Source organism: Azolla caroliniana, unplaced genomic scaffold (assembly GCF_043228905.1).
Source record: "Azolla caroliniana isolate FFs.n. ecotype wild unplaced genomic scaffold, voAzoCaro1.0.p SCAF_10, whole genome shotgun sequence".
NCBI lineage: Eukaryota > Viridiplantae > Streptophyta > Polypodiopsida > Salviniales > Salviniaceae > Azolla > Azolla caroliniana.
Window position 1 is genome coordinate 1,680,292 of NW_028230445.1, and position 71,259 is coordinate 1,751,550.

Consider the following 71,259-nt stretch of genomic DNA (forward strand, 5'->3'; position numbering starts at 1 on the left):
CTTGATCATTTATATAATGCCATTGTGCTCGTTCTTTTAGCATTTCTATCATAAACCACACACACTTATAATGAGTTAATTCTGAGCTTTAATGGCGGTTATATTTAAACAGATTGTGAAGCTCAAACCTGAAAGCCTTTCAAGCCACGAAGCTCAAAAACAGTGAGTCACTCATGACTTAGTAATCTGGGAGAGCACAAAACCCTAAACTTTAAGTCATGAATGAGTCCCTTCATCATAAGTAATGGGTTCTCGATTCAGAATCAATAAGTATGTGTTGTAATGCTATTCTTTAATCAGTAGTTCCTAATGTTATGGGTCCATTTAATGTTCCTCAGGTTTCTTCGATACTTTGCCTTCACCATGGAGGTGGCCATGTCCTGCTCCACAACACAACCTGAGTGTATACTCATTCTTGATGCATGTAAGCACTTACTGCATAGACAAAATAATGGTGTGAATTATATATAGCTCATGACCTAAAACATTTCCTTACTCTTGCATCTCTTTTCCTACTGACCATTCCTTTCTTTCTTAATTAATGAACAATCTTATGCTGATTTGTACATTAATGAATCCTGTGATCTTGTTCTAATGTTTTTGCTTTTGTTGTTTGTAAAAAAAGCTTATCTGAAGAGAGGTTCTTCTCCATCCCTATCAGCTGTGGCCCAGCTCTTGAAAGTGATTGGTGAGCATTACCCTGAGAGGTTAGCAAGGGCCTTCATTGTGGATGCCCCATCAATGTTCCATCTCTTTTGGAAGGTAAAATTCTATCTTTGTCCATGAAAACAGAATGTTAGCAATGCCCTAAACAATAATATCTCATGACTTTTTGCTTCCTATAACACTACCATCACACAATCAGAACCCTTTTTTTGTGTGCTATACACAATGATTCCCATTCTAGAATGACCTAACATTAGAGATGGGATGACCGTGTCTCGACTTATCATGACTTGAGTGATGATCATGTCTTCATGTTATCTTGGGTTGATAGATAGAAGTCTTGGGTCTTCATGTCTTGGGTTGATAGAGAGAAGTCTTGGGTCTTCACGTCTTGGGTTGATAGAGAGAAGTCTTGGGTCTTCATGTCTTGGGTTGATAGATAGAAATCTTGGGCCTTCATGTCTTGGGTTGATAGAGAGAAGTATTGGGTTGATGGATAGAAATCTTGGGCCATCTCTTGTCTTTGAATGAGGCAAAATGTGGGCTCTTCCCCACATGGGCAAACATTGTGCACAAATGAGGGGAAACTAGTGGGCTCCTTCCCCCATGACCAGGCTATGGGAAAATGTCACCACATCACATTGGGAAAATGTTAGTGGGTATGGAAAGTGGGCTCTTTCACAAATGGTGAAATGCCTTGGATATTGAAGGAAAGTGGGCTCTAAATCACCACATCGGGGAACTTGTGTTTATATGAATCGAGGGAAAGTAGGCTAATGTGTTAATGGATATGGAGGGAGAATGAGCTCTTTCCCCCCATGGGGAAGCAACTTGTGATGAAAAAGGGGTCATTTTGCCACTTTGGGAAACATTGGAAAAGTGGTGGAAATAATGTATGTGAATATTGAGGGAACAGAGGAATGTCCATGGAGTTGCCATATTACGAGGAACATAAATTTCCATGGATTTATCTTTGTGTCTCTAACCACATTGACCTTTTTCTTTTGTAGGGAATGGGTAAATTTCTCGATTTGAAGATGCGGGAGAAGTTAAGGTTTGTTTATTCAAGACACTACATCAACACAACATCAACTATTTCTAGTAGTAGTAGTGTGGCCTCAGCAGCCGCAAACCATCTCATGCGAGCAGTGAGGTCCTATTCAAATAGATCATTATGGGCCGAATCACACCACTCATACCCTCACATCGTAAGTGATGAAGAAGATGATGAAGGATCCGAACTCGAAGACGTTATTAATATCATCAAACATAAGGAAAAGCTTGATGCGAAAGCTCGACGACAATCCACACTCTCTACTACAAGTGCCTCTCTTCTTTGTGATAAAGGCCATACAAGGTCCCTCTCATTTGCATCCATGAATGTATTGTCAAGGAAAGGAGCTTTAGAAACTCTAGAGTTCCGGAGCTTTCGAGCCGACACACAACCAAAGCAAAGAGTAATGATCAACGAAGAAGGAAGTAGTAGAAGATGGACAGGAGATCTCATAGATCATTATGATTCTAGTGCTTGTATCCGTAACCAAGATCACCTCAACAATACGAAGAAGAGCCTTGAGCTATTTAGGCCATATTATAATGCCTTCCTACTTCGACCTTATAATGAAGCTTCGTATAGAGCCTATATGAAACCACCCTTAGCTGGACTCATCTCCATCCTCTCTTCTGATCTCAAGGTTAGGCAACCAAGCTTCTCACTATCACACATGAACCCAAGTTGCACCATGGAGGCCATGCTTATGAACCACCTTTGACATTGTTTCCATAAGGTCCATTGATTTTTGGGACTCTTCATATATAGCTCTATAGATAGGTGTATGGAAGGCTATCATCGTGAATCACCTCTAACTTTGGTTGATAGGTATAGTGTAACTAACTACATAGCTAGGTGTAGATGTACACATTGCACACACAGACACACTCACTCACAAACTAACCCACGTTTTTCATCAAAAAATGTGTACACACTATACCTAGCTAACCCATGGTGGTGGTTGGTGTTCATCTTAACGTGTTCCTCTCAAACACAACTCTTATATTATATCATATGATCGCGAGATTCAATGGCCGAGGTGGGACATTTTCAATGTTATAATATGAGTATGGTTATCTACATGAGATCAAATGGTCCCTTCATTCCATAGATTCTCCTTACCACATCTTCAGTTACTCCAAGTTTGTATGTTGGAAAAAAAGATTTATAGGTTATTTTCACTCCACATAGGTATGTACTAACCTTAATAGTGTTGTTATCTCTCTCGGTTATCATACCTCTTACCAGTGATGCTTAATTAACAGTATATCTAGTGTATCCTTGATTGTGTTTTTAATATACCAACCACCAATGCTTACATCAACAATATATTTGAGTGTATCATTGTTTTCATTTTAATCTCAATTATCATACATCAATTCCCAATGCTTACATTAACAATACATATTTCGTATCATTGTTTGCATAGTTAATTGTCTCATATTTCTATGTGATTATATTAAATATATATTTTTTGAGTTTTGGAGTAACATGGACAAGGATTGGTTGAAGGTTTGAAGAGTAAAAAGCTCCTATAAAATTTCCAACCTTACATGTGATTGAATCTCTTGAAGGAAAAAGATTGAAAGGAAACATAATATGGCCACCACATTGTGTTCCAACATCATCTTAAACTACAATTGGGGTGAGTGAGCCAAGGATTCACTTTTCCTTGATGGTTGGTTTCTCTTTCCTTTCTATAGATTGGCAATGCCACAATCATTGGTGTCTTTTGGAACTTTCAAATTGAATTCTCAATATTCTATGATGTTATTCATCACTTGGCCAAAGAGGACTTTTCCATGGCCAACACTTAAGAAAAGAAAATTGAGGATATCCTAAGATTGAAATAGACATCTACGTTCATGAGGGTGAATATACCTACTACCAACATTGATTATAAAAGGCATTCAATAATGAAACTTGCATGAGTTTTCAAGCAAGAAACTTGCAACTGAATTTTATCTAAATCGAACATACTTGTGTAATACTCTCGAAGTGAAAATTGCATGAGTTTGCAAGAGAGAAACTTGTGTCATGAATGTTCATCTAGAGCTAACATGATACCAATTATATTGATAAAAAATAAAGCATTCGTTAAATGTTATTGATCTCTATAAGTGAGAGTTGCGTGATTTCAAGAATGTGCAAGTGGAACCAATGCTGACCGGAAAGCACGAAGAGGCCTCGATTTTAAAAATAAAAATGGGGAACCAAATACGACAAATAAAAATGAGCCTCAGATATGTCTCTAGAAGGATGGCGTTACATGCACCCAACCCAACGTTACATTCGTTGCAATTAATCAAGTTACGTTGCAACAAACACGATGCTTTTTTCCGGTGCACCACATATGCAATCACCACAAGCATGCTTTTTCTAGGTCTAGCACTAGCAAAGTGGGCCACCACAAGGGAGAGTGTGTGTGAGGAAACCGGAGGGCGATATGATTGATTTCTTTTGTCCGTAAAATCAAGCAATATATGTATATTACGATGATGTGTCAGATAAGGTGGACCAATGCCGCACACCTCTGTTACTCTCTTTGGGAGGCATCCGCCCTATATAAATTGTACATACATACATACATATACATTTGTATACATACAAACATACAAACACAATACATATACATTTGCATACATACAAACACAATACATATACATTTGCATACATACAAACATACAAACACAATACATATACATTTGCATAAAATCAAGCAATATATGTATATTACGATGATGTGTCAGATAAGGTGGACCAATGCCGCACACCTCTGTTACTCTCTTTGGGAGGCATCCGCCCTATATAAATTGTACATACATACATACATATACATTTGTATACATACAAACATACAAACACAATACATATACATTTGCATACATACAAACACAATACATATACATTTGCATACATACATACATATAGATTTGCATACATACAAAATACATATTACATACTGATACAAACATACGAACACAATAAATATACATTTGCATACATACATACATACATACATACATACATACATACAAAATCCAAAGGTCTCTCTCTCTCAATTCAAAATTTGCGACGCCTCAGAACTTACAAGAAGGAAAACTCCGACAAAATAATAGTAATAATTATTAATAAACAAAGAAAAACATAAAACTAAATTATATTTTCCATCGCTTGTGCAGAGCTCTCTGCAGCGATGGTGACGGGGCCAGGCCCAGGGCTCTGGCTCTGGCTATGGCTCTCGCTCTTTCTTTCTCTCTTCCTTCTTATCGTCCTTCCCTGTTTAACTAATCCAAGTTTCACCTCTGCTTGCCATCTCTTACAGAGATCGATACACATTCGCACATACATATCATCGACGTCTTCGTTTCTTTTTCTTCATCGTCATCTTCATCTTCATCAACATCTTCTTCTTCTTGTTCATCACCATCGCATGCCATGGTCACTACCTCTGTCTCGCCCTTGGCGAAATACAAGCTCGTGTTTCTTGGTGATCAATCCGTAGGGAAAACCAGCATCATCACCAGGTTCATGTATGACAAATTCGACAATACCTACCAGGTTCATTTTTTCATCAGCATCTGATAATTCTTTTCGATTATTGATTCTCAATCTTATAATATTGATCTAGATCTTAATAAATCATATTGACTGATTAAGGAGCTCACTGTTTCTTCCAGCTGATTGAAGGATCATCAGCTGTGATGATGATTTCATAAATTCATTCAATTTAATTGGAAAGTTTCTTGTTGATTGATCTGGCGAATTCATTTCAGTTCAAATTTCTGTCATTCAGGAATATTCCTGGTTTATCGAAGTGACAAATTCATCTCAGTTCTATTTCTGTCTCTATGGTTCGGTGTTTCTTGTTGATTTAATGAGGGACTGGGGTGAATTCGTTCAGTTCCACTTCAGTGTGCATTGATTCTCTGAGTGTTTTTTGTTTATCAAAGGATCAAACGTGATGCATTCATTCCTTTGTTACTTCCGGGAATATTGATTTCTGTGGATGGAAAGATCAAATGAGATGAATCTTTATCAGTCTTTGTAACTGCTGGGAATATTTAAACTGGTTGATAGAAGCACGGTTAAATATATTGAATTCATTACAGTCTTAGTTACATCATTATCCTATTAAGCATAATTTCAGGTGAAGTGTATTTAACATGACAGTTATCAATTTGGTTTATGGGCAGTTTCATTAGATATATGATTAGGCAATCAATTTAAGGTCTTTAACCTTGAATCACATAATGATCTGTGGATCTAAACTTTGTTTTTTTCTGATAGTAAGACCAACATAATAAGTCATCACTAATGTGCAAGAACCTCAGCAGTCTCTAATGCAACTAATATGAGATTGATCAAAATTCTGTTGGAAAACTTGAAAGAAATCTAAAAATTTATTGTAAATGAACTAGGCTTGCGAGAAATTTTTAATCTATATACTCACATCTCCATATAAAATAAGAATTGGAGACATATCAAACTGTTTTCTGTATGCCAATATCTGTGCCTGATCATCAGAATCTCATATTCAAGGTCTACTTCTTGTAATAAAGTTCTAATAGATGTGAACTCGCAGTTGCATGGCAAAGAATTCATCGTCCTCTTCATATGAGTGGGTCTATGCTTCAACACACCATGATCTTGACTCTACATGGAGACTAGGGTGAGCATATGGTTTACATGCACCCTAGGATCTCTCAATTATTTTTATTTGGCGATGTCCCCTTAGTCACACGGAATGCTAGAGCATAATACTGAACATTGATTTCAAAAGTGAAAAATTTAGATCTGGCTGACAGACCTGATGATGGATGCCTAGTACGCTGAACATACAAGGATGAATGTATGATTGGACGTCTCATCTTTCGGAAAATTGTCGACTTGACTGCTCTAGGCCATTATATACAGCAAATCTAGTTAAAACAACCAACTCGTCTGATTCTCTTAGCATATCAACAGTATTTGATGCTGGTACAGTGCTCAATAAAATGTGATGGTGATGCACCTGATGACTGATTAACCTTAATGTTTGAAATGTACCTGATGTCTGATAATGTTCCTGAGGATAAAACCTCCATTCCCTTAGTGAAGACTACCGGATGTATATAGAGTTGTTGATCTTGATCAGCCTCAATAACAGTTTTGTTGATCTACTAATTGAATTTCAATGGCTATTTCTCTTCTTTTTTTTATTCTCTCAGTAATTATATGGTATTCTTCATTACTTGTTACATATTTTTACTCTGCCATCCATAGATTTATCTATGCTCTGTAATTTTGTGAGCAGGCAACAATTGGTATTGATTTCTTATCAAAAACCATGTATCTAGAAGATCGAACAGTTCGGTTACAGTTATGGTAATTTCATCTGGACTCTTATTTTTGAGAAATATCTTAAAGTGCTACCTTTAAAAGTAGAAATTTGGATTCATCTCCTTCGTGAAGTCTCTCCATTATGAACTTCATGTCGGTAAAGCTTTCTTTAGGTCTATCTGTTATTCAATGATTGTAAAGACTAGAGAGTATAGTTCTGTGGAATGGAATACATTAGGCAAGATATCTATATGTGTGTGTTAGAAAGAGAGAGAATTATACACCAAATACGATAATATTAGCAACATGGAGCAAGATTGCAATAATATTGAATATGCAATAATCAACATTTGATAGAAGAGAGGAGACTCGACTTATTGTGCTTCCTTTTGGTCATTCATAATCATAATTTTCATCCTCATCCAACTATGCATTTTCATTTTTGTCGAAAAGGTCTTTTTCATTCAGTTGAGTTTTAACTTGTGGTGTGACAAATCATTGATTCACCAGGGATACTGCAGGTCAAGAACGATTCCGTAGTTTAATACCAAGTTATATACGGGATTCATCTGTTGCGGTGGTGGTTTATGATGTTGCAAGTAGGTGCCTAAATTTTTTTCTAGAATCTATCTAAATTTTCTGTATGTAGACTTTCAGAGGTGGATATACCAGTCCTAGGTGTTAAATGTTTTGGCAGATAGAGTCTCTTTTCTGAATACTGGCAGATGGATAGAGGAAGTGCGAACGGAAAGAGGTCGTGATGTCATTATTGTTCTGGTTGGAAACAAAACAGATCTGGTTGATAAAAGGTTATACAAATTCTAAAGTATGTTTGATGTTTCAATAATCATAATATCTAATAAGTCCTCAGCATCTGGTGTGTTGATGAACTTATCAGGCAAGTATCTGTAGAAGAAGGGGAGATGAAAGCAAAGGAAATTGGTGTTATGTTTATAGAGACAAGTGCAAAAGCTGGATTTAACATCAAGGTTTCATAGTCTCAATGTTCTCTTATTGGTTTGATTAGAAAATGATACTTGTATACGTAATAGGGTGCTGATCATTGATGGGTTGGTTATTTAGGCATTGTTTCGTAAGATTTCAGCAGCATTACCAGGTATGGAGCTACTATCCTCAGCTAAGCAAGTTGGTTTAGTTGATGTGAAGCTGAACCCTATTGATAATGCAACTTTAGAAGGAGAAAACAAGAAAGCTTCAATTTGTGCATGCTAAATATATGTGAAATTGTATACTGATATAGCCACCACACATGCCCTTATCGAGGCCATTTCAATACATGTCTTTTTGGGGGCTACTTCAACATATAGCGTGGAAACTTCACAAAACAGTTAAATAATATGCATGTGCAAATATTCCAGATTGAGAATTGAGATGATTGTAAATCCAAATTGTGCTCTTATTTATTTTAAGAAATATTTATTCGCATAAATTGTTATATTGTTTATATGTATGTGTTGAGAGGTTTTCTTGTATTCTTAAGCCCAAGGTGTATATACCCATTAGCAAATGATATTAAAATTATATTCTTTGATTTGTAAGGTCAATGAAATTTTCCTTAATCTGAAATTGATTACCAAAGGAGAGTATTACATTTAGCAAGTGGTTTGTGCCATTGTGAATTCCTCACCTCAAACATAACTTTTACAACTTTAAGTACGTAATATATTTCGCTGTGATTTGAAGTTGGAAGTCTTAGTGTTCATCTTGTTATCATAACATGCTTTGATATAGGTCTTTATCGCAATAATGGCAGACAATCGCAAGTGATCATCGTCCAAAATGACATTGAGAATGCTATGATTGTTTATTAGAGTGCTAAGGATGCCACGATATTGTTTTCAATCCCCTCTTATCCAAAATAGATATATAAAACCATATTCTTTGAACAAGTTTATTGATGTTCATGATTTCAAAACGAAAAACAGGATTTCTTTTTTAATAACAAATGATCTCTTGGCAATTTTGAGGCTTGACCTTGCAACTGTAGTTAGTGAACCTCTAATTATGAATTATGTTAGATTGAATTGGTGGGAGAACATATGCAAATGTATCATTGAAACTTGGTAATGTTGTTTTACAATTAACCATATATAAATAAATTAGAATATGCTTGTTGTAGCAAACAACTCCAATTCCAATCTAATATACTTCTTGTAAGATTTTTATCACCATATAAGAGAGTTTCTTATGTTACATGCAAATAAAGGCAATGTTTTTGTGTTGAGAGACAATGTCTTGCTTTTCTATTTATTTATTGATATAGATGTGTTTTGTCCAACATTTTATCTTCCTCATGTCAACACTTTATTTAAGATCCTTGTGAACCTAAGGCCAAGGGGATAGATCAAACATATTTTTTGTGGATAATAAGTAACTTAAGTGACATACAATCATATGTATATTAAGAAAAAAATCTTTACATACAAATGGTTTGGCATAGGCATGGTGCCACAATCCTTTTCGGATACTCTTTGGTCCAAGATTTTGAGCCTTACCTATTGCTTTGTCCTCTTGCAACAAACCATTTAGAGCCACAGTACATTCAAAATACGAAAAACTCCAATTCCACAAAAAACACCTTTCATTTGGAGGCACCTTGCTCTCATAGGAGTTACCTATATTTCGCAACACCTTAAATGATTTAACTTGCCATGAGAACCTCACCATTGTGATTTCATCTCCATTCTTGTGGTAATGTTTGAAAAGCTATGCATTTAGACCTTTTCTCAATCTATTTGCAATAACTATTGCGAAATATATCCAATAGATTCAATGTCTTTCCAATTCTCTAAAAGTAATGAAGATAACCAAATTTTAAAAAATTGAGAATTCAATCAAATTGTGTTAGATTTTCTCATGACAATACTCAAAAATCTAGAAACTAACATTTGCTCTTGAGACCTTCATAGCACTACACGAAACTTTTTTATTTGACCTCATGAACATGGTTGGGTAGTATAAATGAACAAAGGGTGACTTGTCAGCGTAAAACAAACAAAGTCGAGAGGACGGAGTAAACAAGATACATCCTTGCATGCCCAAAATGTTGGGTTATCCAATGACTCCCTTGATGATAATCTGACTTCAAAATCTCAATGCATTAGTTTATAGCTACCAAAGGAGCTCTCTTCCTCCATTATCAGTTGTCAAGAGCTCTCTCATTAAAACAGACAATTCCGTTCGTAGCACGCCTCGTCACTTGACCCTAGAGAACGCTCAACTATAGCAAAATCTGCACCATTTTGTTCATTTTTGTTGTGTACCTCATTCTTGGAACTTTTGTAAGTTGGAGATCACCATCCCCTCATCGAGCCATGTGCCCATTTGCAGTTTGTTTCGAGGTCAAGAGGAAGAGGGGCAGGTTGGAGAGCGGACCACGGAAGAAGCCTGAGCTACTGCTACTTTTGACCACAAACAAGGTACAAGAAAGAAGAAGAGCAGCTACTTTTTGACCCATGGAAATGTGAGCATGGCCTCGGGTTGCCGGAAACAGATTGGTTCCACCCGGGGCATTTCATTTCACGAGAGAGCTCTTCATCTCTAGGGGCAAATAATCTATCTATCTATCTATATTTTGGGGGGGTGAGAAGTAGTATAGTAGTAGTAGTAGTTTGTATCTTCATGAGCTTGTGTACAAGTATGTATGTATGTATGTATGTATGTATGTATGCATGTATGTAGGTATGTATACAGTATAATGAGTGTATTTTGAGCAGTTAGATCTTTAGATCTTAAAGAAGAAAGAAGCAGTAGAACGTGGAGGAGAAGAAGAAGAAGAAGAAGAAGAAGAAGAAGCAGGGCAGGGCAGGAGGAGCAAGAAATCTGAATCTCGATCTCGATGGAGAGCCTCATCGGCCTCGTCAACCGAATACAGAGAGCTTGCACCGCCCTAGGCGACCATGGAGGTGACAATGCCTTGCCTACTCTGTGGGAAGCTCTTCCTTCTGTTGCCGTCGTGGGTGGGCAGGTGGGCACTTCTTCTTCTTGCTCAGGATTTTAATTTAACCCTAAAATTTCCTCATTTTTGTCTGATCCTTTTTAGCGTGATGTAAATACTGTCCGTGCCTTTCTTCGAATGGATCTTGAAATTAATGTTGATTTTTCACAGTTCCCATGTCTTTTTAGCATCTTCTATGCTCCCTAAACCTGCCCTTGAATCAATCTTAAACCTATCATTAGACTGTGCCTTTGAGGAGTTTCTCACTAGACTTAGCATAGTCTATGCTCCTTGGATTTGTTTTCAAATCAATAAAAATTAATCAGAACCTAATTTTGAACTGTTTCTGACTTGGTTTAACATAAAGTGGCTCCTTTATTCCATATCTACAGAGCTCTGGGAAATCTTCAGTTTTGGAGAGCATTGTTGGCAGAGATTTCTTGCCGAGAGGCGCAGGTAGACAGAATTTGCTTGAAATTTTGATCCATCCATAAAGATTTCTTATGGATCCTTCTGTATTTGTAGGTATTGTGACCAGAAGGCCACTAGTTTTACAACTACACAAAGTAGATGATGGACCAGAGTACGCTGAGTTTCTTCATCTGCCAAAACGAAGGATTACTGATTTCGGTAAGTATTTCATGTTAATTTTTCACTAATAACTGCCATCTCAGTAGGTAGTTTTTGTTTTTCCCAGAGCAATCACAGCTACACATAGATGTCAAGGTCTTGAGTTTTTAGATCGGAACTTTATCAAAGTCAGATGTATTGGGCTTGCCTGGTTATATGGGCCGTACTAGTAATTAAAATGGACATGGTGTATAGTTATGATTCTTTTGATCTTTAGGGTCAAGTTGTTATACTTTTTTATTGGCAGTATGTGAGTGGCATAGTTGTTGCTGGACATAAGCAGTGAATGCTGAATATTCAGAACTTTCTTTCTCTAAAATTGGAAAACTGCCTCTTCCATAACATTATTTCATTGATTTTGTTTTCTTGTTTGTAAGTTTCACTCACGTTATGTGTGAAATGGGTTCTTCAGGTGTCAAAATATTTGTCTGACATAAATTACTTGTATTGCGTCATTCTTTGATCTGATTATGGTTCAATGCAAATCTTATCCTAAAATTTACAAAATTTCACCCTTGTGTGGTACCCATATCCTATATTTTTAAAGAATGTTGCATAGTAAAATGTCACTTATAAAGTCAAATGATTCCAAGGAGCTAAGAGAGTGGCTCAATGATTTTATAGGTAAATGTTGTGATGCTTGAACAATAGAAAAGCTGATGGCCGGATGATATAGAAATGCTGAACACCATAATTCAGTTACTTTGGTCTGATGCTTATAGATCTACTTGTAATATCGGTTATATGAGTAGGGATGCAATGTGCCATATATGTGAGTAGGACTTGGTAATTTCCTATGATTAGAATTCTTGTGAATAAGTAACTTTATAAATTTGTTTTTAAACATCTTCACTTTTTCATCTTTTGTTTGATAAACCCATATATGGTTGTTAGTTGCAGAATATGTTCAACTGATTAGTTTTTATTATCCATAAGCTATAAAGCATCCTTATTTTGTTTCCAGCTGCTGTAAGAAAAGAAATACAAGATGAGACCGACAGAGTAACAGGCCGAAGCAAACAGATATCGCCAATCCCGATACATCTGAGCATTTACTCACCACATGGTAAGCATTTTCTAATCAAAGAAAACATTTACTCACCACATGGTAAATTCAGTTATCATACTTTCATTAGTTAATCCAATCCACTATGTTTGCAGTTGTAAACTTAACTCTTATCGACTTGCCGGGTTTAACCAAAGTTGCTGTGGGTAATATTTTGTGCTTAGAAAACAAACCCTTTGTTTGGTTCTAATTTCCATTAGTAAAACATAATGTCCTGATATGAAACGTTTTCAATAGAGGGGCAACCTGAAAGCATTGTAGCGGATATCGAGAACATGGTTCGTTTATACGTCGAAAAGGTATTTGATGCACTTTTAATTGTGTTAAGTCTTGCCAATGTAGATGGGCTTCATTTAAGCATGGATTCTAGTGTCATAATGTGAACTTAATCCTCTTGATGGTAGTAACCATATTATGATGGATTGTATGACGATTGCTAATCAAGTGAATTGTTTTTCTCCTGACAGCCAAACTCAATCATACTTGCCATTTCACCTGCAAATCAAGATATTGCGACTTCTGATGCGATCAAATTGGCTCGAGAAGTAGACCCTTCAGGTATAAGGTTTTGTATCAATCTTTAGAATGACTTCATTTTAGCTGAAATTGAGCAACCCCAAAAGCATAATTGAAACAAGGAAAAAGAAAATATATTGGCAACTTTGGAGAAGCCAAAATAGCCTATTTGGCTCGAACAGAAGAAGCAATGTAATTGCATTTGACATCTCAACCATAAAAAGAGAAATGTTCAAAAGCTGAAATTAGGACTCTTTAAGTAGGATAAGTGCACGAGATAGAAAGAAAGAAAGAATGATATATTAACATCTTCCAGATGCCAAAATGGCCTATGAGACCAAATGAGAACATCTTAAAATGCCGTTTGTGTTTGAGATGACTTTCCAAGGTTACTGGAGAATCTCGTTAGCTAATCCATGAACATTCCCAACTTAGATGCATTGAAACTTCTAATTCAAAATATCTCCAATATGGGCCGGCTCAAGATGGACGGGTCTTCAAAGTAAGGGGAAGCACCTCTAGTGGTGGGTGATGATGGCATATTTCTGTCGATGGCAAGTGTGTTGGGATCATGGTCCAATTGGAGGCCATGGTATCTTCATCTTATTTTGTAAAAAAACAATGCAATCACAAACATGGTGCTCTGCTAATGAAACAATTGGAATACATTTTGCCAGTTTTACCATTTATGTTCATAACTGATGTGAAGAGGTCTTAAGCTGCCCTATCTCACTATAGAGCGCATGTGATAGATGTGTATCTATATAAGAAGGCTGATGATAAATCTACCTTGACAGATGTGTAAAATGAGGGTCTTATAGTGAAAATCAACTTCTTACCAAAAGATGTCGTAGGGTTGATCTATGTCCTTTCGTTCTCCAATTTAATGGTATTAGTTCTTTTGTTAGCCAATTTAGAAAAAGGAGAGGGCAATATAGGAGAGGAGAAAGGGATATATATAAAGAAATGATTATTCAGGTTGAAACTGACTAATGCCACAAATATGAGTGGCTTCTGCTTATCCGGGCTAAAAGTCTGAAAAAAGAAAGGTTTGGGCTTACTAGAGATAAATATTTAAGCTACTAATTTCATCAGAGATGGTTTTACAGTCAATGAGTACACAAATAAGTAACATATGGTGCTTTGGGGACTTGATGTGGTGGAAAGGGGAAACTATAAACTACATTGGCTGCATTTGGGTGTTAATCTGTGGTTTGGACATGGCATGCGATGATGTCCATGATATGCTAGCAGGATTTACCAATGGAACGACGTTTATTTGTGTCAAGTGATTATCTTGCAAGTATCCCCAGAAAAGATGTATGAGAGAGTCGAAAATGCTTTAACAGATGTGAAGACATCTTTGGAGTAAGCAAGGGGTGGACATCGTAAATGTTAATGGCAATGGATAGAGCTTTAGCCTCAGATTGAAGATGCAAGAGGGGAAGTGTATCTATAGTTCACTCTCTAAGCACCCAAGAGGATGCGAAGATGCATGGCATATGTTTTTCTACAAGGCTTCCTCCTTGCCACACGAAGAAAGACTCATTGCATAGTGTTTTAATTACAAAATGTTTTTGCTGTTTCTGAAACTGCTGGCTGCTATGAACATAATCCCATGACAGAACCTTCATTAAGTTGTCAGTGTGGTTTATGCATGAATGACAATATGTTATAAAGTTAAAATGTCTCCTTCAGAAAGTAATATGATATTTTGTTCTTTACTTCTCTGAAACTTCATAGTATCAATCAAAATTAAGCAGCGGTTAATTTCTTTTATAGGAGAGCGCACATGGGGTGTTTTGACAAAGCTTGATCTGATGGATAAGGGTACAAATGCTGTAGATGTAAGCTTCCTGGTTTTGTTTTCCATCATTAACGCCTTATTTTTTATCAATGAAGGTTTGAAGGCAAGCAGTGATTTCAACACATGATAAGTAATTAAGAATTCTTAGATCATTTCAGGTGCTTGAAGGCCGAGCATATCATTTAAAGCATCCATGGATTGGCGTTGTTAATCGTTCTCAGGCAGATATCAACAAGAATGTTGACATGATAGCTGCTAGACGTAGAGAACGTGAATATTTTCAAACTAGCCCTGATTATTCTCATTTAGCAAATCGCATGGGATCTGAGTATCTAGGAAAGATGTTATCTAAGGTGAGTTTTAAAAGATAAATTGAAAATATATATAATTTTCTTTTGTCAATGATTGTTGTTGTGGTGACATTGCATTTTACATGTTTCTCTTCAGTATTTAGAGGCAGTGATTAAGGCAAGGATTCCTAGTATATTGTCCACAGTGAACAAAAGTATCGATGAGCTTGAAAATGAAATGAATCAACTTGGGAGGCCTATTGCAGTTGATGCAGGGGTAAGAATGCCAGTGTAGACTATTATGGTTGGGTTTGTTTAGGTATTTGTGTATCTCAATCACCTTTGTTACCTCCTCTATATTCAGGCACAACTTTACACAATACTAGAGCTTTGCCGGGCTTTTGATCGTGTATTCAAAGAGCATCTTGATGGAGGGTACTGATTTAATCCTTGTCTCAGTTAGTCTGTTTGTGAGGTTAATTGTCTACGGTTAGGAATCTGCTGTCAATTTAGCAAACTTGGCTATTCTTGCTCATCGTTCCATAGTCATTTTGGTGCATTTCTTTTCCATTTTTATAGCAAAATATGCTGACTCATGCAATATTATCGGGTATCAACTTCATTAGCTTGGCTAATCGAAGTCGAAATTCAGAAAATTCCACTGTAGTTAATTGAAGAAAGCAAAATTTCATAGCATCTTATTTAACCATTGCCATTTAACTTTTCAATTTTTTCCAAATATATAGCAAATAAGTGAATATTAGAATGCGAAGCGAACCCTGCCAATATTATTTGCAATGCCAATCCGGAAGAAACTAGCCACACAAATCACTCATTCCTTTTTAATACAGAAATCTGCCAATTCCTTCAAGAAATGATTGAGGAAATGGCTGTTGTGCTTCCCTGTCTGGAAGGAAACAGCTTGAGGGTTAGTATTGTGTGTGAACAATGCCAACCACCCACATGGGCAAACAATTGGAGGAGTACATTCATTATGGCAGGTAGGAAAAGAACCTCATTATAGGGTAGACCATCCCTTGCATCCTCATTATAGGGTTTGTTACAATGAGACATAGCTCTCATTGTAACAAACCCCGTTTGTAACCAGCTAAAGTGCTCCGCATAATATACATGGTTTCTGGTTCTATTCTTTATTCTGCATAATATACAATAGATTGGGCAATAGCAATTTGTCAAGCACGTAGGCCCCGGGCCCACAAACCACCCTTGTTATTGACAGATAAAGGCCATTATCTCCTGCCATCGCAGGCGCTTCCCTCGATTTGGAGACCTCTCCATTCTGGATCGACCTATGCTAGAGATCTTTTTGAAGACAAAAGTTATAATATATCTAACTTGAGAATCTTACACGTGCTGAAAACCAGATTCTTTAGTCTCCATTTATCTTATTTACTTTTATATTTACTTAGAAATATTTATTTTATTTTGATTTGTTGTTCTCAAAGATGAGACAACACTTAAGATGTAATCCCTTGTTTGGTCTTATACACCATTTTGGCCTCTTAAAGGACGTTAATATATCTTTCTTTCTTTCTTTCTTTCTTCTTCAAGCATTTGTCTATGCAGTTCTCACATGTTTGACTGCATTGCAATTTCATTTAGGAATGTTGTATTCTTTTAAACTCTTCTGTATTTTGATTGGCTTCACCCGTAAACCCAGATATGCATGCAAAGAAGTATACTTCCATCACATATTACAACATAGATGTGGATATAGATTTCTTTCACAAAATATGAATTCATCCTGAAGCATAGAGTCTATCTTTTAGCTGTATCCCAGTTCCAGTTCAAATGGTCAGCCAACTTTACAACACCTTCAATCTTGTTTAAAATTCACTAATTTTAAAGATCACATGAAATAAAAAAGATGCATGTTTCATAACAAGTTCAATTAACTGTGCTGTAATTGGAATATATGTTTTTCTTCAATGGTCAGCCAACTATTTGTAAACATTAACTAATTTTATAGATCACATGAAATAAAGATACATGCTCTATAACAAGTTCAATTAACTGTGCTGTAATTGAAATATATGTTTGCTTTATTTATGATGCTTTTATCTCTCTATGCAGACGTCCTGGTGGTGACCGTATTTATGGAGTCTTTGATAATCAATTTCCTGCTGCATTAAAGAAGCTTCCATTTGATAGACATTTGTCATTACAAAATGTTAGAAAGATTGTATCAGAAGCTGATGGATATCAACCACATCTAATTGCTCCTGAACAAGGTTACAGGCGGCTGATAGAAAGTGCTCTCATGTATTTCCGAGGTCCTGCAGAAGCAGTAGTGGATGCAGTATGTTTCTGACTTCATTTATATATAGCCTTGAGAAATTTTCTGTCATTGATTTGTATAGCTTCATGGTTGTAGGTGCATTTTGTATTGCGTGAGCTTGTGCGCAAGTCGATGAATGAAACCCAGGTGTGTAATCTTCATATTATATACAAATTCTTTTTATCATATTATATTGGATGAAATTTCTATGTTCTGTTTCTTGAATAGTGTGTGATATTTTTTGGGTTTTGACAGATGACTCTCTTTCCTCTTTCTGTCTCCTTTTCTCTGTAAATTATAAAATAAATGATGACTTCCAGAAAATCTGTATCAGCATCATTTTGCCTTTCATGTAATGTCACATTTCTTTAAGGATTGTTCATTAATCAGATAGCTGAGCTAGTATCATATTTAAGTTTTCTCTTTACTCTTTCTGTCTCCTTTTCTCTGTAAATTATTAAATAAATGACAACTTCCAGGAAACTTGTATCAGCATCATTTTGCCTTTCATGTAATGTCACATTTCTTTAAGAATTATTCATTAAACAGATAACTGAGCTAGCATCATATTTAAGTTTTGAAATGCTCTTCAGGTTTCTTGCAACGAAGAGATGTTAGTAGATATTCTCAAACTGAGGTTATTATTTTTATCTTCTGTGTTCTGCAGGAAGTAAAGAGGTTTCCCACTCTTCAAGCAGAGATAACAGCTGCTGCCACTGAGGCATTAGAAAAGTTCCGTGATGAAAGTCGAAAAACAGCTTTGAGAATGGTAGAAATGGAATCAAGTTACTTGACTGTAGATTTCTTTAGAAAGCTTCCTCAAGAACTAGATAAAGGTGGGAACCCATCATCTACAGCAAATGACAGATACGCTGAGGGCCACCTGAAAAAAATCGGTAAGGAAAAGTTTCCATAATTAGTGTTTGCTAATATGTATCAAAATTTCATCTTAATGGTAGTTGATTGCTACCGAGGGTAGAGTTAGGAGTTGAAGTCCCAATTTGTGGCTTGCATGACAGGGTTGAACCACTAGGCCAAGCAATGAATTCATTTTAATTATGTTGTTTTTCTTCTTTTAGGTTCCACTGTACAAGCATATATTGGTATGGTAATGGAAACATTAAGGATTTCTATTCCTAAAGCTGTTGTACATTGCCAAGTAAGAGAGGCCAAACGATCTCTGCTAGATCACTTCTATACTCAAGTCGGCAAAAAGGAGGTAAATCGTGCTTTTGAACTATTGTACTGTTATATTTCACAAAGCATTGTAAATGATAAATATGCGTAATCCTTTCATAGGGTCGGCAACTTGCTTTGCTGCTAGATGAAGATCCAGCTTTGATGGAGCGGAGATCCGCATGTGCTAAGAGGTTGGAACTCTACAAGCAAGCCAGAGATGAAATAGATGCTGTTGCTTGGGCAAGATAGGGTGTTGTAACAATGGAGTCCATTTATTCCTCAAATTTGATTTGTGGTTTATATATATATATATATATAGCTCACACAACTCGACATGGATTATTGTGTCTAGATAATGAATATGCTAATACCTTACGTAATAAAAATCATTGATTCTTTTGTAGTATATGACTATCTATGATGGGTTAGTAATACCAGAGATTTGGTCATGAACCTTCTGAGTCTTATGCAAGAATTCCGAATGTTCTAGACATGTGTATCATCAGTAGGCCAGATATAGTGCAACTTTTGAATGCCCAAAACGATTATTCTAGATTACGTGGAATCCTGACCTGATGGAAGAATTGTCGATGACACTAGACCATGTTCCCTACTCATCCATTTGACCACAGAACCAGACTGATGAAAGATCAAAAGACTGAAATTCAACAAGTAATCTAGTTGTCCATTTGAGATCAAAAACTTCGAATAACTCTAAATAACGATTTAAACACCTCCATTTACATGTCTGGTTGAGAGTCTCTCTCTCTCTCTCTCTCTCTCTCTCTATCTTTGAAGCATTAACTTGCAATGATTATTTACACCTGCTCAAAAGTCATGGAGTCATATGTAACGGAAAGCATTACATAAAATCAAACTTATGCTTAATGTGTGCATTCTCCCAAACTGTTCAGGGTTCTTTTCCTTTGCTGAATGCAAGGGAACCATTAAGTGCAGAAGCAAATGCACTTTGTAGATATTTCTCTCATCAAAAACAAATTCTAAGTTTTGTAGGAGATTCTGTTTTCCTTTTAAGAGGGAAATGTGACACTATATTCAAAAGCATTTCTATTATTGGACTTCTGTAAGCATGGCAGCATTGAAGTCATAGAAAGGCAACATTGTTTAATTTTCGAAAGTCATAATTTTAGTTTGATGTGACAAACTCCAAAGGAGCAAGACTTACAAGATTGAAATTAGACATTTCAAGAAATATGAAGCATGAAAAAGATACGCTTACTCCCTACTAAAAGGCAATGTTAAGAAAGTAGAGCTTTTTACAAGAAACGACGGGCTTTAAACCTTTCCATCATACACCATAGTCAATGAGTCAGATGCCTTTCCCAACTATGGGTTTGGTTGTACATAAATTGCATAGTGAAGGGGGGTTAAAGGAACAAGTAACATATTTCTATTCAAGGACTTCATAAGAAAAACCAACAAGATAATTTCCAAAGTGCTAACAAGACAATACCTATTGCATATGCACAAAAGCTGAGGTCCATGAAAATGTATATGTTGGGGGAGATTTGGACCCAACAAGATATTCGCCATAATGCATTACTTGACCGCAAGTGGACCTTGGGAAGGGTGTGCATGAAAGTATTGCTAGAATTCGGCCCAGAAAGCTTTGCCACAAAAGTGGATTATGATTGATGCAGATATCTCCTTTCTAATCCGAGGATGACATGAGGCGTGATTCATGTGAGTATGAATGGGGTGGTCAGGAGGGTGTGTAAACGAAGGAAGCAGTTTTTTTGGACAGACTCAGAGGAAGTGGACATGTCCGCAAGAGTATTGAGCATAATGACAATGAAATTCCTTGCAATCAATCGGTTTAAATGGTTTCGTGGTTCGGTTTAAGTTTCAAAAAAATTTAACGGTTTTGAATTTGACTCTCTCGAACCGAACCGAAACCAAACCGAACCGTTGCCAATTGTTAGTTGTTTCTCACATTATACATACACACACACACACACCCAAATACTTCAAGAAAACTCTTCTCTTCTCATTTCATTTCCTTCTTCTTCTTCTTCTTCTTCTTCTCATTTCATTTTCCTTCTCCTTCCTTCATTCTCTGTTGAAAGTCTCACCAGAAAGACAAAAGCTCTCGGCTATGGCGGAGGAGGACCCCCCCACACACACCAAAACTTCGTTAGAGACCATCGAGAGCCCTGACTCCACAGGGAGCAACTACAAGGTACTACTCTCTTCGTCTTTGTCTTTGTCTTCTTCACCATCTCCATCGCCATCGATAGGTCATTATTATTCCCCACCCACCGCCTACAGACCTCTGAGGGCTCCTGCAGTTCATCCGAGTATGGTTCTTTCTACTCCTCACGCCTCTTTAATGCCTGTTCCTCAACCCCTCCCCGTTCCTCTTTCTCTCCCTCCCTATTCCTTTCAAGTACCTAAGAAATGCATAAACAGCCCCCAAGATATAGAGAAATTCCATTTCTCCGAGGGTGGAAAACACTTCTTAGGCTTCGTAGCTGGGCTGAACCAGTCTATAAAAGGTCACCAGATCTCTGATTATTGCTCAGAATCTTCTGTTATTCGAGGTTTGATTCAGATTCTGGAATATATGAGCGCTTGGGTAGATGAGATTCCTCCTCTTCAGCAACCCGCCAGATATGGAAATATTGCTTTCCGAGATTGGCAAAGAAGATTGCAAGAAGAAGGACCTTCTCTTATGCTAAAACTTCTTCCTAAGGACATTGAATCATCGGTCATTGAAATTTTCCCTTATTTTTCAGATAGCTTTGGTAATGCAACCAGAATAGATTATGGAACTGGCCATGAGACCAATTTCGCTGCTTGGCTGTTTCTATTAGCTAGACTTGGTCTTGTTAAAGAAGATGATTATCACGCGTTAGTTGCTAGAGTGTTTGTTAAGTATCTTGATTTGATGAGAAAGATTCAAACTACTTATTGGCTTGAACCAGCTGGTTCTCATGGTGTTTGGGGATTAGATGATTATCACTTCTTGCCCTTTATCTTTGGTTCAGCCCAGCTTATAGACCATAAGTATATGAAGCCGAAGTCCATTCACAATGAGGATATACTTGAGAATTTTTCCAAGGAATTTTTGTATTTGGGTTGTGTAAGCTTTGTAAAGAAGATGAAGAAAGGACATCTTGCAGAACACTCTCCGATGATTGATGATATCTCAGCTGTGGCTTCATGGAATAAGGTTAACAGTGGTATGTTGAAAATGTATAAAGCTGAAGTGCTTGAGAAGGTTCCCATCATGCAACATTTCCTCTTCGGCTCACTAATCCGCTGGTAAGTTCTCTACAAAAAAAAGACGTTTTTGGTAGCCTTGGATAATTATTTGTTCTATTTCTTATGTTTTTTGATCGTTTCAATGTTTCAAGTTATCTTTAACTCTTTAACTATCAGTTATTACTGGATGGACATCGATCCAGATAACAAAGAAACATGCAGAGAATTGAGAAATAATAGTAGCGTTTGGAATGTGGATGCTTTAATTTTATTGCCTTCAAATGAATTTAAATAGAGCATCCTGTTGTTTCAATCATAAAATAGCAAACCACTCAGTAGGATATCCCTAAATAGTAAAATGGCTTACATGAATAAGACATGTCAGATCTTTGAACATCAGAATGTGTGTATGTTCTCACATTCACCTGAACACTTTCCTATTATTACAATTATTTACAAACGTTTTCTATAAAATCCTGAACAATATATTCACATTGCATAACTATTTAAATGCGTCAAAACCTAAATCATATTTGTAGAAGAAGCTTAGACTAGTATGGCGTATCTCTCTTTAACTTACCAGCGCATATTATTTTATTTCTTCATACCATGCTACATAATATTGCCACTCTTCTGGGCCTCAAAGCTACTGAAGGTACCATCGTTAGGATCATTAGTGTCTCATTACTTGGGGATGAGTATCTTTACGTTGATAGGTCCTTACAGAAGAGTGTTGTTCTGTGAGAGATGTGACGCTGCCCTGACATGGTATCCAATCCTGTGTGTGTACATCATTTTGAAAATACTCAAAGACTGATGTTTCAATGTCCTTGATTGCATATATTTCCCTCACTAGAAACAAGATTGCCCAGTTCCCACGTGGTTAATTATTACGCTTTTATTAGAATTCGTTTGTGGTTAATTATTACCCTTTTATTTATATTGCATGAGATTATTGAATGAGTAGCTAGATGAACACTGATTTAAAGCAAATTGTTCTAAATTGTGCATTAACATCTTTGTCGACTGTATATTGGAGGGAGTCTTGCAAGGTCTTCAGTGTTGACATCTGTTCTTATTTCAATGTTAAAGTGTGTCTGCCTCTTAAGGATGGTAATACAAAATATGGATGTTTCTCTATAGCTGGACATTGTAGCACATTTTCACTAATATGCCATCCCTTACCAATGCTCTAATCATTAGAAATATCGTTGATTGACATGTTATTCATGGAAAAATCCTCCTATACCAGGACCAGAGAAATGGATATGTTCACAATGCTAATGCTTGGAATAACATAGCCATTCCAATTTATTTTATTCCTAGTCTTGTTGGCTTTAGCCACAATACAGCTTGCATTATTCATCCTGAATATGTATGTCAGAAGGTGAGGTTATACAAAATATTGAATAATAAGGGCGTGCATCCCTGATGCTTAATATATTATGGTACATGGTGGAGTATATGACATAACATCAGTCTTTAGATCTGTTTCACACCTGATGGGGCTAATACCTTGAACACTTAAGCGCTATGTGATGCCATAACGTCCTTGATCTACTCATATCTGTCTCTCAGCCCTTCCAGCCCCACGACAGAGGGATCCTCTCGCATTTCTCAGCCGTCGGGGGGCTCATGAAGATGCATATAAATGTTCTTTGGATGACATTTCATACCATAGTTTTTCTATAAGCTCAGGCAAGTAGAAAGACTTACAAGTTTGTATAGTCCCTTGTTACTTGGCAAGAACACAGAGGTCTCTTTCCACCTCTTGGATGACTTCTCTTCTATATCTGTCTTGTTCTGTTATATAGAATGGGGGAGGAATGTGCTCAGTGTTTGCTTCATCTATAATGTTGGCGATCCTTGTCACAAGTTGGAACATTCTGTGAGTGCTTTGGATACCTCCGAATCTGCTGACAGCTTCTTTTTTGCTTCCTTGAGTTCATGGATGACCTCTAGATCTAGCTTCTTTCTGCCAGAGCCCTGTCATATTTTGCTGGCCTTTATTCAACAGCTCCCAAATACAACTTTTGTGCATGGATGCTGTAATAATGTGTGCTCTGTAAATGGAAGCATCATGATATTTAAATTTTCTATGGTGCAAGTAATGTGTAGATAGCTGTTATATCATAAACAATATCTTTTCAGTTGTTGCTGTTGCAATGTTCTACATGTGCCTGTGTTGCTTTGCTTGACTGTGCTTTTGTGTACCATTTTGGGTTCACCTATTCAGTATTTAACGCTTATTTCATAAAATATATACAAAGGTCATCTAAAGGGAAAATGTGTATTTATTATGTATCATATTTTCTGTACACTGTAGGGAGTGATTCGGAGATGTGGACATGGAGACACCAACGCCTATGTGTGCTAGATGATCAAGAGGTAGCATTACTCCAAAGGTTTGACCAAGCATAATCGGCAGACTTGTGACCAAAGGATTCTGCAGAAGTTTTTTTTTCATTCCATACAAATATCTAGCACTTTTTGGATCCAATCACCTTACATTTTGAGCTTAGCTTTTATAAAATTTGATCCAATACTAGTGAAAAAAAACACACTTCATTTGCTAAATGGTTTTGCTTTTATAGTGTAACACACCTCTCCCTAATATTATTGGCAGTATCAAAAGTGTTTTACTTGGATCTTTTCGCATTTTCTCTATTTATTTACCTCGTAAGGATGATAATAAATCTATTATCAATCAAGCTATGTTTCAAGTTGTGATTTTGTTTTATTTGTACTCGGCAATAGGATGTAGGAGCGTTTCGCAATGCAAGAAATTACAGGACACGTGTTTTCCTACACATGTTATCAATGCCTAGAGTGAAATGTTTGACTATACTTTCTCCTGTATTAATATTTGAGTTTGTCTTCTTACTTTGTCTTCTTTCTTTACTCTCATACTATGCTAGTTTCTTCATATAAAAGAGTATCTGATGTATTTGAGGGTTAACCAAGTTATTATACTACTTTTTTGAAATTCCTTAACAATATCTTGTTCTTATCAAAATTTCCCTCCTTGATTCTCTTTTTCAAAATCATAGAGAAAGAAGCAAGTTCCAAAGAGATATCAGAGAACTTGTGAATGATTGTCAAAGTATTTTTCAAATTTTAAAAAATGTCGTATTTTGGGAATTTTGTGAAAATGAGGATGTTTAGGAAAATAAAATTCAAATCATCTTTGGGCATTGTCATGTGAGACAAGTTGTAAACTTATGGAGGGTGATATGGGCGCCACTCACCAATGGCCTATGAGAGAGTTCATTCATACACAACACCTCTCTTTTGATCATTTTATAACTCCACTACAATCTATACTCCACCCTTTTGTCTCTAGATCTAGCATGTGCATTTTTTTCCTTTTTGTAGGGCATTACCTGTTGCCACTACCATAACGAAATATGTGATTTTGGCCTTTCATGTAGATGCTAGGACGTTTCATTTCATTTCTATCCCAAAATATCTACCATATCATACTAACTTTTGTGTAGATGATGCAAGGTATGCATTTTGCATACTTAGGTATGAAAGTAATTGCAAATTATGTGAAGGACAGAGCGAACTCAATATTTATGTTGATGACATAATCTTTTTCTTTGAAACTCATGTGACTCTACACCATCTCAATGTGCTAGATGGTTTTGTCGCTAAAAACAACTTGCAAACCTAGGAAAGAAAAAGGCAAGATCTTCCACCCATCAACACTAACTTCTTAGCAAGTTGAAGCAGTGGATTCCTATGCATATGTAGGAGTCACATTTACAAGCACAAAGGTACGCTTCTCTATAAGCCAAGGTGCCAAAGGTTGACTCGATTGTGAGAATCTTATAGTAAGGTCACTTTGGTGAAAATACACAATGATACTAATTGCATGTGATAAGCACTACAATGGTGTTGCAACTAATTGAATGTTGTTGTCCCATAGGCAAAGCCACCTATTGATTGACTAGATAGCTTTCAGTTGTTGTAATCAACAAAATTGCCAGCACAATACTCCCCTTGAACTTCCATAGGTGTGAATATCCCGTCTATGAAGAAATCCCCATTATCTCAAAAACAAAAAAGGCAAACATTTCTTAGTTCAAGACAAGCTACCTTAACAAATACGCCAAATTTAAGAAATGTAACCCAAATTATGATGAACAACTAGAGATCATGCGAAGTTGTTAGAGCTAGTGCACAATCGATTAAATTCTCAATTTCAACATTTATCAGTAAAAGTCTTGAACACCAAGAGTCACTACTCAACTCCACGTAGGTCATACGCTTTACTCTAGCGACAATAAAAAGAAACCCATCCATCTCTGTACTCCCAAGTAAGATGCTTTCTCCAAAGATAGATACAAAGCCATAGTCGGGAAGACTTGGAGGCTGGAGTCGCTGCGATCGAGGTGGTGCGACTCATCCGAGTCTGGGATGGAGGTGGTGTGGCGTAAACACAACTAGTCGAACTAGCCTTCCACCAGTTTAGTGTTACATACCAAGGGTCAGTCAGCTTCGAATTTCCCGAACAGGAACAAGCAGAGAAAGGAGTGAAATGTGGCCGCCCCGTTCGGTTCTCGCAAGGCATCTATTTGCAAAAGACTCTCTTCTCTTTTCTTCTCTCTTCTTCTTCTCTCTTCTTCTTCTCTTTTTCATCATGTGTGAATGAAGTGTTGAAGTTATTAGTTGACCTTTTGTTGCGTCTTTAGAGTATGGAAGGGACACAAACAAACAAACAGAGACAGAGACAGAAACAGAGTATCATATAAACAAACACATCTGAGACTGAAACTCAGAGAGAAACAGAGCATCATATAAACTACCCATTTGAACTAAAAACAGAGTATCAAAAGCAAATCCTCCCTTGTCTCTCGCATTGAAGAGATCCCTCCGCACAGAGGCAGTGACAGAGGCACAGGCACAGGCACAGGCACAGAGAAGAAGCAGAGAGGGGTGCAGAAGGACAAAGAAAAATACTACATGGCTTGTCGAAGATTAGGCCCCCACCTGTTTAAGACGAATCGTCAAATTCTCTCTGATCAGATCCGAGCCGACCCTGGCTTCCCTCGGAGATCCATCACATACATGCCACGTCCTGGCGACGGATCTCCTCGTGCCGTTACCCTCATCCCCGGAGATGGCATCGGACCTCTTGTCACGGATGCAGTTGTCCAGGTAATGAAAGCTATGCATGCTCCTCTCTATTTCGAAACATACGAGGTGAGTGGGAAGATGAATAGTGTCCCTCAAGAGGTTCTTGACTCTATCAAGAAGAATAAGGTCTGCTTGAAAGGAGGTTTGGCTACCCCTGTTGGTGGTGGTGTGAGCTCCCTGAATGTTCAGATAAGGAAAGAACTCGATCTTTATGCTTCCCTTGTTCATTGCTTCAATCTACCTGGACTCGAAACTCGACATCATGATGTTGATATCGTTGTTATAAGAGAGAATACGGAGGGTGAATACTCTGGACTTGAACATGAAGTCGTATCTGGTGTTGTTGAAAGCCTTAAGGTACACATCTATTACTTTCCGCCGAACTTTATTGACCTGTACAATTTTTGTATGCTCAGACACTTATGCCATCATCTTTTAATGTAGTAGTGCAGAACAAGTACATTCATTTATTTTAATATAGTAGTGAAGAGCAACACTATTGTAATGCCTGTTATTGAAAGAATTAATGTAACTCTGAGTTCTGACATATTTCTTCATACTTTTGATGCTTGTATCTGAGTGTGTTAATAGTTTACCTGTGCATCATCCAAAGAATATCTGCTTCAATTACAATTGTGCAATTGTCAAAATAATATTGTGAGACAATTACAAGATATGCTATTGAAAGCTGAAAGGATATATTCAGTTCCTATATCTGCTACCTACTTTTGATGCATATACATGAGGATCTTCTGTTAGTTCTGCATCATCGATTGGTTTTACTGAATATATTTAATAATAGTGAAATCACAAGAAAAGTTAATGTTGTGAGCAAAATTTAAAGAGGATTTACTTGGATGCTCATACGAACAATGCAAAGAAAGATAAAATTTCCAGAAGGATTTACTGGTGTGAAAGTTTGGGGCCTTGTAGCCCAGCTGCTTTTCAAGATACTAAAAATTTATTTGAAGCTTATTCCTGGTTTAGTGATTAAAAGAAAGAAGTCTCAGGAAAATCTTTCAATGTTGTCTAATAAAAAAACACGATTCAAAAAGCTAGGAATAGTACAATATCTGAGTCATCTAACTAAATATTTAGTTCATTTATCAGATCTGAGTATGGATGAATATCGGAAATTTCAACATTTTGGTTTAAATATTTACAACATTTTGGTTTAACTAACGTATTGTAATAACAAAATTTTCATATCTCTGAATCATATTGGGATTAGAAACTTGCACATATGAAAAAAAAATCGAATTATAAAAGTTAACCTGGTCAAAGTCTGCACAATAGTTAACCTGAGATGAATTCTGGCTCCATGCCAAATGCACATGTTGTAATATCTGATATGCACATCAATGCTGATCCCTGATAATTCATATTTAACTAGATACCTATATCAGCATATTTCCAGCTGTCTTCTTATTGCTTTATCTTGCTAGGTGATCACAAAGTTCTGCTCCGAACGGATTGCCAAGTATGCGTTTGAGTATGCCTATTTAAACAATCGAAAGACAGTTACAGCTGTACACAAGGCCAACATCATGAAGCTAGCTGATGGTCTTTTCTTGGAATCATGTCGGGAAGTGGCGAAGAAGTATCCAGGGATAAAGTACAACGAGATGATTGTGGATAACTGTTCTATGCAGCTTGTATCACGTCCACAGCAGTTTGATGTGATGGTACGTTCCTTGCTGTGCCCTGTATGTGTGTGTATGTATGTATGTATGTATGTATGTGGGGTATGTGTGTGTAGACATCATTTCTTAAATTTAGCTCTCTATAAGGTACCAAAAAATGTAGAATCAGTCATTTAATTGTCAGATTGTGCTTTTGTCAAGTTATTTCCTGCATTGAGAGGAGGGTGGTTAGAGTCAAAAGGATTTATACCATTTATTGATTCTGGGCTGACAAAGGTTATTGCATTCCTGATGGCAAAATTTATTATATTATTCAATCAAAGCTCTCATAAGTCAAATATAAGATATCCACATTCTTGCATATTCCTATCCACATTTCCTTGATTGCATTTTGATAGTCCGTATGGTCTCATGATCCTTATCAATTACATCTCTAACCCTGCAGCATTGTTTCACGTAGAGAGATATGTGCATATCACACACTGCTTATAAATAGTAGACTTATTTATGCATACATGTCGAAAGTGAACTAACATATTGAAATTATACATTTAAATAGTTATTGTTAGTCTCTTTTAAGTGGGTCATTTTTCCTTCGGTTCATGGTAATTGGCTTATTGTGAACTATTACCAGGTTACACCGAACTTGTATGGGAACCTTGTAGCAAACATTGCAGCTGGTATAGCTGGTGGAACTGGGGTAATGCCTGGAGGTAAGTGCTCTAAATCTATGGCTATCATGTGTAATCTGCATTACATATAGCTATGGCTATCATGTGTAATCTGCATTATATATAGCTATGGCATGCACATTTTCTATCGCAGCTTTGTTTACTGATGTTCCTATTTATCCATTGGTTTACCTTTTGAAGGTCTATATATTCTTCAGTTTAGGTTTAATTGCCTCATATTTTTTGAGTTGTGATGTTTTGGTGTTAAATTGCTGGTCTTTTATTTTCCACCTTTATGAATATCTCATCATTATATATGAAAATTGTGTGAATTGGCAGGTAATGTAGGTGCAGAACACGCTGTTTTTGAGCAGGGTGCTTCAGGTGGTAATGTTGGAAATGAGAAGCTGGTTGTACAGAAGCGAGCAAACCCTATAGCATTGCTGCTGTCATCTTCTATGCTTCTCAGGCATTTGCAATTCCCTTCTTTTGCTGATAGACTGGATCAAGCTGTGATGGGTGTGATCAAAGATGGTGTTCATCGTACAAAAGATCTTGGTGGAACTAGCTCTACTCAGCAGGTGGTTGATGCAGTTATTGAGAAGTTGGATTGACAAGATAACTAACTTGATGTGGATCATAAGAAGCAACTCCATTTTTTGGTGGTTCTGTGTAACATTCACGAATTGCATGTACTGACAAGTATAATGCTACCATAGAATAACTCCACTCCATGTATAGTAGGAAATGAAGTTTTTGAAGGATCTTCCTATCAGGATCTTCTTCTTTGAATAATTTGATAACGGCACTCTTGTGCTTTGCAGTTAATTTTGGATTAAGCCTCAGCTTAATTTTAACAAAAGGGAATAATACTCAATTTCCATGTTTTCTTTTTGGTATCAGAATCATTATGAATTAAACGAATTTTAATTGAAGGAAATAATATTCAATTGCAACATATTTATCAGAAGCGTTCATTAGGTGGTACTTATCATACACAATACCCTGGTGTGTAACAAAAGAATGCACACAGGACCAAGCAACCTTCAAATTTTTCGCATACAACTACTTTGTGTTACTAATTCTAGGCTAAAAATGTTGAAAGGTTGGTTTTATAGCAGTCCTGTGGCAGATGAATAAGTTATTTTGTAGGAAAGGCTGTTGACTCTAAGTCTATTAGATGGAGTGGATGATGGTGAACATAAATGCTTCTAGTGAAATATGCCTGAATTTTCAATGGTGAACATTTAGTGAATTGTTAAAAGAGTGAGTGCTATTATAGAGTAATGTCTATTACAGTACGATGACTCTTTTTACTCACGCTTATTTTCAAAGTTTGCATGGATTGCATAATGCCTTTTTCATGGGAGGTGGTTACTTATCGCTTGTTGGAATGGACCACTGCATTGAAATGATGAATAGATTTTGACCTTTTGTACTTAGCTCCTTCATATCTAGTCAGTGTAGATGTACTCCAATCTCTACATCAGTGGGGGTTATATGTGCGCAGTAATTGATTGTTTGTGCAATTCTTAACTTCACACCATGGTGAGCATCATTTCTATTTACACTGCAATTGCTTGCTTGTGAAGTGCAAGTCAATCTTATAAATTATAAAAGCTAAAAATTTAATAAATAGAAAGCTCTACAATCATGTGTATTAGCCACTCCCCAACTGGACTATAGTGGTCATGCAAGGAACGGAAGTTATATAAGCAGATATGGTGTACTGAGTACCTGCATGGGACCATGTGATGGGTGAAGATCATAAATAAGATACAGAATATGCAAGTAAGCAGATATGGCTTATTAATATGCCATAATATAGAGAGAGACAATGTGATGGGTGGAGATGAGAAATGAGATGGCAAAATCGCCGAGAATCCTAAGAGATCAGAGATGAGATCATATATTAATGTACCCAAAGAGGTCTCATATTAATGCATCCTTATTGAAGCTATAATGTAATTTAGTAATCGATGATGTGCAAGGCGAACATATTCAATCAATAAAAGAACGCAATGAATGATTAGGATGTAATCAACAATGTTTAGAGAGAGAGACAACAACAGTTGTAGCTACCAGTACAGAAGTGTCTCGTACATTTTCACTATTTTTGAGCAGGCCATGGTCTCTTGTGTCAACTTTTAATAGTAATACAACTTTACATTTTGTCTTGAAATGTAGAGGTTCAAAGACCCATAAATTTGTATTAGGTTTGTATATAGCTGAAGTAGACTTGTGTTTCACATTTACATGGCAGGAGTTGTGAAGAGTGACTTGACTGTACAAGGGTTCTACAAGAAAATTGATCTTGAAAAAAATATGAAAGAACAAGAGATGCTGATTGTAGTTAGAGAACCCCTTTCATTTTACCCAATCATGCCATGGTTGATTAGCATTACCCACATGATTCAGGCCTACCATCATGTTCTCAAACTGTATTGCCTCTGCACAGGTTTCTAAGGCATTGGCAGAGATACAGGATTTGGCTGAAACAATTAAATTGTTGTATATCTATAAATATGTATATATATGTTCTCTTCGCAAAGGAAATTAAGGAAGAAGAATTCGATAGTCAAGGTGGAGGAGCAAAAAAGAATCGTTCCTCCAAGTATGAAATTAGTTGCTCCGCCATTTCAGATGGTGTTGGGCATCTTCCTTCTACTGTTGGCTCCATCACAATCTCACAATTGGAGGGAGGCTCATATGGGTCATCGATTCCAGTGAAACCTATATATAATAGCACAAGTATGCCCAAGATGTACTAATATTTTATAGAGAGCAGTGCAAGTCATTCAAAAAGAGAACTAAATTTTCATAATGAAGTATGCATTTCATTTCTGTTTCAAACAATATGCTGAGTTTTTTATATCCTACCTCTGATTTTGCCAGCCCGAGCAAGCTTATAAAGACCCTTGGGATCCCGCTCCTCACACAGTTGTAATGGAAAATTCATGTATACCTACAGTGATATGAATATCAGTAATTATTAGCACTACAATTGGATAGTATGGAACTTGTATTTATGCTATGATCTTTCGGAACCATGTATCTCAGGAGGCACTCAGAATAATTCACATCTCAATGCTATGACATCTAGAATCATCATTAAAAAAGACAGTACATGGATAATAAAGCATAGCTTTCGGCATTGACTTAAATGGCTTAATCATTAGCAGACACATTGTTATGTCCCCAGACATCAGGATGGGCCATTACAGCGTCCGGACTATTGCCAAAGATCCATAATAAAAATATTGAGTTGGATCTCCTGTGAATAAACACACATAGTTGAGTAAATGCTTATGAGACCCTAATTTTGATCATTGAGTGATTGCCACTCTCCTACTCTTGTGGCAAAGATTGCCTCTATAGCTGAAAGGCAAACGTAATGTTCACCCCATTGGACTTTCTTTTGAATTTGTCTCATTTAATATTATGTGTGGAGTGAGATGCTGGAGAGGTGAAATCAGACATGAGGTAAAATAAGGATTCCCAATTTCTCTTCATTCATCCTACCCTAATGCCTTCATGAAAAAGGATTTCTATTTGCTGTACACAATGAGCCTTAAGAGTTTAAAGTGTTTTCAATGTTATTGTATGTTGTGATCTACACTCACACAAATATATTTCCATGCATTATATTCTGCATTGTCACCCCTCACTTCCCATTCCCTCCCACCATCATTCTTCTTTTCACCATTTATTGGCAACCATTCATACAGCCAATGAATGGGTAGCAATAAATCTCATCTCGAAAATAATCTGCAATAAACGAATCTCATCTTGAAATTTGGTCTCAGCACTCAGGTTTACAGGCAACAAGGACATGACTCACAAAGATAGGCATTCATATTTGAAATTTATATCATGTGGAACCTTCAAAGAAGGGTTATACAAATTAAAACGAATCCAGGGATCCATTAGAAGCGTAGCATGCGCAGAATCCTTTAAAATACTAGCATGCAAATCATAACATGACTAAATAAACAATGTAGCTTTTCTTACCATATGATAACCAGATGGTGATTGTCATCAGAAGATGTTTACCTCAATAAATTCCCCTTCTTCCAAAAGCTTGCGGCATGCATCCCTATCTTTTCTATATGGTGAAATCAAACTGGCAATGCAGATTATCCCTGCATCAACAAAAAGCTTGGCGACTTCCCCTGTCGAATGAAGATAGGAACATGTCAAATGCAGATGAATCATTATGGCATCATTTGGGAGAATACGCAATACACGTGATGGCATATACATAAAGAGAGGGGTGAAAGGACATTATCTTACCAACACGTCGGATATTTTCAGTGCGATCCTCTGCAGAGAAACCCAAATTATTATTGAGCCCATGCCGTAGATTATCACCATCTAGTATGTAGCTTAGCTTCCCTCTATCCATAAGAGCATGCTCAAATGCACAAGCCAAAGTACTCTTTCCTGAAACAACAATAACTTTTTGAGCTGCAGCCGCATATCTCTTGGAACTCAATTTATTTGAATGAGCACATGCTTAAATAAAATTAATGAAGGAAGAAAAGAAAATTGCAGACTCAAGATTAAAGACAGTTTAAACCATACTAAATATGCAAATGAAGTCTACAATATGAGAACTTCCCAACTGAATGTTACTTATGAGCAAACGGAACAATAGGATATGGAATCACCACAGTTATCATTTGATAACAGTCAAAATTCACCAGTAGTAAACAGGGATTAAAAATGAGCATTAATAGCAGAAAAATGTGTCCACAGTACATTTGCAATATCGCAATACATTTCCATATGTTTGCAATGCATTGCATGATACCACTTATTTTACAATATATTGATCCAAATCATCCATACTTCCTTGATTGAAGAGACATTGCAGAATGGGCTGTAGGTGGGTGCATATATTTCATTGTTATTTGAAGTTGTTATTCACTATTGGTGGATTACTATGACTCATCAAAAGCACAATTTATTTTAGGGCTGAAAGTAGATTTGTGCACTTTGCAAACTAAAGTCTAGCAATGCTTTGATTTGCAGCAGTGCAACTTTATTTTCAGATTTGTTAACCCTTTCAATGGAGGTCTCAGGTTCCTATGGAAATTTTGGGCCAAATGTAGAAGAACAAGGAGATGAGATTTATCCGAATATTGGAGACGTTTTTCCTTTTAAGTTAGTAGAGAGCATATCGGTGATCTTTGATTTCCCCAACGCAGATCATGAATATGAAAAATAGCTTGGCACTTGCATTTGAAGGCTTGCCTATGAAATGCATCATGAGAGAAGATTTAAGACAGAGAATGCTCACAAGACTCGACCATAGCGTGATTTTACTTTTCATCATGCATAAAGACATAAGAGAAATAGGGAAAAATAGCTAAAATATAAGAGAATAACTGGGACATATATTCTCTCTATGGTGAGCATTTACTTCAGACGATCAGTTTTCTGTCTTTGAATTGGATTTGATTGACCAATTTTGTTTGATTGGAGGTTGATCTTCTGAATTCTAATTCCTTTTATCACCCATCAATGGCCAAGAACCTTCGTGGATATTCCAGTTCTGTTTGCATGTGTCCAAAACTTTGACCTGAGCTTCTCCATCAAGTGAGTTGTATGGCCAGTTTTCATGCCAGTCACAGCTAGCCTGAGTCCATCATCGACTTTAATCTGTTTATTTTGACTACACCTGCCTTTATTTGCTTACATATTGGACGCTGACACCAATTTCAACTATGAAATCTATTCCAATTGAAATGTTAGCTGATCCACATATTAGCATCACCGAAATTTTCACTCCCGTTTACAAGATAAATTGTCCACAGTACAAGAAACCCTTCGGAGGTACATAACCTTTGTATGCCTCTACTTTTTGGTCTTCTATATTAAAATCCTCGTAGCATATACAATATATTAAAGTAGTTCAGGAACATGGTTAGTTAGAGGAGGCTTCACTCCCAGACAGCTATTCGTCTTACCAAGTAGAGCCATGTTAATAATGACATTGCATTTATTTATTATAGCATCCATATGTCCCTTCTTTCCTCAATTGAGTACTCTTATCATAGATTATCTTGCTTGAAGCATTTACCTTATATTACTAAGATATACCAAATAAGTTTCACTTCACTATGATTTTATGTGCATACATACTAACAAATTTCATTATGATCCAAGTTGTATGCTAATAACAAACACATCATTCTGCTAAGACATTAAGATCACAACTAAATCTAAGGCAACTTCAATGAGATAGTGGTGACTACCTGATCCACTTAGTCCAGTGATCCAAACCACACAGCCTTTCTGACCGATTAGTTTTTGTCTTTCTGCTTTTTTTACCATGCATGTCTGCCAAACTATATTTGTGGACTTTCCAACGGTTATTGCTGGAGGATAGATTATACCTTCAAAATGTAACAAAGGTTCTGTTAAACATGGGTATCCTCACTATGTACTCGTTCTTAACGTCAAGTTCATTAGAAATAAAAACAGGTTCCAGCCATAAAAGGGAAAACGGTGTTAAATTATCAAACAACAAATCATAACTCGTTTAAAAGAGGATTTTTTTATCAAAATTAATGCATCACTTTCATTGGTGACTTCGTATATATAATATAAATATACATACATACATACATACATACATACATACATACATACATACATATATATATATATATATATAGAGAGAGAGAGAGAGAGGGAGAGGGAGAGGGAGAGGAGAAAACAGATACGTACATATGTATAAGCATGTGTATGATATAAATAGATAGATGTGTGTATATGGACCTTTAAGAGAAAAGTAATCTAGCTTACGAATTAAGTGTGTTAAGGTTATAGAATAGAATGAGGGAGAGAAATGAAGGAGAATTGTTAGTTATGATTCATTGGAAAATCCCCTAGAGCCGGTCTTCTGCATGGTTTAAGCCTTGAATGCATCTGCATATGATTAAAAGATTGATCTTTTAACATCAGCATGATACCAGTTGATGGGGAAGAAACTCCCCACTATTGTCTCTGCACTTACATGCTTACATGCAAGATTTCCCAAATTGATCTAGCCATCCAGATCCCAAGACTAGATGCCAGAGGCCTCTGCTTTTGCCAAGTCCTTTGCAATATTAGGCACCATGTAGCTGGAGATGGGAATCCATCCCAGCATTCTGTCTACCACTTGTGCACTTCACAAATTGGTATAGTCATGCAAATCCCAAAACCTTAAGGTGTTAGGAACCTCTGGTCTATAGCTATAACTTGATGAAACCTTACAACAACTTGGCACCACCTCAGAGTTAACTGGAGATGACGGTCCATCCCAATATTGCCTCTACAGTTGTGCACAAAAGATTCCCCAATTTGGTCTTAACCATCCAGGTCCCAAAACCTGGAGGCTTTAAGGAACCTCGGATCTATAAGTAGCTTGAAACAACCTTACGGCAACTTCGCACCACTTTAAAATTAACTGTAGATGTCAATCCGAGGCCCAAAGTAGCCAAATCTCACTCAAAAAACTGATTCGAACAGGCTGGATATCCGTGTGCTGCTTTCAATCAAGGAACATAGAAGATAATAAGAACGAATATTAGTATCTTTCTTTCCATCAAGTAAATGCAACATAGTAAGTTTGAATATCATTAACTTTCTCTTCTGTGTATGGATAAGCTCTCTCTGTAATGAAGTAAATGCAGACACATAAAAAGCCCCACTTCCATCAAGAAATTGCAGCATGTGAAGTTGAACAAAATTAATATCGTTTAGTGGGAAGCCTATATCTATGTATGGCATACATGCGATGATGGTCATAAAGAGACACGTGCCTGGGATTGAGCTCACGTCCTTGTTGATGACACCATTCGAGTTCGGTGCGATTCCAATGGCATTTGTGTTTACAGCTGCATTATCACTGGTAGTAATGGTTCTCTGGATCCTGTAAGAGCGATGGTGATGACCTTGTTTGCGAGAAGGAGAAGGAGAAGAAGGAGAAGAAGAGGATTCATTAGATGGAGAAGCTTCGATGCTGGATTGAGCAAGATACAGATAAGAAGGGGAATGATGATAGGGTCTCATCTTGGTGATGAGAAGGAAGTGCAAAGCCTTGGGGATCTGGTACTGCAAGGCCTCAGGTGGAAGGCGAGCAGAGAATGCGCTTCCATAAGGATGAGGATGAGAAGATGAAACCCTAATTGTGGCACAGGAAGAGGAGGACTGTAAATGCTGGTGGGAAAGCATGGTTCTTCCTTCCTTGGCTTTCTTTCTGAAGAAGAAGAAGAAGAAGAAGAAGAAGAAGAAAGTAGAGAATGATGGGCTTTCTTGCTACAACAGAAACCAAACAAAAAAGATGAAGAAAATTTTATATATACATATACACAAGGATTTGTATGTATCATGTATGTATGTATGCATACATATACACTATACACAAGGATCAGGATTTGTATGTATGTATGTATGTATGTATGTATGTATATGTATGTATGTATCTATCATGTATGTCTGTATGCATATGTTTGTATGAGTGTACGCAAATATCTGTATGTATGCATATGTCTGTATGTCTGTCTATATGTATGCATATGTCTGTATGTCTGTCTATATGTATGCATATGTATGTATGTATGTATGCATATGTCTCTATGTATGCATATGTCTATATGTTTGTCTGTATGTATGCATATGTATGTATGTATGTATGTATGTATGTATTGTGTGTGCGTGTGCGTGTGTGCATGTTATGTTATGTATGCATGTCTGCATTGTATGTATGTATATATAGCATTCATGTATTTTATGTTATGTATGTATGTATGTATGTATTCTCCGACAAGTGTCAAAGACCCTGGATCTTGTTGTCGCAATGCTCACGGCCTATACATCCCATTTATATATGTCACGTGCTTCTCGCACACACCCACTGAGTCTCTCCCACGACCTTGGTCTAATGTTGCTTTTGTGGCATCATCATGCCTATACCCACAAACTGAGGACTATAGGTAGAAAGAGAGAGAGAGAGAGAGAGAGAGAGAGGTTTCGATTATCAGTGAGGCCTATAGGTAGAGAGAGAGAGAGAGAGAGAGAGAGAGAGAGAGAGAGAGAGAGAGAGGTTTTGATTATCAGTGCCTCTGTTCATCACACTTAGTCTTGTCTATTGTGACTTATGTCAACACCCTTGCCTGGGTATCTATGTAATTGTGTATGTGTGTCATGTATTTAGGCTTCCTTTTTACCATTGCTTATGTTGGTTGATGAGTGGGAATGACGACACCTTGCATGCATGCATGTATGTATGTATGTATGTATGTATGTATGTATGTATGTATGTATATATGTATGTATGTATCACTCATATTTGACCATGGTATTCGTATATTTGTATGATGTAAGACTTTGTTCAATCTTTATGTCTCCACCATGATGATATATCATGTGTTTTATATTATAGATGTTTGGTACTTCATTACCAAGCAACTTAGATTTGGACCATTGAATCCGGACACATTTCTTGCATTACATTGGATCAAGTCACCTTTCCCTCTAGTTTGATAATCCAATTGCTCCCTTTGAAGACCAATTTATCATATGTTTAATAATATTCGGTCTTCGTGTATTGAAATATCTCGAAAGAACTGGGACCCAACCTTTCATTCGCTTATAGCCCTGCATGTTTCATGTTTGACTGAATTAGTCTTTAAGTTTGTGTCTCCAATTTCATGGTACGATGACATTGGATAAGTGATTTCGGAGCCCTTATAGACATACATTTACTAAGTTTGCTTTGCAATGTTTAATACTAGTTTTCCTATTCTAGTATTTATGAGACGTGATACGTCCGAAGATGCCATGAAAGGATTGCAACTGCTCTTTATGATTCGACCCTGATGTAAATGCATATCTCAAATGGCCACGATTATTTTAATAGTTGTAATCTGGTCTATTTTCTTCTTTGTTGGCATAATCATAAACGGTTGGAAGATTGTTCATCAAAGTTGTTTCGAGGAGCCGTCCACATTTCCTTTAATTTTCAAAGCAATAGTAAACCAAGGACTAACGTGTCTTTCAAGTAGTGCATATCTGTCTTTTATTCGTTCGATAATACAAAGTAATCATCTATATGTAAAAAACACGAATGTATGCACATGTTGCTTTAAATAAGAGGCAGATCTTAAGTTTGAGAGACTTTAAAATGATTAACCCATTCTTGTCAAAACAAAAAGTAATAATAGCAATAGAATACCTTTGCTCTAAAAATTGCAAATGTTCAGAGAGCAGATGACTTTCCTAATACAATGTTGGGCATGATGATTGAATTTGTTTTCTTCTGAAGCGGAGGCTCAATTATGATTTATGAGCACCAAGGTGGGTAGAGTTCACCTTTCAACTTGAACCATTGGGACGATCTGGCCCAGAACATTCTAATCGTTTGTATATGCATATATACATATATTGATTATTTTCAAAGACAATTGGTTTATATGAGGTGCATTCTATTTCTAGATGTGCTCAATGGATAATGCCACAAAGGCAATGCATTTGTTTTTATCAACGGAAATTAGGAATTTTAATTTTATTCGAATATCTTTGTGATTATGAAAACGATTTATTGATTCGTCCTTTCTCGTATACAATCTATTTTATTCTTAGCCATGGGTATGAATTTGTTAGGTTCTCCAATCCATGCGGTGGCTACTTGATTTGCCACAACATTTTAAATCATCCCCAATGTTGATATGGTAGATATTGCCGATGTTTGTTTTTTTAATGTATGGATATCATGAAAGTTATAACTCATGACGTGGTGTCACCACATAATGACGGTATATGTCCAATGGGAGGGCCATTTCTATGGGATTCCAACGTTATGCTTATGAATGGCCTAAACCTTTAATGTTTGTCATTTATGTGCTCAAGATATGGATTGTGAAATATTTGTTGATATTGCTCATAAGATGATCTATATATGTCCATGTTTTGTTGGTAATTCATGCATGGGCAATCTTTGGTTGATCCATCAATGGAGAAGCACAATTGGTTGTCTTTTGGCATCTCCCTTGCAAATAACACAAGTTGATGACACCAAAGTTGGCCTAATGAATCGAGTTGTGATTGAATTGGCTTTGTTGAAATAACAAAGGCCCATGAGGTTGTGACTTCAATTAATCGATACATCATAGAGTTCACAGTAAGATTGTGATATAGGTTGGTGTGATGTGTTGGCGAGGATGATGGTAAGTGTACAAAAAAGATATATCGATAAGCATGACAGAGAAAGGGAGGGACAAAAAGAACAACTCAACGGAAAAGATGCATTGTTCATCATTAGAGAGAGACAATTATGATAGTGAACAAAACAAGTTGTACGACATTCATGAGACAGAGAGAGAGAGAGAGAGAGAGAGATTCAAAACCCGATGATCCACAAAAGAAACTTTGCTAGCGAAGGGGGAAATAAAAAGACATGTTACATGTTATGGAAGGGGAGTGTAGCGGAAATCATATATTTTATTCTTTGTTTGTCTTTGAGGTAACAACGAAATTTTGAAATAACTTGTATATTTGTATCAAATTTCACTGTCATTGTCGACCCCACATTGAGTATACTTTAATGCTAAAGTTGTGTACAATGTTGATTTGACAAAGTGAACCATTAAAGCTCGTGCAAATAAGAGTTATCCATTGACATCCTTTTTAATGATCTTGTTAATATGGTGGTTACCAATATACACTATGCTCTCATGCATGTGGTCACTCATACATGGTAACACCTTGCATAAATGTGGGGCCCTATGGAATATACATTGATGTCTATACACATGTATACATGCATGCGTCCAAGCAGAGGAGGCCCACTCCATGTGCATAATCACATGATATTTAGATAACCTAATTTCTCTGGTCCTCTTAGAAATGCATGTGTCAAAGTATCCAAGATGTTTGTAGATATGTCACATAGTTAGCTACCATGTCTTGAATGGAGATAAGTGCATTGGCATGATCGTGGGTTTACTCACGTACCTTTCTTCAATTGTCCCAATTGGCAATCTCAAGAAGCATGTTAGAGTTGGATTATGTGCTTTTTAATCCATTCCTAAATTTGGTGCATTTTCAACGCATTCCTTTGGTCTACATTTCTCAAATACATAATTTCCTACGAGGTTTCATACTTTGAATGTAAAATGGAAAGGTAAATTGGGTTAGAGTCTACTCAATGTTTTACCTCAAATTGATGGTATGGCATAAACCTAAAAACATTTGACCAAAAAGGTTGAACCATATTGAAAAGCAACCTCGTTTCTTTATTTATGCTTGTGTCGTATGTAGAAAACATTGAGAGCCACATCAAAGCAATCAAGCAAACAAGGTACATGAGACTACAAAAGCCTGAAATCGAACGTACTGATGTGTAGCTTTTTCTTATCTCCATTGAAATCATTGATTGTCCCATGAAATTGGGAGATTTAATATTTTACCAATTGTCCCTACAAATTTGAGAATATATGAGATGACATTGTAATCAAGCTTTTATACATTAGTTGTTCCTTTTGGTAATCTCGAATTTGATGTTTACTCTAAGATTATTTTGGTCTTCATGTCATGTTGAGTATCCAAAGAAAATATGCACAACATGTTGTTATTGATGTAGATTGTAAATAGTGAATAATGAACTCAGTGAATTGGTTTGCACCTAGTTCTCATACTATGTATTTACTTCCTAATGGCCAACAATCTCAAAAAGGAAACCCCCGTCGAGACTTCGATGGGCATACTGAATAAACAGGGGAACCAATCTACCCCCGGCCCTAAACTCGAACTTGGAATTAGAACAAGACATCACTTAGGTTCTGAACCTAGATCTTACACTAGCCCCAGAACTAGTTCCTATACTTAACCCTAGCTTGCAACTATGTCATAAACATCATGGCTCAAGCAAAACACCCAAGGTGCAATGGGTTCCTACGAAAGAGTTGTGTGCACAACTATCCACGCGAACACTACCCCCATGCCTCCTAAACCAATGATTATGCAATGTTCAACCACATTATTATATTAATTGTAAAATGGTTGGTTTCTCCCTATATTTCCATTGTAAGTTTTTGCCCAAGATTCAATCCTCAATTTGCTCGTCCGCATTCAAATTGCTCTCTACAGTCACTATGGAATCTACTCCACCTAACAATTCTGTCTTTTCCTAGGTCACGGGATTCAACTCACCCACAACCATAAAAGTTTGGAGGGTTCCGATTCATCTTTTTTATTGATGCTAAGCTATGAGATACACCTTTGTTTTATTCCTCTTGAATGTTCCCTATGCAAAAAAACATACTAGCATATGGAAACACATTATCTACAACAATATAGAATGGCAAGGCCATTGCTATGGCAATCAAAATGAACCTTGCCATATATGGAGATCTCTTATGGACTGATAAGATAATGGGAAGTGTTGATAATGATGACAGAAAGGAAAGGAAATCTCTAAAAGGATGAGTAGGTAGTGTAGAGATAGAGATATCTTCCATTTCTAGAAGAGCCACTCCTTGGAAGATTAGACAAGCTTTAGGGTTTAGGGTTTAGGGTTTGGGTTAGGATTAGGTCTGCACGTCTACTAGTTGAGCTTTGGCAATGAAGCAGAACCGATTGGGAATACCATTATTTGTACCCAATCATTAATTTCTTTCAAGGATTTTGGGAAATAAATATGGGGAAGAATAATACTGAAGAATGTTCAAAAAAACTTATGTTTTTGATCCAATTATGAAAGAAAAGCCAGAGGTGCTCTCAAAAATGTTTATGGCTACAAACTTAATAAGTCACCCAAATTAATTATTTATTAAGCCACAGATATGGCAAGAAGAATCTCTATCATAAGAAAACACAGGATACCATAGCATTGCCTCTGCACATGCTTATTATGCAGGTTTCCAACAAAGTGATTCAACTATCATAAAGCTAAAAAAGCCAATCAGCCAATTCTACCTGATTCATCATAATGCTAAAAAAGCCAATCAACTAATTCTACCTGATTCATAAGGCTAAAAAAGGCAATCAACCAAACAGGGGATGGGGGCTTTGAGCTTGGAGGAGTGAAGGGAGCTTGAGCAATCTCTCCTTTTTTCTTTTCTTTTTTACCCCTTCCCTCTTTTGCAAGTAGTTAGGATAAAGTTACCAATGGATAAATTTGGAATGGAAGAAGAAATAATTCCTCTATAGATCAAATAATCTCCTTGGTGGACACCACAACAGAAATGCCGAAAGTGTTTTTGTTGTACGAGGGGTAGAAACAAATGTATGTATGACTAAGCAGTACATGTTGTGTCGGTCATAGTAGCACTAGTAGTTTGGGCTCAAGGGCTACCACCTTTCATGTGGTCACAATAAGAGAGACCATTGGTCACAATGCTATCATGACAAATCCGAAGGAAACAGAGAGTGCCACATGAAATCCATAGAGTAGAGTTCACTTTACCTACCCCCCCTTATGCTAGTAGAAACCAAGCTTTCGAGGCATCTCGATCACTCTATGAGTTTGGAGATACTAGCTCCGAGTATAGTATTGTGGTCAGTTGGCTTTTTCGAAAACTGCCTGCAAATTAATAACCTACCTCCTCGTAGGTACGACTAAGATACATATAAAACTTTAATCTCTCATGACAACCATAATAGAGTGTTACGGCAAGAAATATGACAAATCGATACTCAGACATAGATTGATCAACCCATTAGTGCCACTCCCATCTAAAATCTTTTACTTTAAGGAACATTTCATGCATTTCTCTGAGTTAGGTTTTATTACACGACCAAAATATCTAGATATATTCTTATCACATGAACTAAGGATTGGTATTGGACAATTTAGAGTATCATCCCACTAGCTTGAGGTGAAAAATGTCATAGAGTTCCTAGAGAGGAAAGGATATGTATACTATGTCACGAAGAGATAGAAGATGAGTACAATTTTACATACAAATGTCCAGCTTACATCGAGATAAGAGAAACCTATCATGACATACATGAGCCCTTTCCCACCCTCTCCAAATTATTTGATACCGCTGACATAAAGACACTAGGTAGGTATATCTTAGAGTTAAAACGACATAAAGAGGGTAAGCTACACAATGTTAACCATTATAATTCTAATATTCACTAACACATAACCACATAATTTTTTCAGGGACATGGGGGGATGATGAATGTGGACACACTTGTGCCACTTGCCTCTCACTCTTTGAAGTAGAAAAACCAAAGAGTAATCAAACGCCCTCGAATACCATGCTTCAATGTCACTGGTTGTTGTACAATAGACATTATGAAGATAAGGAAACGTCAATCACCCCGCCTAGAAGATATGGTCGTGATACCATTTACATTCCAACTATAGGTCACACCCACATCAAAACCCTTCAACCCCCCGCTCTTTTTCAAGAGACATGGATGGAAATGAAACTAGTTTCAGCACATTGTCATTGCTTTATAGAACATACTACACCCCATCACACTTTTGTACCACAATATAACTTTTTTTATTTATGTTTCCTTTTCTTCTTTAAATATGATTATTGGTTCTTTAAGTTGCTTTTATTTTATTTTTCGATGATTTGGTACTCATCCTGTTCGAGACATGAACTAATGTAAGCATTAGATAAGGATAGAATATAGATCTAGATAGAAAGGAGAGACAGAAAGAAGGGTGTTGATCCACCCGACCACCCCTGAGCGAAGGGATCAAGATAGACTCGAGCCTCGATCAGCGTCCCATACCACCGATGTGGCATCGAGTCATACCTGGTGCTGGCGCGCTCGCTACAAGAGTTGACCCACCACAAGACAGAGTCTCGACGTAGTCAACAAGATGATCAAATGAGGGTAGCTAGGCCTCTTATTTATAGCGATACCCAAGGCCCCCAGGCAAGTTCACACTTGGCCTAATGGGTTGTCTCAATCCCGAGGATTTAAAAGTAATCCTCCCCTTCTTTACACTCTCGTTTAACCCTCACACTTATCCACGTGTATAGAATACTACGGTAAATTCTCACCACGGGATATTATATGGTCATGCCTGTAACATACTCCCCCTCTTTAAAACATTGCACTGTTGCAATGGAAAGTTAGGGAAGTGAGTTCTGAGAGTATTTTTGCGTTCCCATGTGGCATCTTTTATTGATTTATCCATCCATTTTATTTTAAATTCTCGGATTTCTTTAGTACGTAATTGTTTTTTTTTAACATCGAGAATTCTTTCTGGTACATGTGGTTTAGAAGATAATTCTTCAGAAGTAACCAGAGTTTCAGTTGTAACTGTATTGTCGCCAGAACCTAGAAGTTCTTTTAGATGACTCACATGAAAAACTGGATGAATTTCAATGCCATCAGGAAGAGCGAGATGATAGGCTGATGACCCAATGCGTTTGAGGACTGTAAAAGGTCCACAAAACCGTGGGGCTAACTTAGCGCACTTACCATTAGACAATGTCTTAGAATTATGAGGTACACGTAAAAATACCTTCTGTCTAGGGTTGAATACACGAGGTTGCCTATTATGATCGGCATAAAAACGCGCTCTATCTTGAGCTGTTTTTATATTATCTCGTGCAATATGCAACATATCTTGCATATCTCGAAGAAAGTTTTGCGTACTTCACAACTCATCATGATGTATATTAACATCAATCAGGGCTCGTGGCTGAAAACCATACATCAACATAAAAGGACTATATCCCGTCGACGTATGCTTGGAGCTGTTATAAGTAAATTCCAAATTTGGGAGATAACGTTCCCATTTTGTTGGTTTTGCACCAACGTATGCTTGAAGCATGTCCCCAATAATTTGATTTACTCATTCTGTTTGTCCATCGGATTGAGGATGATCCGTGGAACTCATGCTCAACGTAGTTTCTAACTTCTTAAAGACTTGTGTCCAGAAGTCACTATGAAACTTTGGATCTTGATCACTCACGATATCCATCGGTAACCCATAAAAACGAAATAATTAGTCAACGAATTGTTAAGCCAATTCAGGAGCTGTTAGCGTGGTTTTAGCAGCAATAAATCTGGCCATTTTAGTTAGTCTATCAACCACAACCCAGATTGCATCATGGCCTTTTTGGGTGCGAGGAAGGCTAACAATAAAATCCATGGATATACTTTCCCACTTATTTTTGGGAATGTCCAAGGGATGTAAAAGTCCTGCGGCTTTAAGTCGCTCGGCTTTGTTAACCTGACAACCCAGGCAAGTTCACACTTGCAAAATAACTGTCATCAGGATACTTTCCTCGAAGGTGATCATAAAGATCTAATGATATTTCAGTGAAGCTAAGCATGTTAACTTCACGGATGCGACTTAGTGCATCTGTGACAGTGTTCATGGAATCTTTACGATATTGTATGGAAAAATCAAAGTCCTGGATGAGATCAGCCCATCGTGCCTTACGACCTTTCAGGTCTTGTTGGTCACAAAAATATTTAAAGGACTCGTGGTCCGTAGTTACCACAAAGTGATTTCCATAAAGGTAATGGCGCCATGTTTTGAGCGCATGTATAACTGCAAATAATTCCTTTTCTTGAATGGTATACCGACATTGAGCAGAATCAAGTTTCTTACTCTCGAATGTTATTGGTTTACCATCTTGATATAAGACAACACCTATAGCATAATCGCTTGCATCGGTTTCAACCTCAAAAGGTTTTGAAGGATCAGGTAAAAGAAGAGAAGGAGCCTTGCAAACCAGGTCCTTGAGTTCCTTAAAGGCGAGGTCTAGTGTAGCATTCCACACAATAGGTTTTGTAGACTTACGTGTTTGACCTTTTAGAAGATCAATAAACGACGTCGTCAATTGGGAGTAATTACGAAGAGATTTTAGCAAAAACCTGACAAAACCAAGGAATGATCGAACTTCTCAAATATTCCAAAGAGTGGGCCAAAGCTTGATTTTCTCGATGTGAGAAGGATCAATTTCAAGTCTTCGTTCGGTTATGAGATGTCCAAGATAAGTAATTGATTTCTTAAAGAACTCACATTTTGAGATCTTAGTGCAAAACTGTTTGTCACGCAATGTTTGTAAAACAAAGGAGACATGTTTAGCATGTTCTTGTAATGTATGGCTATAAACTAAAATATCATCCAAGAAAATAACGACAAATTTTCCAAGTTGTTCTTGGAAAATGTCATTCATTTCTTGTTGAAATGTAGCCGGAGCATTGGTCAAACCAAAAGGCATAACCAATAACTCATAATGGCCATAGCGCGTACGAAATGCCGTTTTAGGAACATCGTCCTCACTTATACGTATTTGATGGTAGCTAGTATGGAGATCAAGTTTCGTAAAATACCGAGCTCCCTGGAGATGGTCAATTAGATCGTTAGCTCGGGGCAATGGATACGAATTCTTGATCGTCACTTTATTCAAGCGTCGGTAATTAATACACATACGCCATGTGCCCTCTTTCTTTTTAACCAAGAGAAATGGTGCACCCCACGGAGATTTACTATAACGTATATAACCCATTCGTAAATAGTCCTTGAGTTGCTTAGATATCTCATCCTCTTTGGATTGACTTAAGCGATAAGGAGGTATAATTATTGGTGCAACACCAAGTACAATATCTATACGATGGTCTATATTACGTTTAGGAGGTAACCCATCAGGTAGTTCACTCGGAAAAACATCACGAAAATCATTTAAGATTTCATCAAGTTGTTGTTGTTCAAAATATGTTAATTGAACCGAGACATTATCGATATTGTAAACGTGAATGTCCGGATCAAGTACACAATAAAATAGAGTAGAACAAGACAACTCGGATATTGATGGACACGAGGAAACAATCAAGAGGGATTGTTTTTTGACACATTGAATAAAATGAGTACAATCTGTCAGTACAAAGGAAATGGAATGATGAACCCAATTGATTGATAAAGAAGAGTTTTTATTATAGAACCAGGGATAACCCAGTATTACATCAGTGGTACAAAGATTCATTACATGGAAGTCTACTTCCTCTATATAAGTGTCAATAGAAATTCCTAATGAATGAATCGCCCCGTTGATGTATTGTACTCTTCCATCAGCCAAGTGCACCCTATAGGTGTGATCACTTACGATGGGTTGGATTCTCCATATCTAAACCAAACGATCATTCACAAAGTTGTGTGAGCTTCCCGAATCAAACAAAAATTGTATGGGAGATCCATTGATATACCCGTTTGCACGTAGTAAATCATTGGGACCCAATACATAGTGAGGGAAAGAACATTGACAATTACTTAAATGATGTGTATAGACCTGAAGGACATTAGGAATCTGACCTTTATGGTCTGCAACTTTAGCTTTGTTGTCGTGCTCCTTCCATTGGAGCTTTCGACATTGTTCTTTTGTATGACCCTTCTTTTTGCAGAATGCGCAAAAAGGATGTTGTCGCTTACAATCGCGATCCATGAATTCGTTGGGTGTCTTGTGTTTCCCAGTGAATTGCGACTGCTTAGTCCCGGGCGCTTCGTTGGGTTTGTTGTGGTCCTTCGAAGTGCGTTGATAGCGAAGGACTATTTCAACAGCCTCTTCGAAGGATTTTGGATCCTTATCGTGCACTATCCAGTGATAGTCTGAATTGGGGATGCCATTGACAAAACAAGCTATTAACCAATTGTCCCCTTCTAGACCCGATTTATGGATTTGGGTTCTAGCATGGTGGACATAGTCTTCTAGCGAGGAAAACTTCCTACTAGAGAGATTCATTAAAGCTTGAGCTGCCTCGGTTCGTGAGGGAGGTTGTAGAAATTGCCCCTTAAAAACTGTGACAAAATCTGTCTAGGTATCGGGCAATTTCCCCAAAGTACGGAGCCCACGCCACCAGGCGGTGGCCTTACCCCCTAGTTCTCGGCCGACATATGCAATCTTCGTACTATCTGGCGTGGGATAGAGCTCAAAATGAGACTCCCATCGGCCCAATCACGTATAGATTGCTTCTTCGGTTCTTTCCTTTTTTTCTCCCGTAAATGGCTTAACGACAAACGATGGTTCACCCTGTCGCTTATCAGGTCTATTAGTCTCACGTTGTAAACTAATGACACGTGCCTCAAGAGAACTTTGAGATTGCCGAAGTTCGGTCATCTGTTGAGCGATGAAACTAAGGTATTGGGTTATTTGCGAAAAGTACATCTCAATGGACATTTGTCCAGGAGGATTTCCTTGAGTTCCTTCAGCTTGAGCAGATGACATCAAGTCGTTATTTTGAGCCATTGAATGGTTATTTCTGGCAAAGAAATAGGATAAGGTCAGACAAATAGTCATAACATCATGTCGTGATGTAAACATATCATGGGCAAACATTAATCGATATCATGATCTCACGTCAATACCCCTCTAGACGTATGAGATGAGGTTCAAGATCAGGTTACTATGGTAACACAAAGGTGTTTTAAAAACCATGGGGGTGACAAATGAATGTCTTTCCTTTATCTCTATATCGATTTTTTAATGGCGGCTCCCCCAGGCTCAACCATGTATGTTTGCGTCATGAGTAGTTTATACATGAAAAAAATGTTAACAATAAACTATGTTTCAGTGCCCACATATGTGGTTTCGGCTCTTTAAGTCCTATTACGAGGACCCCGAAGTGCACTTAGACCTTAAGTCTAAACATGTGTTATAGTAATATATATCAACAATGTTGCATGGTCTTGATAATATTTGAACTCGAGACCTCGAGAACAAATACATTAAACAGTTGAGCCAACCAAGTAGGTTGCTCTTCTTGAATGTTTAACGTTTATTGTTTCATGCGTATAAGAGATATGTGACGCATTTGTCCATATATGTTTTTTTAAAAGAAACATATATGTCAGGAGTCCTTATTTCGCCCTGATTTACTACAACTATGTTGGTACGTTACCTAACCTCAAGTCTTGTAATTACGATGGCATATGCCAAAGTGCAACCTAATGGTCAAGCCAAATGAGCCCTCTTTTCGTAGTAGGCCCACGTGGCCCATCACATGGTCACATCATTACGAATGCCTCTCGTAAGAATGATCTCATGGTGGCATTGTATCCATGTATTGAGGGAGGGATGTTTGATACGTGTGTCATAGGAGCGACCTCACATGAAGTGGGTCAAGCCCTACGTACTCTGTTACCAGCCGGCAAAGGAGTCTAGAGTGGGAAACGGAGAGCTAATTAAGTAGTAGGAATATGGTTGTAATTAAGCTATGAGTGTGGACGGACGGACCGGAATCGGTATGCCGTTCCGGATCCGGACCGATCCCGAACAGGTGCGGATGGCACCGTTTTGTAATACAGACCGGAAACCTATTTAAAGGCCCGGATACAATGTAATAGAGAGCGGTTAATTAATGAAAGCTTAAGCGTTGTTATCTCTCTGTGTTAATTGCCGTTCTGTCTTAATTGTTATATCTTACGCGTGTTATGAAAGACGATCCTAATAAGTAACTTAACTAAGTCGGATTAAGCGTTGAAGTCTAATCCGGTTGCCGTAACACCCTTTGGTGAAGTGTATCACGTAGACACCCTGTGTTAGGCCATTGTCCGGCCCAAAGAGTTAACACAGTTTTTGGCGACCACGATGGGATCCCCTTTTGGAGACAAAGTCGAAGATTAATACGTGGCAGAGACAACAACGACGAAATGTGTGATAATGGTGACGATGATGTGCGAGAAATCGAATTTATGATGAGTAGCAAATCGAATCAGTAATGTGCAAGAAATGGCGACCACAATGCGTTGGAAATGGCCATGTTAACGAAAAAAAGAAGAAACAATCATAGCGATAACTGGAATGACAAAGATCGACAACAAGAACGATGGCCGGACCGAAGATGAGCGGGACAACAACCGGATAGCCAGAAAGACATGGTTGTTCGTGCCGAACAACAACGAAGATGGAGACGGCCGGACAATAGTTCGAGCGGTCGGATAGGCCGGAGAGTGACTGGACAGGAGCAACCGGAGCGGCCGAAGTGGCCAGAGAGCGGTCAGAATGGCCGGACAACTACTGAAGAGCAACCGGACGACGATCGGACGGTGACGGAGACGAGCGAACCTCGGCCAAAAACAGACGACCAATTGCAAATTGGTCGAACAGGGCTGACAAGGCCGGCGACAGAGACATCTGGAGATGGATTGGACAGACATGGCCAGACGGGCCAAACAACGGAAAGAGCGGCCAGTATGGCCGTAATAGCCGAACAGTGGCCGGAGTGGCCAAACGGGCTGGATAGACGACCAACCACAACAACCAAAACAAAGACAACACAGAGAAAAAAGAGGCAGACATGCAGAAAATAAGAAGAAGAGAGAAGAGAAATGCAAGGAAGAAGAAGAACAGTGAAGGAAGAAAAAGAAGATGTCATGGAAGAAGAGAAAGGCATGAACAGATAGACACGAAGTGGAAGAAACAGAGACAGAAGAAGAAAGAGAGAGGAGGAAAAGAAGACAGGAAGAGGAGAAGAAGCAACAGTTAACACCAAGAAGGAGGAAGAAGATGCAGACAACACGCAGGAGAAAACGTAAGAAGACAAACAATAATAATAAAAACTGTGTTAACTCTTCAGGCCGGACAATGGCCTAACACAGGGTGTCTATGTGAGACACTTCACCAAAGGGTGTTACGGCAACCGGATTAGACTTCAACGCTTAATCCGACTTTAATAGTTAAGTTACTTATTAGGATCGTCTTTCATAACACGCGTAAGATATAACAATTAAGACAGAACGACAATTAACACAACGAGATAACAACGCTTAAGCTTTCATTAATTAACCGCTCTCTATTACATTGTATCCGGGCCTTTAAATAGGTGTCCGGTCTGTATTACAAAACGGTGCCATCCGCACCTGTTCGGGATCGGTCCGGATCCGGAACGGCATACCGATTCTGGTCCGTCCGTCCACACTCATAGCTTAATTACAACCACATTCCTACTACTTAATTAGCTCTCCGTTTCCCACTCTGGACTCCTTTGCCGGCCGGTAACACATGGCACACCCGTGGGACAGTACCTTGTACGTCGAATCCACAACCGACCCTTGCTATTCTTCGTCCAAAATGTCCAGAATGCTTTGTTCGAGAGGCTCCAATGGTTCATCTGGAAGTGGTTGTTGTTGTTGTTGTTGTTGTTGCTCTGTTGTTGTTTGCTGCGGCGGGTCCGTTGGTGGTTGCTGCGGCTGCTCCTCCGTTTGTGGCTCTGACACCGGCGTCTCCGTCGTTGCTCCCTGCGTCGTAGTGGTCTCCGGTTGACTGGTTCCCGGCTGGCCCTCAGCCGGCGACGGTTCCTCATCACTAAGGTTAACCGTTGTTGCTTCCCGTGCTTTTTCTTCCCGCAACAACCACCAACGGACTCGCCGCAGCAAACAGCAACAGAGCAGCAACAACAACAACAACAACAACCACTTCCATATGAACCATTGGAGCCTCTCGAACAAAGCATTCTGGACATTTTGGACGAAGAATAGCAAGGGTCGGTTGTGGATTCGACGTCCAAGGTACTGTCCCACGGGCGTGCCATGTGTTACCAGCCGGCAAAGGAGTCTAGAGTGGGAAACGGAGAGCTAATTAAGTAGTAGGAATATGGTTGTAATTAAGCTATGAGTGTGGACGGACGGACCGGAATCGGTATGCCGTTCCGGATCCGGACCGATCCCGAACAGGTGCGGATGGCACCGTTTTGTAATACAGACCGGAAACCTATTTAAAGGCTCGGATACAATGTAATAGAGAGCGGTTAATTAATGAAAGCTTAAGCGTTGTTATCTCTCTGTGTTAATTGCCGTTCTGTCTTAATTGTTATATCTTATGCGTGTTATGAAAGACGATCCTAATAAGTAACTTAACTAAGTTGGATTAAGCGTTGAAGTATAATCCGGTTGCCGTAACACCATTTGGTGAAGTGTCTCATGTAGACACCCTGTGTTAGGCCATTGTCCGACCCGAAGAGTTAACATACTCAACATCATTATGGCTATAGGCATTTCTTTACGTAACGAAATATCGAAGTCACCAACGGGGATTTCGACAATAAAAAATTGTTGAAAAAAGGGATGGTGACAACGCTATTCTCACAAAAATGTGAGGAGGGCCACCAATATCCTTTCCCCGAAAAGGAAAACATTCGATTTAAAATCATGTAATAACTTATATACACATATGTATATTATCACATATATACGATCAACTACGTATACACGTGACCACATATGCTATATTAAACAAATCCTTATATTTAATAACCAAAAATGATGTAATCGAGATATGTAATCGAGGCATATACCTCTATGCACACAAGACATCCAAAAATAAGGGTTAATCGTAATACGCAATTGAGGTATTGACCTCTTACGCATACGAGACCAAACGCATATCATTTACAACGAATCGAGGTATTGACCTCATACGCAAACGTAACATATGTTTGTGAACGTAATACGCAATTGAGGTATTAACCTCGTGCACATACGACACTCATCACATATTCAATATACATCCTCATACACATATCTAAACGTTTCATACAGCCAATGAATTACCACTACAACATCATTGAATTAATGAAAAAATCTACATATTAACCATACACGTGATTAGATGGGAGAAGAAAAAATAGACAAAAAAAAACAAGAAAGATTACCGAAGTTCCTTTGTTGATCCTTGTCTACATGAAGGCCGGTCGCACGTAGATCGATCGCCATCAATCAAGAACACAAAAGACAACAAAAGAAACACTAGAAAATGAGCTCTGATACCAACTGTTAGAGACATGAACTAATGTAAGCATTAGATAAGGATAGAATATAGATCTAGATAGAAAGGAGAGACAGAAAGAAGGGTGTTGATCCACTCGACCACCCCCGAGCGAAGGGATCGAGACGAACTCGAGCCTCGATCGGCGTCCCATACCACTGTCGTGGCGTCGAGTTTGTACCTAGTGCTGGCGTGCTCGCTACAAGAGTTGACCCACCACAAGACAGAGTCTCGACGTAGTCAACAAGATGATCAAATGAGGGTAGCTAGGCCTCTTATTTATAGCGATCCCAAGGCCCCCATGCAAGTTCACACTTGGTCTAATGGGTTGTCTCAATCCCGAGGATTTAAAAGTAATCCTCCCCTTCTTTACACTCTCGTTTAACCCTCACACTTATCCACGTGTATAGAATACTACGGTAAATTCTCACCACGGGATATTATATGGTCATGCCCGTAACACATCCCATTATTGTATAATTTGTTTCATGAGCTAAACCGAACCGTGAAACCGTAGCTTAACGCTTTTAACGATTTGATGGTTTTTAAATATTTTTTATTTTTTTAAAAAATTTAAAATTTGTAAACAACATTTTCCCTTTTAAGCTTAATTCTCACATTTTAGGAAAAATCTTTAAAATTTTGAAAAATAAAAAATTATAAAATTTGAATTTTGACCTAAGTTGAAGACCGAAACCAAACCACGAAACCGCGGTTGAATAGTTTAACGTATTGGATTTTTACCAAACAATTCGATTAAATGGTTTCGTGGTTTGGTTCGGTGACCTAAGTTGAAAACCGAAACCAAACCACGAAACCGCGGTTGAATAGTTTAACGGATTGCATTTTTTCCAAATAGTTCGATTAAATGGTTTCATGGTTCGGTTCGGTTCAATTTTCAACGGTTCGATTTTAAACTGGTTCGGTTTGGACGCTCTTAAACCGAACCGAACCATTGCCAATTGTTACTTAGAACACATTAATATATCTTTCTTTCTCTTTCTCATCAAATTGGATGCAATGAATGCAAATTGACGAGGGTTATATATTGTCATATAAATCATGATGCCATGTAACAATTGAGATTTCCTACATGGATAAGAGCTTCAACTTGGAAAAAAAAGAGAATGCTTTTAATCAAGACTTTTAGGATTATAGACATATGAATTACAAGTAAAAATGCAAGAATTGATGTGATGCTACTATTGAAATGAGATGATTATCAATGCCTTGTAAACACCAACAAAGTATACATGAAAGAAATCAAACAAAAATGCACGCTAAGTGACAAATGCCTTAATATAGGTGTATTTCTCCAAAATGTATAAACGAATCCATGCATATTCTACCTGTTTTGTAAGGTTTGTTATGCATACTTGATAATGAAGGAAATAAGAGGTGGAATTATCCTCCTTTCTTTAGTGTCTCTAACATGCTTAATGTGCTTTTTAGCTGAACATGAAGGGACAAAAGGTCATGAGTGATCTCAATAATGAGAAGAAGATTTAATATCTGAAAATGGACTATTATTTCTTCATATAATTTCAATTTCCTTCTCAAGAGGAAGAGACAAACATGCTTTACATGCTAGCGGTTCTAGGGATATTCTACCAAAATAGCCTTAGTATTTTTCTTACATGGTTTGACAAAAACTAGACGTTATTGTACATAGTTGCGCTACAATCTAACACACATCTAAAATGAGGACTTGCATTAAAACATGATAGCACAAACCTATTCCTTACATTAACAAACCCCCTAGAACCAACTCCCTAGGTATGTGGTTTTTAACTATAATTTATGAGATGATGAGGCACAACTTAATCAATTTAGGCCCTTAAAGATGGTATGCCAATCACTCATCAACAATATATAATTAAGCTTGGAAAACATCATGAATTCAAAAATTTAAACGCTATGCATAGGTTCATGTATTGATGTTTGAATATTGAATCTTTGTCTATGTCAAGACGAAAGATGTGTTCACCACAATCTTTTCGTATGTACACCACCACAAAATTCTAGCAAAAGGATAAGGTAATAACATTCTATGAAGCTAGGGAGAAATTGGATAAAGAAAGTATGTGGACATTGTTTTTTTTTTTTCCAAAATGAAGCTACTGTCCCATTAGTTAGGAAGGATTATTACATAGAGAGTCTATAAGGAGACTTATACACACAAAGAAATTCCAAACATATAAGGATAAGACATTGTACATATAGATACATACATAAGAAAGAAACATAATCCTCTCCATGTCTAAATTTAAGTCACATCTCATAACTAAAACATAGTTATGAATTAAATATATACCCTAGTAGTAAGCCATTGTGGGCATGTAAAATGTAGAGGTTGGACAACATGATCTTTAGTCTTGCATGAAAAATGATCAAATACATACACACATACATCATGCAATTGACATTTTTTTCACATATCAAACTTTGTGCTTCAAAGTATTAATATCCCTTCTTAGGAAGGAGATACACATCAAGGAAACTTGTCTACTTAGGTCCCATGGGTCAATATTGGCCTCTCTATGGATTCTAAAAAGATGTTTAATTTACTCTCTCTCTCTGTATATATATGTATGTATGTATGTATGTATGTATGTATGTATATAGTTAAACTAATGTTATTCAATGCCATGGTAACTCAAGTATTGCTATATGGAGTAGAAGTATGGGGTGACATCATCTCTCTTAATGCATGGATGAGATTGAGAAAATTCAAAATATGTTTTTAAGGAGGCAATTAGGAGTTAAATGCACTACCTCATACTAGGATATGCTCTTGGAAACAGGTGTTCGGCCCATATAGGTATTGGCACTCCAAAGAGTATATAGATACATTACAAAAGTCAAGAATATGTTGAATCATTGATTACCACATCTTGCTTGGAATGTTGGATGTAAGCTAAAAAGAATCATAAGAGTAAAATTCTCTCATCCGGTTGAGTTGTTGACATAAGAAAATGGTTCCAAAGATGTGGCGTGGATAATCTTTTAGAGCTTTTGGGCGATGCTATGCATTATGTAATAATGCAAGAAAGGTTGGTGAAATCATTAAGGATGAAGTGGGAAAATGCTAACAAGACAAAGCTAGAATACTACATGGCAAATGTCAACCTTGAATGTTGGTCTCAATATAATGCGAAAATGCTTATTGATCGTATCCAACCTTATCTCATTATTAATATGAGTATTAATGCTCATAGAGCCCTCACACTACTTCACACTCGATCTCACAAGTTAGGTATTGAAGTTGCATCATGGTATCAAAATGTAGCGAATTTGAAGGCATGGTAGAAGATGAATGTCACTTGCTCTTCACATGCACGGTATATAGTGCAATTCGTTCAAGATATGTTGACATATTAAGAGGGAGTTATAACTTAAGTGCCATACTTAAGACACCACCAAGAAAGTTGAGCTCATATGTGTATGCCTTATTCACACATAGAGACTTTGTGCTTCAATGTATGACTACCCCTTTTTAGGGCGGAGACACATATCAAGAACACATGTATACTTTGGTCCCATAGGTCAAACTGGCCTCTTTATGGACAATAAAAAAATTCTAAATTCTCTCACTCACTCTCTCTCCAACCTTGCCCCCCTTTTCGTGATACACTTTTTTCCTTAGTTTATAGGGCCATTGTGGGCATGCAAAATGTAGGGGGTGGACACCATGTTCTTCAGTCTTGCATGAAAAATGATCAAATACATACACACATACACCATGTAGTCAACACTTTTTTTCACACATCAAGACTTTGTGCTTCAAAGTATGAATATCCCTTCTTAGGAAGGAGATACACATCAAGAAAACTTGTGTACTTAGGCCCCATGGGTCAATATTGGTCTCTCTATATGTAAACTCTTTTCCTTTTCAAGAGACAACATTAAAGAACCCAAGTTCTCTCATGTTCAACCTTGTGTAGTCCCACATGAAGGAATTCACATCTTTCCTCCGTGGAAAACCATCAACTTGTCAACATCCTTCCTTGGGAGAATATCATGGTTAGTTGGCCATAATAGAACTCAAAGATTTCTATCATGTAGAGCTTCCATGCAATGTGTTGTGGTGTGAATGCATACCATGATAGGTCTCATCGTGGTTAGTTGCCCATGATAGAACTCAAAGAGTTTTATCATGCAAAGCTTCTACACGATGTAGGAACCTATTGAAGAACACAACAATGCAGCTTCATCAAGGAGTGTTTCTACTCAAAGTCTAGCACATTTTGATCAAGATAGTGTTGTTCTATCATTGGAGAAGGGTCAACATGGAGTTGCCTCAACGTCACTCTTGATTTCACCGAACTTGCTACTTGACCTTAGGCTCGATGTTGGGCCTAGAGTTCACACTATTATTCACTTTTGTTTGAGCTCATTCATACATACACAAACCTAGCAAAATATGAACTACCACCACACACACATTGTAACAAACTTTAAACCTCCCTCATTTACATTCATCTACACCTAGAACACGTATAGCCAAAAACATGAGCACACAAATAATTAAAAGAAACGATGCATTCACCCCTACATGCAACTTTGCACATATACCCACATACATTCATGGATTCAACAATAATTGCACACATACATGCACAAAAATACACAAACACGACTTCCATAAACGAACACACATTTCCACACCTTCTTGGGCACACACACTCTCACTCGCTCTATTATCATACAAGGACTGACTAAAACCAAAAATTTCACAGCATGCATCCATGCATAGAGATGATCTTATGCGCACCATACAAAAAGCCCTCATAGCTAATGAGTGGAAAGTTATTGGGCACATGCATACTATTACATATCATCGTAATTGTTCAACTTCTACAAACACTATAAACAACATTCTCAACCCTGACTTCCTTGGTTTAGCACCCTAGTGATTTTGCTCACATTTCATATGCACGTGCAAGTTTTTGGGGACAAGGCTGTCAATGCGGAAGTGCAAGCAACATTCGTGATGAAGAAGATCTTGTGCATGCACGAGCAAGATAGACACAGAGGGAGAGAGAGAGACACACACACAATGTATCAATTATATTTCAATAGCAACAGTTACAAAAATAACAACCAACCTTTACTAAAGGTTACAAAGTCACTTTATATAGTGACTATCCTAGGGCAACTGCCCTTTATGCTATTTATAAAAATGAACCAAACTTGGGTTGTCCAAAGGGACAATGTGAATACGGCCATTATACACTCGTATTCGACACTCCCCCGTAATGGGCGTATACATGGGTTATCTAAAGAATTACAAGTATATATATATACAAGGTTTATCGAATAGATCGGTTTTGTCAGAGTCGGCAAGATCCGAAGACAAAGGACCGAACCGGTCGGGTCGGAAGAGTTGAAGCCGATCCTCAGAGAACCGATGTTGGTGGTCCGAAACCATCTTGTGCTGTGTGTCCGACTTTAATTGGACCGATTTTTCGTTACGCCCATTTGGTGCCAAAGGGACCGGAAACGATCCGCCGAAAGACACTTGGTCATTCCATCTGCGACATTATCGATTGTGGATATCTTCTCGAGACCGATTTCCCCTGAAATGACGCAGTCCCGAACAAAGTGATATCGAACGTCGATATGCTTAGAGGCGTTGTGGTGAACCGGATTTTTTGACAAGGCAACAACACCCTGACTTTCGCTGTAGACAACTGGAGCCGAGTCGGAGTCGACCTGTCGAAACGTGTGCGCCAACCGACCGAGCCATAAAGCTTCTTTTGCTGCGTCGGACACAGCTACATATTCCGCTTCGGTCGTTTAGGTGGTTTTACACTCCTAAAGTTTTGACTTCCACGAGATTGCTCCATTGCCGAATTTGAAACAGTATTTGGTTGTTGTTTTCCAACTGTCCACACAGTCGTCGAAGTCCGAGTCGGTGTAACCGACTACGCCTGAGGTTGAGTTCGGGCCGAAAAGTATGTCGTGGTCTTTTGTGCCAGCTAGATATCTGAACACATGCTTGATTGCGTTCCAGTGCGATCGGCCGGGGTTGTGCATGAATCTGTTGACGACTCCTACGGCGTGAGAAATATCAAGCCGTGTCGCGACCATCGCGTACATAAGGGAGCCGACTGTCAGTGCATACGGTACCGACTTCATATCTTCCCCCTCCGGACCGGATGTCGGGCAGTCTCGCTGAGATAGCCGAAGGTTGATGGGGAGCGGGGTTGAAGCAGACTTGGTCGAGTGCATGTTGAAGCGTTCCATGACACGTCCGATGTAGTCGGTTTGAGACAAGAAAAGTTTTCACGTATCGCGATGCCGACTAATCTTCATACCGAGTATGTGTCTTGCCGGACCGAGGTCCTTCATGGTAAACTTCAACCGCAGTTTCCGAACGAGTTCGGTGAGCTCTCCGGCATGCCGACCGGAGAGTAGCATGTCGTCCACGTAGATGATGAAGAAGACGGGAGACCCATCTTGAGCTGTTTTGGTGAAGAGACAATGGTCCTCATCACTCTTTGAGAAGCCGACCGATTGGATGAAGTCGTCGAACTTCTTGTACCACTGTCGGGGTGCCTGTTTCAGGCCATAGAGACTCTTCTTGAGTCGGTAGACTAGATGTTCCTGGCCGAATTCCACAAAGCCTTTCGGCCGCTCCATATAGATTTCCTCTTGTAGGTCACCGTGGAGGAATGTCGTTTTGACATCTAGCTGAATCAGCTCTAAGTTGTTGGCGGCCACAACGCCGAGCATGAAACGAAGGGTCGTCATTTTCACCACTAGTGAAAAGATTTCGTCGAAGTCGACGACATATTCTTGTCTAAAGCCCTTCGCAACTAATCTGGCCTTGTACTTAGGGGTGGTCGAGTCGGACGTCTCTTTTAGTCGATAAACCCACTTACATGGAAGAACACGTCGATTCTTCGGTAATTCGACCAAGTCCCAAGTCTTGTTTGCCCGAATGGAGTGCATTTCTGACTCCATTGCCAGATGCCATGTGGCTGAATGGGCAGATGCCGATGCTTCTTCGTAAGACGTCGGTTCGCCGGTGTCGGTAAAGAAAATTCCGGGAGAGTACCTCTCCGGAGGTTGCGACAGTCTCTCGGATCTACGAGGTATGACTGGACTAGTTGCACCGGGTGTCGATGTCGGATGGTCGGGAGTCGAGCCATTCGGCTGTGCCGAATCGGTGGATTCGGTGCGAGAGTTGTCGGTTACCCGTGAAACTGATCTCGTGTTGTGGGCTGGGCCGGCATGAAGGGTTGGCAGTTCGGAAAATATTACTCTTCGGACTTCAATAAGCCTTTCGGTTGTTTTATGCATAGTTGACTCGTTGAACATGACGTCTGAACTTCAGACGATTTGTCTGTGCTCGGGGTCCCGGAGTCGATATCCGATCTCGCCATCAGGTCCATATCCAAGAAAAACACATTTCCATGACCTTGGTTCGAGTTTCCGGCGGTCTTTCGGTATGAGAGCATACGCCTCGCAACCGAAGATCCTCAATTTGTCATAATTCAAGTTATTGCCGTGCCGGTCCATATTTCCTGAGGTATTTGAAGTCCTAGAGGTCTACTTGGCGACATATTTATTATGTGTACTGCCGTAAGTAGAGCCTCCGCCCAGAAGGCATCCGACAGTCCAGAGTGTTGGAGCATGGATACTACGCGTTCTTGAATCGTCTGATTCATGCGTTCAACAATTCCGTTCTGCTCCGGACTATAGGGTGCCGTATATTCACGTCGAATGCTGCGTTCCCGGCAGAAGTTAACGAATTCTTCAGACTTGAATTCTCCTCCATTGTCGGTTCGGAGACATTTTAGTTTCCGACCGGTCTGATTTTCGACCATTGCAAGCCATTCGGAGAAGATCGAGAACACCCGATCTTTGGTTCTGATGGGATAAGCCCACACCTTCCGAGTTGAGTCGCCAATGAAATTGGCGAAGTACGAAGCACCATCGAGAGATTGATGTAGCATCGGGCCACAGACGTCCGAGTGGACTAAATTGAGGGGGCTCGATTCTCTTGGTGTTGATGTCGGGTGTGATGTGGCTACCTATTTGTCGTACTAGCAATGCTCACAGAAATGGTGATCGGAGAAAGAGAGCTTGGGGATGTAACCGGCTCTGGATAGGTGCGTTATGCCGGCCTTGCTGAGGTGTCCAAGTCGTCCGTGCCATAACGATGACACGGGGATATCAACCAAAAATAAGTCAGCCTCTTTGAGTGTGACATATAAAGGATACAAGGAATGTACCTTTGGTCCTCGAGCAAGCCAGAGGTTCCCTTTGTGGAGTGTCCACCCTCCTGATGAAAATCTGGCACGTATGCCGGCTTCGTCAAGTTGTCCGACTGAGATCAAGGGTCTTGAAAGCTTAGGAACGTGTTGAACATTGTGTAGTACGAGTGTAGAGCCTCCTGGAAGATTGAGCTCTACGGTGCCGATTCTGATTATAGCAGAGTGCTGCAAGTTTCCGACTCGAACTCAGTCGGAGTGTCGATCTGAGTATTGCCGAAACTAAGATCGGTGAGGTGTCACATGATACGATGCGCCCGAGTCCAGGAGCCATGTGCTCGATTCCTCAATCGTAAGCAGAACTTCTGATTCGACTGGGTTCTCTATGGACAGTATGTTCGGGTTGGTCGTCAAAATTTCGGCTAAAGAGCCGACGTAGTTGACCTCCTCATGCCTGCTACTCTTCTGATCCGCTCTCTGAGCTTTGTCGATTTTTGCTTTGAGTGCCCTGCAGTCGGCTTTGATGTGTCCCGGTTTCTTGCAGTAGTTGCAGATTCGGTTGTCTCGAGACTTGCTTCCGCTTCGCTGATTATTCGGTGGTCGGGAAGAACTTCTTCCCCGGTTGTTCGATCGGTCGATCAAACCTTGTACTACGTAAGCTTCATCTGCCGAGTCTTTGGTGAAAGACTTTCTCCGAGCTGCTTCAGTCAGGATTGCACTCGTGACTTCAGAGTACTTAACGGCAGTTGTTGAAGCATTGCACACGGTTGTGACGAAAGTTTCCCATGAAGAGGGGAGACTACTCATGAGTATCATTGCTTTGAGTTCATCCTCAATTGCCGTCCCCTGAGACGAGATTTGGGAGCTTATGCTTTCGTACTCATTGAGGTGTGCCTGAACCGAATCGGATTCTTTCATCCGCAAGTTGTAGAGGAGCCGGATCAGGTACATCTTCGTTGCGGCAACCTTCTTTTCATAAGTTTCCGACAGTGTTTTCCAAAGTTCAAACGTTGTCGTGCATGATTGCACAGTGAAGTACACTGACTCCGACAAGTGCATCCGAATCGTGGCGCGGACGATTTTGTCCAGCTTTAGCCACTCGTTTGCCTTGTATGCTTCTGGAGGATTTTCATTCTCAATCGGGTCTATTTGACCCTTGACTATGAGATAGTCCTGCATTTGTTCCTTCCAGAAGTTAAAGTTCGAACCGTCTAACCTCCTTAGACTCATCTCCGATGAGCCGGATGTTGATGCTATCTGCTTCAATTTCGGTTGGTAAGACTCGGTTCGGAGTTGACTACAAACCTTAGTGGGGTGCAGCCAGTCGGCTCACCCGATATCGTTCTAGTCGGTTTTGAACCCAAGTCGGTTTGGTTTCAGATACTTGTTGCTGAACTTGCTCGAAGTGACTCCGGTAACTTGAGGGACAGAACCGGCTGGTCTTCCCGAATGTTGCTTAGTCGGAGTGAGCCCGGTTAGCTTCCAATTGTATGCCGAATACCGATTACGCGAAACCGATTGTTTGGGCCGATTTTGCTTCGGATGATTGCAGCGATGACTCCAACTAATCCTCCCGAATGTCGATCAGCCGAGTGAAGCATGAAGTGGTTGTTGCCGGGAGACCAATCTGCAGCGGGTGGTTACAACAAGCGGGTGAATAGCGTCCGATGACCTATTCGGATGTTGTTTAACTGAATGAAGCACGATTGGGTCGGTTGTTGCTCAAGGAGCTCCCCTCAAGCGGTTACAATCACAGGAATAGAGTACAACCGACTGGCTTACTCCAATTTGTGATTTAACACAGTGAGATGCGAGCTCTTTGTCTTTTTCTTCTCCCTTCTCTGTTCTTCAAAGAAAACGAAAACAGAATGTTGTGTTGTGCGATGACGGCCGGCAGCGGGTTAAAGAACCTCCAACGCTCTGATACCAAATGTTGGGGACAAGGCTGTCAATGCGGAAGTGCAAGCAACATTCGTGATGAAGAAGATCATGTGTATGCACGAGCAAGATAGACACAAAGGGAGAGAGACACACACACACACACAACGTATCAATTATATTTCAATAACAACAGTTACAAAAATAACAACCAACCTTTACTAAAGGTTACAAAGTCACTTTATATAGTGACTATCCTAGGGCAACTGCCCTTTATGCTATTTACAGAAATGACCCAAACTTGGGCTGTCCAAAGGGACAATGTGAATACGGCCATTATACACTCGTATTCGACACAAATTTCCACAACAATGAGAATGACAACATGATCTTCTTCAAACCATCTTACTAATTAAGCTACACTCATCTCCCCGATATCTCAATTTGTTTCTCTTCTTTAAGTTAATAAATAATAACTATTGCACCACACTCTTCATTTTTTATTTTTTTTCCAAAAAAAAAAAAAGGAGTGAGGGAGAAGTGGCTATGAAATTAATTGAGAATAACTAGCCAAAGAGTGAGTAAGAATGAGTATGGTTGCATAGAAGTTCTACTTTTGATCATCTAATTCCCACAATGAGCATGAATATATCATTGTCAATGTGAACAACTCTTAAATTTTGCGCAAAAAACTTTACACATTGTGAGCAATTTCACCCTCCTACATGTGCACCTTTCATGTCTACATTTCATGATGCTTGTTTGTTGATATACTATGTGTGCATGTGCGCATTCATTTCCGCGTGTTTGCAACTTGAGCACCCAAATGCTTCATTGTATGTGTGGGTTTTTCTATGTATGAGCACTTCACCACGTGTGTGAGTCTCTTTGTGTTTCACCAATAACTTGCACAAATGTAAAGGTTGCTCATTAGTGTTGCTTATGATATGGGAAATTCATTGGTACGGCCAGATAGGAAAGGCATGGCTGTAAACATGCACACATACACACATGCTTTCTTTTTTAAGTACATTTTATCATCACAAAACAACAAGAACAACTTGATCTCAAAAGAGGGCGTATGGAGCATCATTTATTCGGTGGTACCAAATGCAAAAATCTATTTCTCCTCAATTCTTTGTATCAATGTTTCATACAACCATCTCTCTCTTATTTATGGTGCATTTGCTTTATGGAACATTGCATGTGGAACCTCCTACTAATAGACGTAAGTTATAAATGGTCAATTCACATGTGTGTATGAGATTCAATGGGGATCAAATTATGATGAGGGATTATTTTGTGACAACCACCAAATTATAACCTTAACTAAGGATCAATTTCAAACCACATAGCTTGATATGCTAGAAGATAAGCTTTGGCCACACTTTCTTTTATCATCTATATGGATGTTTGATATCGACAAATTGACACATTTCCCATGGCAAAGAGATGGCAACTTTAATGAACCATATTGATTATGAGAGAGAGACCATGGAAGACTATCTAAATTACCACAAAAATGGAGAACCTTAATAAATGTCACATGCACAAGGTTAGAACAAAAAGTTTTAGTAGAGAATATATTTATACATATATATAAGGCAAGCAGTTTTGCGGACTTGAGTGGAAAGACGGCAAATTTCATATTTATTACATGCTGATGTATTACCTATAGGGGGTGAATGTGCACTTTGTGCAAACATAAACATATCATATAAGTAGGGAAACACACAAATGAGTGTGAATCTAGTATAGCTTGATACAATTCTTCTTTTACAAAATAATGAATACCTCCGGCTTATAAACCACTTGTTATTAAGTTGGAAGGAAATCATGTGGTAACATGTGGATTTATATAGCTTACAAGTTGTATCAATTTATGTTTTGTTATAGAAAACATTGAACAAAAAGTTGAAAGTTGCAAAAGAATACGAATTCCAAAGGCAACCAAAGTAACGTTCAACTTAAATGAAATTTACCCCTAGTTCGAGGTAGCGTGAATTTTCATGCACATGCATAAAGCTGAAAAACAATGCAACCAAGAACACACTCATATAAAAGGATGTGTCATGTGGACCTAAATTTCAAGACCATCTAATTTTTTTTCAGATCTACTTGACTCCCTCTGCTATAACTATCCCTAATTGAACTAATAGGACACTCTTTTTCTTTTTTGATACCTCGATGACTAAAGGAGAAAAAACAAATTTGTCATGAAACCTTCCCATTTTTTGTGTCTGGTCCTTTTCTCTCTCGAGAAATATAACTCCATTTCATTTCTTCACGAAGTTATATCTTGAATAACCGAAGGGAAGAAGATAGGTAGGTGTGTAAATAGAATTAAAAACTTTGGCATGGTGTCAAAGATTGTGAACATGCAATATAATAATGATTGCTCTTTCCCTTTACGTCTATTGATGTCTATATGATGCAACATTGTTCAATGGGTATGGTTTCAAGTTTCCACCGTGTAAAGTTATTGATGCGCCTTGCAATACCACCATCAAGCCCCCATCAATTGTGTGCAATTCCCGAGGGAACGGTCTTAGGTTGTTATGTTGGGTACTAAATTGGGTTCATGAGTCATGACTCATGTCTATGCATTCAAAGTCTATTTAACAATGACGTGACTATAATACCCTACTATTATTCAAGTATAAAAGATGTGGCTACCATTTTGTACTAGCTAGATTATGGTAATTCCTCCTTTCAACAAACCTTTTATGGTGCTTGAGCAATTAATAGAGCAACAAGTATTCAAAGGCATAAGAAGCACAACTTGAAAAGGAAACCTTGAGTGAAAGTATATTTCCATGGTGACACGTGATCACTCTTGAAACTAACACAATCACAAATTTCTATTTGACTTATGTGAGGGATACCTTTTGAGTATTTAACCAAAACATGTAACTTGTAACTTGCATGATGAGGATGCATGTCATTAAGCATTTTATGCTAGAAAGCATGATTTGACAAATACCAAAGACTATATATTTGAACTCTTTGTGGCCCACCAAAGGATACATATAATATATAACTAGGGCTCATGGTCACACTTCAAATTCATTGATGCCCACCTATGTCGCATGTTGTCTTCGAATGCATATTGAATCTAGATATACTTCATGAAGTGACATAAAGTAAACCCAAGGTGATTCCACGTGATATTTATACACCCATGCAATTATGGTTATAGCAATTGTACATTATACAAACCATGGCATACAACTTTTACCACTATATTTCTTGTCCATTGATGACATGACATGTGATAAGGTAGAGTCGGCCAAATGAGTAGAAGCGTGTTTTGAGAGCAACCCATACCCATAATTGGAGAACTATGCATCCCTCAGGATTGTAAAGCATCAAAAAAGGAAGGATCATGAATGAATTGTGATGGATATTTGCAAGCGACAACATGGTGAAAGTGTCGACACAAACTTAGGGGTCATGGGGACATGTGGGCTCATGGAAATGTCAGTTTACTCACATTCTCTTAACAAGAAAAGATAGAAAGAGGTTCTCAGGGAACCAATTCATTATTTGGGGGAGGGGGATCAATGAGATGGGTTGAGCCCATGGCAAGGATCGAACTTGGATTCTCCCATTTTTATGACTTTGATGCTTCATGGCAAAGAGACAGATAGCTAAGCGAAAACTTGTACCATCACATCTAGCTAGGCTAGGCATGCTTCATATACATACCTACAAAAGCTCCATCCACATAGGGGGAAGAAAGCTTTGAAACTTCTCGAATGTGCCTTTGGGGGCCATCAATAACAACGTCATTCCCAACCTCACGTGGCTAGCTAGCTAGTTAAAACTATGATTCCAACATTCTTGTACATATGGGGCCTCAAAATGGTGGCTCATATCTAGGTCCTAATCCTCAAATACAGGAATAATCGTGGTCTTAATCCGCAATATAGCTACCCATGACCATAACCCCCAAGAAAAGCTCCAATGACTTTGGGTAAGTAAGGTGCGAGTACTCCGATAACCATATCCTTTTATGTCACACCAAGTCAATGACTGTGTCTCATGGTCATAAATAGGTGCTGGGTTCGAATCGCGAAATGGGAGCTCTTGGGATGAATGCTTTTGGAGGTGGGTATCGTATGGCATACATACATATAATGCTATATGTATTATAAATTTATAATATAGAGAAAGAGAAGAAAGAAAATGAAGAAGAGAACATATGGATGATTAGATTGATGCTTGCTTTATATGTCCTACACTCTCCCATTCTCTTCTTTTCTCTTCTTTTCTTCATCCTCCACTCAATGTGGGAAAATGTAGAAGACTTTGTTGAGACAGAAGTAGACTGAGACTGAGAGGAATCATCCATCAAGCTGCTGAGCCTCTCCTCCATAGTGTCAAATTCTCTGATCTATCTCTCTCTCTTTATCCTCCCAGAACCCTACACTTCTTCCTTACAGACAAATGTATATACACATTAACCTCAAACCCTAAACCCTAAGCCTAAGCCTAAGCCTTACGCCCTAACCCTGAAATCCTATTCCCTTAAGCCCTGAACTTTATCACCCACATAAAATTGTTTGCATCCATGGCAAAGAAAGAGTGTGGAGGGGGCTTCAGTGGGTGGCTTCAGAGAGTAAGGAGAACTGGGGAATTCAGTGACATAACCATACTTGTAGAAGGTCAAGAATTCAATCTACACACACTACCGCTCCTCAATGGAACCTTATATTTCAGGAACTTACCAAACCCTAGTTCTTCTTCTGCTTCTTCTTCTTCTTCTTCTTCTTCTTTACGAAGAATTATAGACTTAGGTTCAATTCCTGGTGGGGTAGAAGGATTCTCTGCAGCAGTAGATTTTTGTTACCTTATCAAGCCCATTTTTACACTGCAGAATGTGGCTAAAATCAGAGCTGTGGCTCAGTATCTGGGCATGGTGGAGCTTCAAGACAGTACCAAAAAGTTCGTTTACTTGAACATATTCCGTAATTGGAGATCTTCCATAGCTTTTCTTCAGCAACACAAAAGACTTCATGCCCCAGTAGATGAATACATGGAAACCAGATGCCTAAAGGTCATCTCTGCATCTTGTACAAAAGCTTTTCTAGAAACAAAGTATCTATCTGCACCTATTTCTCTAAGTAATGATGGGTCATGGCAGAGCTCTCCGTGCCAAGTGCTGACTGATACCATTGTCAGAATGGCTTCCTTGCCAGATCAGTATGTGCGAGAAGTAATTGAAGATCTTGTCAATGGTGAAGTAAACCCTAATCTCAAATGCAGGCAAGGAAGGAATGTAAAAGGATGGCTAGAAAACACAATTCTGTCTGAATGTAGCACAGATAGAGCAAGATGCTGGGTTGTGATTCTCTTAACCAAGATGTTAGAGAGAAGTGTGACCTCTGACAGGCCATGGCTTGAGCTCTCTTCGCAATATTGGTGTAGCTTGCTCCACCATGGAGAGCTGTTAATAAATAAAGCAGATCCATCCATGGCAAAAGAGCTAGCACCCAATATAGCTTTCTTAGAAGAGAGAATTGGTGGGAGTCTACATGAGCTAGATGATTATTTGCTCACATATAATTTCGAACCCAAGACACTGCTAGCTCTTGTAAAGCATTTCAAACAGATTGAAGACGTCAAGAAAGAAGAGATTGATGAAGTAGCAACCGAGGTGGATGCGTGTCTATGGAGTTTCATAGAAACTTCTTCGATCTCTGCACAAGAGTTCATCTATTTCATCGAAGCTTTTCCAGCTTCGTGTCGAGATTCTCACGATATGCTTTATGCAGGGATAGAGAGGCTCCTTTCAAGAGTGGGTTTTCGAGCTGAAGGAGATGAAGAAGTAAAAGAAGAAGAGAAACAAAGGCTATGGGGTCTTGTAGACATAGCTAAGCTTAGCGCCCCATGTAAAGAGAGAGCTCTTAGCAACTCCTCTTTTGTAAGCCAACCCCATATATTGGAATATGTATTGAAACAGCATGCAGAGGAGCTGACAAACATGAGCATTGGGGAAGGAAAAGAAGAAGAAGGACAAGGGAAAGATGAAGGAAAAGAGAGGGAAAAGCTTAGCAAGATAATGCACAAAGTTGTCCATGCTAGCCTTAAGCTTCTCGAAGAGAATTCGAGGCGATCGAAAGAGATAATGGAGCTTAGGGGTCAATATGCTGCCCTATTGGAAGGTGGGAGCAAATCCTGTTTCCTCCAAGAGAGTTGTACTGAGAGTAGTCCTGATATCATATTTGATAAGTCAAGAATGAATGGATGTAGTGTTCATGGTCTATTAACTCCCGATGAGGTCGAAGATGCGGCATCCGATACTCCTGCCCGACGATCTACATGCTCGAGTATAGAGCTCGAGCATGAGTATTGATATGTACATTTTTCCTCTTTTTTCTGCCGGATGTTTTGAATGAAGGAAGAGAGCTCGAAAGAAAAGAAAAAGGATCGCAATGATTTTTTCTTATCAAGTGAAGAGTAAGAAAATGGACGGTTTATATGAGCTTTTTCCTTGTTTTTCAAGACAAGTCACCTTCCATCTATGTATCAATCCAAACATATTAGTAGATTTTTCTCGAAAGCTTTTTGTTTGGGGGGATTGGTTTTTTGTTGGATATGAGCAAGGTTGAAATAATGTAGTTTGTACTAATAAGGTTGAGGTTCTAAACCTTGCAAATTTCAGAAGGTTTTAATGCATCACCGTGGTGGGCAATTTGGACCCAGTTGGTCTTTTCCTCATATAATGCAAAGCAGCACAAAAACCTTTTGGCTTTCGTCTTCACACCAAAAGAGAAACCAACAAAATAGTGGTCAAGCTGATGAGAAAGTGTAAGATTATGGCTTATGACAACAATAGTTAGCTCAAGAACAACTTTGTCGATGAGGAGATAGAGCATCATTGACACAAATGATGTTGTTGGTAGTAATGTCTTGATGCAAATGTTTGCCTCATGCACTTACTATATAATA

The 71,259-nt window shown here is 38.4% G+C and overlaps 7 protein-coding genes across 12 annotated transcripts in view; 6 read left to right on the top strand and 1 right to left on the bottom strand.

Annotated features, from left to right (window-relative positions):
- LOC147858636 (uncharacterized) overlaps positions 1-3,044 on the top strand; it is a 4,341-nt gene extending 1,297 nt beyond the window's left edge. Inside the window, exons 4-7 of the mRNA XM_087326404.1 lie at positions 113-162; positions 339-424; positions 626-762; positions 1,677-3,044. Coding sequence (XP_087182530.1) covers positions 113-162; positions 339-424; positions 626-762; positions 1,677-2,438 — 1,035 coding nt within the window. The 3' untranslated portion in view covers positions 2,439-3,044. The remainder of the gene's footprint in view (positions 1-112; positions 163-338; positions 425-625; positions 763-1,676) is intronic.
- A 1,856-nt stretch (positions 3,045-4,900) lies between these two features.
- LOC147858637 (ras-related protein RABH1e-like) lies at positions 4,901-8,489 on the top strand. Of its 2 annotated transcripts, none has more exons than XM_087326210.1 (6): positions 4,901-5,278; positions 7,014-7,078; positions 7,550-7,638; positions 7,737-7,848; positions 7,938-8,028; positions 8,123-8,489. In XM_087326210.1, exons 1-6 carry the CDS (start codon positions 5,156-5,158, stop codon positions 8,270-8,272), a joined length of 630 nt encoding a protein of 209 aa, XP_087182336.1. In that variant the 5' UTR covers positions 4,901-5,155; the 3' UTR covers positions 8,273-8,489. The 2 variants fall into 2 exon arrangements, with proteins under 2 accessions (XP_087182336.1, XP_087182335.1); XM_087326209.1 differs by having other exon boundaries at positions 4,902-5,278; positions 7,014-7,084.
- A 2,329-nt stretch (positions 8,490-10,818) lies between these two features.
- Positions 10,819-19,190, top strand: LOC147858638 (phragmoplastin DRP1E-like). 2 transcript variants are annotated; one of them, XM_087325909.1, is made up of 16 exons: positions 10,819-11,027; positions 11,390-11,453; positions 11,523-11,627; positions 12,592-12,693; positions 12,789-12,839; positions 12,931-12,992; positions 13,161-13,251; positions 14,992-15,056; positions 15,175-15,369; positions 15,464-15,583; positions 15,671-15,741; positions 17,401-17,626; positions 17,702-17,756; positions 18,277-18,501; positions 18,685-18,824; positions 18,905-19,190. In XM_087325909.1, the coding sequence occupies exons 1-16, from the start codon at positions 10,899-10,901 to the stop codon at positions 19,031-19,033; spliced, it is 1,830 nt and encodes a 609-aa protein (XP_087182035.1). In that variant the 5' UTR covers positions 10,819-10,898; the 3' UTR covers positions 19,034-19,190. The 2 variants fall into 2 exon arrangements, with proteins under 2 accessions (XP_087182035.1, XP_087182034.1); XM_087325908.1 differs by having other exon boundaries at positions 10,820-11,027; positions 17,702-17,752; positions 18,273-18,501.
- Positions 19,191-20,829: 1,639 nt separating this feature from the next.
- Positions 20,830-24,737, top strand: LOC147858639 (phosphotyrosyl phosphatase activator (PTPA) family protein). 2 transcript variants are annotated; one of them, XM_087325989.1, is made up of 2 exons: positions 20,830-22,069; positions 23,824-24,024. In XM_087325989.1, coding segments are annotated over exons 1-2 (1,170 nt in total). In that variant the 5' UTR covers positions 20,830-20,900; the 3' UTR covers positions 23,825-24,024. The 2 variants fall into 2 exon arrangements, with proteins under 2 accessions (XP_087182115.1, XP_087182114.1); XM_087325988.1 differs by lacking the exon at positions 23,824-24,024 and adding an exon at positions 24,336-24,737 and having other exon boundaries at positions 20,831-22,069.
- Positions 24,738-26,945: 2,208 nt separating this feature from the next.
- On the top strand, positions 26,946-30,360 carry LOC147858640 (isocitrate dehydrogenase [NAD] regulatory subunit 1, mitochondrial-like). Its single transcript, XM_087325910.1, has 4 exons — positions 26,946-27,508; positions 28,597-28,836; positions 29,429-29,507; positions 29,805-30,360. Exons 1-4 carry the CDS (start codon positions 26,978-26,980, stop codon positions 30,077-30,079), a joined length of 1,125 nt encoding a protein of 374 aa, XP_087182036.1. The 5' UTR covers positions 26,946-26,977; the 3' UTR covers positions 30,080-30,360.
- A 1,238-nt stretch (positions 30,361-31,598) lies between these two features.
- LOC147858641 (adenylyl-sulfate kinase 3-like) lies at positions 31,599-37,769 on the bottom strand. 3 transcript variants are annotated; one of them, XM_087325689.1, is made up of 6 exons: positions 37,280-37,769; positions 35,726-35,866; positions 33,759-33,908; positions 33,519-33,637; positions 32,346-32,430; positions 31,599-32,232 (listed from the first exon to the last, which is right to left on the bottom strand). In XM_087325689.1, the coding sequence occupies exons 1-6, from the start codon at positions 37,689-37,691 to the stop codon at positions 32,180-32,182; spliced, it is 960 nt and encodes a 319-aa protein (XP_087181815.1). In that variant the 5' UTR covers positions 37,692-37,769; the 3' UTR covers positions 31,599-32,179. The 3 variants fall into 3 exon arrangements, with proteins under 3 accessions (XP_087181815.1, XP_087181813.1, XP_087181816.1); XM_087325687.1 differs by having other exon boundaries at positions 31,599-32,198; positions 37,280-37,759; XM_087325690.1 differs by lacking the exon at positions 35,726-35,866 and having other exon boundaries at positions 31,599-32,198; positions 37,280-37,768.
- A 30,873-nt stretch (positions 37,770-68,642) lies between these two features.
- On the top strand, positions 68,643-71,012 carry LOC147858642 (phototropic-responsive NPH3 family protein NPY4-like). The gene has a single exon (XM_087325901.1). It carries the CDS (start codon positions 68,879-68,881, stop codon positions 70,661-70,663), a length of 1,785 nt encoding a protein of 594 aa, XP_087182027.1. The 5' UTR covers positions 68,643-68,878; the 3' UTR covers positions 70,664-71,012.
- The last annotated feature ends 247 nt before the right edge of the window (positions 71,013-71,259 follow it).

What these genes read in the sequence shown, in the direction of transcription:
- LOC147858637 (XM_087326209.1), top strand. Translation starts at nt 5,156, where the DNA reads ATGGTCACTACCTCTGTCTCGCCCTTGGCGAAATACAAGCTCGTGTTT. An exon ending in ACAGTTCGGTTACAGTTATG is followed by an intron (nt 7,085 to 7,549) that starts GTAATTTCATCT and finishes TTGATTCACCAG; the next exon opens with GGATACTGCAGGTCAAGAAC. An exon ending in AAGCTGGATTTAACATCAAG is followed by an intron (nt 8,029 to 8,122) that starts GTTTCATAGTCT and finishes TTGGTTATTTAG; the next exon opens with GCATTGTTTCGTAAGATTTC.
- LOC147858641 (XM_087325687.1), bottom strand. Translation starts at nt 37,691, where the DNA reads ATGCTTTCCCACCAGCATTTACAGTCCTCCTCTTCCTGTGCCACAATT. An exon ending in GGACGTGAGCTCAATCCCAG is followed by an intron (nt 35,867 to 37,279) that starts GCACGTGTCTCT and finishes TACATTTTGAAG; the next exon opens with GTATAATCTATCCTCCAGCA. An exon ending in TCGGGCTGGCAAAATCAGAG is followed by an intron (nt 32,199 to 32,345) that starts GTAGGATATAAA and finishes TATTATATATAG; the next exon opens with GTTTCACTGGAATCGATGAC.
- LOC147858639 (XM_087325988.1), top strand. Translation starts at nt 20,901, where the DNA reads ATGGCGGAGGAGGACCCCCCCACACACACCAAAACTTCGTTAGAGACC.
- LOC147858642 (XM_087325901.1), top strand. Translation starts at nt 68,879, where the DNA reads ATGGCAAAGAAAGAGTGTGGAGGGGGCTTCAGTGGGTGGCTTCAGAGA.
- LOC147858638 (XM_087325909.1), top strand. Translation starts at nt 10,899, where the DNA reads ATGGAGAGCCTCATCGGCCTCGTCAACCGAATACAGAGAGCTTGCACC. An exon ending in AAAGAGCATCTTGATGGAGG is followed by an intron (nt 15,742 to 17,400) that starts GTACTGATTTAA and finishes CTCTCTATGCAG; the next exon opens with ACGTCCTGGTGGTGACCGTA. An exon ending in GATGAATGAAACCCAGGTGT is followed by an intron (nt 17,757 to 18,276) that starts GTAATCTTCATA and finishes TTCTGCAGGAAG; the next exon opens with TAAAGAGGTTTCCCACTCTT.
- LOC147858640 (XM_087325910.1), top strand. Translation starts at nt 26,978, where the DNA reads ATGGCTTGTCGAAGATTAGGCCCCCACCTGTTTAAGACGAATCGTCAA. An exon ending in GTGTTGTTGAAAGCCTTAAG is followed by an intron (nt 27,509 to 28,596) that starts GTACACATCTAT and finishes TTATCTTGCTAG; the next exon opens with GTGATCACAAAGTTCTGCTC. An exon ending in CACAGCAGTTTGATGTGATG is followed by an intron (nt 28,837 to 29,428) that starts GTACGTTCCTTG and finishes AACTATTACCAG; the next exon opens with GTTACACCGAACTTGTATGG.